Source organism: Euprymna scolopes, chromosome 12 (genome assembly GCF_053919585.1).
Source record: "Euprymna scolopes isolate OS-2025 chromosome 12, ASM5391958v1, whole genome shotgun sequence".
Classification (NCBI taxonomy): domain Eukaryota; kingdom Metazoa; phylum Mollusca; class Cephalopoda; order Sepiida; family Sepiolidae; genus Euprymna; species Euprymna scolopes.
Genome location: NC_136493.1, coordinates 8,336,051 through 8,408,139, shown reverse-complemented (window position 1 = coordinate 8,408,139; position 72,089 = coordinate 8,336,051). Strand labels below are relative to the sequence as shown.

Genomic DNA, 72,089 nt, shown 5'->3' with positions numbered 1-72,089 from the left:
TCAAGTGATGTCGCTTTGTCACTTCCTCATTCGAAGCAATAACTGCCTCCTATACATCATTTTCTGCTTGCATATAAATGAACCATCGCAACAATAACTACGTTTATTGATCACACAATCATTTTACAGACGTGACGAATAAAAAAACAAAAAAAAAAAAACTTGTTAACAAAACTGTGGTTCAAGTATGCTTTTTAGGTGACATTTCATTCATTTTTTTTCCTGTCATATTGTTTTTGTTGGAAGCAGGTATTTTCTGATTGTTATTAACTGTATTTTATTTTATTGAAGATAATACGATTAACAAAGTTTAAGTTTTAAGTTATTTATTTGTATACATTATTACCGATTAGTGTGTATAAGCTGACATAATTGACGTAGCATTGCTTTGATAAATGACAATATATTGTTCGTAATGATCTTGAATGTTTATTTTCACGTCTCGGTTGATCTAACCTACGATCTTCCTCGGGTATGATTTCAAACATAGGAATCTGCATCGAATTTATTTAATCCAACAGGGTAGCATGCTTTTGTTTCATCAGCCATGATTGAGGAGAAATCTGAAGTAATTCGCAGTTGCATTATTTTGAGTGTTGTCTACAGTGAATATTGAGCCGTCAACTCCCAGAAGAGTGCATCTCATAACGGAATTTTACCAAGTAGTTTATTCACTACGCCACGGTACCTTGCAAGTTCAACAAGATACACCTGAAGGTCGGCAGCCAAATTGGCCGGAATGTTGTGAAAATAACACTTAAGATGAGAACAGAAACCTAAAGAATGTAAATAGTATGAATAGTCAACCCTCATTTCAAAAGTTTGAAAACTGCCAGTTTGTGTGTGTAAGCCGACATAATGGACATCGCATTGCTTTGACAAATCGTAATTAATGTGTTCAAACATCCAAGACGTTTCGCAAGAATTATACTGTTTTGTCAGTTTGTGTTTAATGGAGTGCAGAAGCAATATGACATCGTTTCCTAGGAAGCCAGAGGTTCCGACAGTAATGGTTAAAAAAAAATTCTATTGATCCATTAGTTGGCAGTTTTTTTTTGTTTGCTATTTTCTTGAGGCTACCTGTCTAACAAAACAAAATAAAAAAACATAATCACCGACAAGATGGCAATTTTTCTAATTTTAAACAAAATTTGAATGAACGATAAACTATAAGTTTGCTGGTTAATTGAGCTACCAAAATAATTTTTGCTATCATAGTTTATCTTTTGCAAAGATATGTCAGCCCTTGATTGAGATTGTCGGACTGACTTCCTCATTTTGGTTGTTATTGTCACAACGTTTCGGCCGTTTTGCCCTCCGGCCTTCGTCAAAGTTTACAGTTACCCAAAGGTGCTGAGTTCAATCCTGAACGAAGGCAGTGAAAAAGTAACATTGAAAAACAGAGAATCAGCAACTATGTCCCAAAGCCTAGCTGGAGTCCGAACACGGTACCCCCGTAATAATAATAAAGGGTTGGGTTCGAGACTCCTAACAAACCGTTCACCTGACGAAGGCCGGAGGGCAAAACGGCCGAAACGTTGTGACAATAACAACCAAGATGAGGAAGTCAGTCCGACAATCTCAATCAAGGAAAACAACTCATCTCAAAAATACAGACAATTACTATATGTCAGCCCGTTTTTCATTTTTTATTTTATTATATATATATATATATATAATATATATATAATATATATATATAAATAAATTAGTATGGTTTGATATTACTTTAAAGCTTAGTTATGTTATAAAAATGAAATAGATTCTTAAAGTTTTGTAATTTTAAGTGTTGTAGCCAGTAATGATCAAAACAAGCAGAATATTATGGTTAACAAAAAATTGTTTTAATAGAAGTATATTAAAGAAGTACATGTCATGATTCTGGGGCCATAACTGCCACGGATCAGTCATTTACTTCTAATTACAGGAAAATGTGACACAAGATCGGAAGGTGAGAAGAATCAAGACAGCACCCCTAAAAAAAAAGAGGTCTTTTAAAAGTTGTCCGGGCAGCCATACCAGCATTCATACAATAAGTAATAAACTGACACTCCATTCCAAAAAAGAGGGGTGCAAGGCCCGAGAAAGTACACCTAGGACTACCTAGAACAAATGCCTAAACCTGACAGATAAAATGCTACTGAAATGACCCAATTTCTGCCGGACTGATTGTTGATATCGGATCTCGACTGGCATGTGTCATCTGAATGAGTGGCCAAATGAAATGAATGATGCAAATCGTTATCCTATAACGTCTTAGATATAACTATAGCTATAGTCTCTGGGCAAGTCCATCAGTCCCAAAACAGGTATACCAGCTTATCCCATAACAGTAAGATCCTCTAGTGAAAGTTGGGAGTAATTCCATGTAATTACATCCTGCCTATAATTTGGCTGCATAAGCTCTTTTCACACAATTTCACCATAACACATTGATTGTATTGAAAGATTTGGGGGCTGACCTCTTGCCATTTTTAGCCGCTTGTAATGAGATTTAAACTATAAATAAACATAATGTATTGCAATATGGATATTGCATGTCGGATGTATTTAAAAACAGAAATTCTCGCATGAAGATTATAAAGTATTTGTTTTAAAGTAAGCATTTAATTACACATAAGTTAATGGAAAGAAATGTCAAAGATTTTCATGGAAATATCCACTGGTCAGCGGTGAAGTACGTATCTCACTGTTTCCGATGACATGCTCAGTGGAAGTCATAAATAAGAATTGGTGAAAATTTTTCTGACTTGAAAAAAAATAAAGTAGTGAGCAGAAATGTTTAAAGCAAAGAAATAAATTAAAAAAAAAAAAAGTGTTTCATATTATTTGGATTATTTGGACTTCTGTTCTCATTTTGAGTGTTTTTTTTTTTTTTTTTCATAACGTTTCGGCCGATGTAAGGGATAAAGTACTTTGGTAAAATTCAGTTTTGGCACTTTTCTGGAGGTTGAAGGTTCGATTCTCAGTGTGAGCAATACTCAGAATATAATTGCAAATTATTTAGAACTTCTACCCATTCATGGCTAACAGAACAAGAACATGATACCCATGTGGATTAAATAAAGGGTTGCATTCAAAATTCTATGCAGATTCCAGAGGTCGACAGAAAGATTTTGAGTTTGACAAAGATACATCTGGAGAAGGTTGGAAGTTACTTTCGTTGAAACATTTTGAAAAAAAACACTCAAAATGAGAACAGTAGTTCGAATGCAAATTATCAATCCTCATCTAAAAAAAATTCGGAAACAAATGTTTAAAGCACAAAAAAATGTTCAATCACAAACGAGATTTTTTGTAATTCCTGTCAAATAAATGTCAAAGAATTTGCATTTTTACTTTATATATAAGACCGTATTAAGTTTAAAAGTCTTAATAGTGTTCATTTTTTTTTTTTTTTTTTTTTTTTGTGTTCTTTCGTATTGCATTTGATTGTAGTTCAAATGTAACTGACAATTTTTACTCAGGATTTTCAACATTCAATGCAAGAATCGCGGAAAACAATAACTGACCTGTTCATCATTTCAGGCTTGTCTATCAACAATTTCTTGTTTCCAAAAATAGGCAATTCATTTCTGGTCCGTAACTCCCGTTCTCCTCCATCTTATCTCCTTGAATTTTTTTCCCTGCTTTTTTTTTTCTTATGATTGAGAAATGATTGAGAAGATTCTTGGCAGACTTACAAGATCTGCTTTGTTACACTTGAGCAATTTCAAGAAATGCATGGAATCTTCAAACCAAAAGACCTGACACTACCAAACTCTTGGTAATCACACTAAAAAGAGGAATACTTTTGAAAGGGAATCACGAGAACTGGATACAATTTTTTTTATGTTCAAATTCCCTAAACTTATGAGGAGAACATAAATCACTAGTGATATTGCATACCTCTGACAATGTAAGGATGGGCCAAATTCTTATGTGGTTCTGACTTCTCTGTAATCTATGAAGTATTCCACAAGTTATGGCATGAAAACGTTGACAACTTAAAAAGAAAAAGAAAAGAAAAAAAGACTAAAATGTTGCATGGTGGGTACTGTTATTAAAAAGAATCAAATCCGTACATCAAATTTGTAAAAAATCAGATGTTGAAATTCTGTTAAGTTTGACCTAGACCTAACCTTTCAAGGTCAAATAAGATGCAGGCTTTCATTGGTTGTAATATGGGCCAAGTAGTGAATCTCTGATGAACAGAGCCCAAGTTATTACCAAAAGTGTAACTTTAACATTTTCTGTTACTTGGATTTAGGTATCTTCGAATTAAAGCAGTTTTAAGTTTGGCTGTAGATATTTCGACCAAATTTGATTATAATTGGTTAACGGATGTAAACACAAACAAACAAGCAAACATTACCTCATTGAGAGGTAATTGGTGGAATTTTTCACTTGCCATTCATTTTACTCACAAATCTTGCTACATGACCTTTATTGTAACCAGTAAAATCTTACACTTTAGAAGATCGTGACAAGTTTGGTGAGTATTTGACGTTCAAGTGGAGATATACAGTCTCATGACTGACTTTTGTTAATATTATTTATTTATTTTTATTTTATTTAATTTTTTTTTTTTTAAAAGTTTCTGAAATAGTTATTTGTAAGCTTATATTTTATTGATATTGAAAAAGATTGCTTTGTTGATTGTAACACTCTCCCATAAAGCTGGCATTTCTCTCTCTCCTCTTCTCTTTCTCTCTGCTGTGGAGTTTTCTGTTTTGAAGCCGCCTTTCCTTCTTTTTCTTTTTTCATTAACCATGATCAAGTAGCAATCTTAAAATGTAACCTGATAAATTGATTTTCAACCGATGTTTTCACGTTTGCACTGAGAAAACAGTAAAGTGTTTTCATTTTGTGTACAGGAGTTCAATGCGAAACTCTGATATTATTTTAAATCTGTCTTGTCAAAAGTATTGATACTTCGATATTCAATACATCTTTTAAAATATGATATGCATCATTTATAAGCTTGAAAGCATATGCAATTATGATGCTATAAATAAAAAAAATGATATTGATTTTGTAGAGCTTTCATATTTTACAAATCATTTTTTCTTTTGTGTTTTATACTTGTTTCTTATCTACTTGAGTTGCTGACCTTCCCTTCCGCTTCTCCTGATCGGATGTTTAACTTAGCTGTGTTGATTTTATTATAGACTCGCCTGGGTGCCCGGCGTTGCCCAGGTGTTTGGAGGTGTGTGTTTAGAAAAAAAAAGTGATAGTAGACAGGCAGGCTTGAACCCGTACCGCAAAGGAGGAAAAAAACATAAAAAAAAATATGTCTTTGCCGTTGTGTCCATCGCCAAACCGGAAGTGGCGGAGGTTTAAATTAAGGCTAGTCAATCAAAAAGAGTGGATGACTTTCAAAAATATCGGCGAAAAAAGCGACCCCCCCCTCCTTGTAGAAAAGTACCCAGTTGAGGGTGAAGGAATTAATGTTTTTAGCGAAAAACACCTGTCAATAATTTTCCCCACTCTTTATCTGTGCCTAAATCAAAACGTAGATTCAATGAACAAAACTTCTTAGAACTGCAGACCTGTGGAACTCTCTGCCGCTTGCCTGTTTCCCTCCTGACTTCAACTTGGATATCTTCAAGTCCAACATAAACAAACCACCTCCTTAAGTAATGACACTTTATCAAATCTCCAATATTTACAAATAATACAACACTACCCCATTGATTACTGTACACACACAATAACCCTCATCCCCGAGTGGCTTCTGGGCCTTGATAAGTGGTGACCTCCATGTAAAAAAAAAAAAAGAAAAAAAAAAGCCAATTATTTGATATTTGTCGTCTAAAGTGTCAAGCTTCAAAACAATACCGATCTTGTGAAAATCCGTCGCCTCTGTTTAAAGTTTTAGGCAGACATACAAAGAAACACAGGTGAGATTTATATAATAGACTAGCGGGGGGGGGGGGTACACGGCGTTGCCCGGGTGTTTGGAGGTGTGTGTGTTGGGCGGGGGGCGTAGATCAAAACAACCCTGTTAAAAAAAAAAATGTTGGCCGGGTGTTTGGAGGTGTGTGTGTTGGGGGGGGGCGTAGATCAAAACAACCCTGTTAAAAAAAAAAATGTTGGCCGGGTGTTTGGAGGTGTGTGTGTTGGTAGGGGCGTAGATCAAAACAACCCTGTTAAAAAAAAAATGTTGGCCGGGTGTTTGGAGGTGTGTGTGTGTTGGGGGGGGCGTAGATCAAAACAACCCTGTTAAAAAAAAAAATGTTGGCCGGGTGTTTGGAGGTGTGTGTGTTGGGGGGGGGCGTAGATCAAAACAACCCTGTTAAAAAAAAAAATGTTGGCCGGGTGTTTGGAGGTGTGTGTGTTGGGGGGGGGTAGATCAAAACAACCCTGTTAAAAAAAAAAAATGTTGGCCGGGTGTTTGGAGGTGTGTGTGTTGGTAGGGGCGTAGATCAAAACAACCCTGTTAAAAAAAAATGTTGGCCGGGTGTTTGGAGGTGTGTGTGTTGGGGGGGGGGCGTAGATCAAAACAACCCTGTTAAAAAAAAAAATGTTGGCCGGGTGTTTGGAGGTGTGTGTGTTGGTAGGGGCGTAGATCAAAACAACCCTGTTAAAAAAAAAATGTTGGCCGGGTGTTTGGAGGTGTGTGTGTGTTGGGGGGGGGCGTAGATCAAAACAACCCTGTTAAAAAAAAAATGTTGGCCGGGTGTTTGGAGGTGTGTGTGTTGGGGGGGGGGGGCGTAGATCAAAACAACCCTGTTAAAAAAAAAAATGTTGGCCGGGTGTTTGGAGGTGTGTGTGTTGGGGGGGGGCGTAGATCAAAACAACCCTGTTAAAAAAAAAAAATGTTGGCCGGGTGTTTGGAGGTGTGTGTGTTGGTAGGGGCGTAGATCAAAACAACCCTGTTAAAAAAAAAATGTTGGCCGGGTGTTTGGAGGTGTGTGTGTTGGGGGGGGGGCGTAGATCAAAACAACCCTGTTAAAAAAAAAAATGTTGGCCGGGTGTTTGGAGGTGTGTGTGTTGGGGGGGGCGTAGATCAAAACAACCCTGTTAAAAAAAAAATGTTGGCCGGGTGTTTGGAGGTGTGTGTGTTGGTAGGGGCGTAGATCAAAACAACCCTGTTAAAAAAAAAAAATGTTGGCCGGGTGTTTGGAGGTGTGTGTGTTGGGGGGGGGGCGTAGATCAAAACAACCCTGTTAAAAAAAAAAATGTTGGCCGGGTGTTTGGAGGTGTGTGTGTTGGGGGGGGGGCGTAGATCAAAACAACCCTGTTAAAAAAAAATGTTGGCCGGATGTTTGGAGGTGTGTGTGTTGGGGGGGCGTAGATCAAAACAACCCTGTTAAAAAAAAAAATGTTGGCCGGATGTTTGGAGGTGTGTGTATTGGGGGGGGGGGCGTAGATCAAAACAACCCTGTTAAAAAAAAATGTTGGCCGGGTGTTTGGAGGTGTGTGTGTTGGGGGGGGGGCGTAGATCAAAACAACCCTGTTAAAAAAAATGTTGGCCGGGTGTTTGGAGGTGTGTGTGTTGGTGGGGGCGTAGATCAAAACAACCCTGTTAAAAAAAAATGTTGGCCGGGTGTTTGGAGGTGTGTGTGTTGGTGGGGGCGTAGATCAAAACAACCCTGTTAAAAAAAAAAAAAAATGTTGGCCGGGTGTTTGGAGGTGTAAGAAAACATTTTTAGTAGGAAGGTAGGCTTGAACCCCGAAACCTTGATGCGAAGGTGGAAACGAAAGGGAAAAAAATCCTGACACCTAACCATCTCGGCCATGAGGGGAGAGGAAGTGATAAGTGTCTTAAGTTAACGTTTATAAAGTGAAATTGACAGGTGCGAGAAAGTTAAGTCGCGTGATGCTTGACCTAGAAACATGACGCGGCTGCAAGCCAGTTTTCGCTTTTTTATACTGAAAAACATAACAAAACCGCAGCGATTGAAAAAATCTCGAAAATAGCGTGCAAAAGTCGGGCAAATTAAAAATAAACACGAACCCCAGTCATAGCTCATAGATATTATGATTTAGACCGTATATAAAAAGTTTTAAGGAGTGAGCTAACTGAGAAGCCCGTCGAAAAAAGCCTTTGGCAGACATGCACAAAAATGCACACACACACATTTTCGCTTTTATATATATAGATTATCGCTCCCATCTTTTTGGCTCTCTTGTTTTTCCATCTCTAACCTTTTTTTTTTTCTTTGATTTAAAACTCTATTACAGTAGAATCCCGGGATACGGTGGCCCTAGGATAAGGGTTTTCTTGTTACTATGTGGAATACAATGTGTTTCCAGCCACTGGTTAAGGTATTTGCCCCACTTCACGGTGTTATTTATGTTATTTGACTATATACATGTGTATTATATACTGTACTGTATTTTGTTACTAATTTTTAGTGCCATATCCCGGGGTTCTACTGTACTTGTCTTTCTAAATTTTTTAGAAGGTTGATTGTCAAACTCGAATTCGTGAAGCTACACAGAATGTCAAACGAAAATCCACTATGCCATGAGTCCTCGTAGATGAAACATTCAGGTCATAAATGCATCAGTTCAGTTATCATAACAATGCAATTTGCAATCTCTTCTAATCCATTTTGGGCAGAATAAACAAAAAATAGGAGGAACGACCCTGCTATATACAACACTCACTTTCCACCCCACCTCCATTTATACAAGCTGTCAAGTTATAAAATGAACAAAAAAAAAAAAAAATCAGGAGACACACCCTTGGAAATGTGATAGTCTTAGGTCAGTTTAACCTAAAATGTTTTGTTCTCTTCTGCAGAGTTTCGTGAATATGTTTATATCTTGAATGTTGAAAATGAAAGAGTTAAGAGATGAAAATGAAGACTCAAAAAAAAAAAAAAAAAAAAAATGTCCGAAGGAGTTTCTTGTAGAATCATTTTATGTTACAGATTTTATAAGTGCAAAATCTGGTAATTTCTACACGTTCATGCAGATGCACATAAAATTGGCCAGCTTTTGTGCACATGCAAATATGTAAATGCATTTTTGTTTTCAATTGCTCTGTTTAAAATCATAAAAATAAACAGGTTTGTTTTAATTCTCTTTCGCTATATCTCATTGTTTACTAACATCTGATATCAAGATGTCTTCCCAACATCACATCAGAAGAGATTGGCTTCTAAACACTTGTAAAAGGACATTTGTTATGCATTTCCTTTGGATTAGCTAAAAAAAAAAAAAAAAAATCTGTGTGTGTGAATAAAAAAATCAATACGGAAAATATATAAATGTTTATATCTTTTCTGCATTTATTTCCTATGTGTTGACATGTAGGAATACAAAAAGTCTTTTGAAAAAAAAAAAACAAGAATGTTTGCTTCAAAAGCACATAATTTTCGACCGATCCTTCAGTCTTCCTCAGTGTGAATGATGGAAACATGAGTGTAGGACGGGCAGGGTTAGCAGCAGGAGGGGCACGGGTATAGCCAATAAGGGTAAGATCTATTTGAATATGACCCTTCCAACATTTTTGACTTGGAATGGTCAGCAACTTGTGTGGCCTCTATTCAAAACCAAGTCTTTCATAAAACTTTGAATTGGCCACCCACGAACACACTCGCATATGTGAACATACATGCATATACACCTGCACACTACCACATATGCTTCTTCACGTACCCATACATACACAGGATACGCACACACACGTTTATAGACGTACATACATATACACCTAGAGATTGATAAGCAGATGTAGGTGATAGGCTAAGTGGAATCTTCTCACCAAAAGTTTGGACTTATAGATTTATTATGGTTCAAGGTGCGAGATGGGGGTCAAAGGACACGCTCTCTCTCTCTCTCTCTCTATATATATATATATATATATATATATATATATATATAATCTCATAAGCATAAACAAAGATTGTAAACCGGAGATTTACATGCAAAAATTTATTTTTCAACAGAATATCTTTAATAAAGAAGGGTGGTGAAATATCCTTATTCTGCAGAGTTTCAAAGAATGTAAGGTTCTTTTCATCAGAGGAAAGAAACTATTTAGCAAATCATAAAGATAGTGAAGCTAAAGATTTGCTGATTTTAGCATTTCATGAAACGTCACTCCATGATGTTGTTGGTCATAGTGTAAAATACAGTTTGTGTAGAGTAATGTTTGTAAATGTTTGCATAAGGTTTGTCGAAAGGGATAAAAAGAGATGGGGGAAAAAAGAAGAGATCAAACCGCATTGCGTAAGTCAAGACTGATGTAATCCTTCTGTCTTGAAGCGAAAGAGGAATGCAGGAGTTCTCGGAGTTTTAAATCCAGTTTCGAAGGATGATATGAAACTAAATCCTGTGTAGTTGCGGTGAATATATAAAAATATTGTTCCGAAATGATCAAAATCCATCAGTCAAAGAAATTCAAATACACGAAAGGGTCTCGGTGCATAAACTTTAAATTATAAATAAAGGTGTTTGCCTCTCAATTTTCATCAAGTTACTTTCTATCACATGGTCTCTGAAAGAAATAAACATAATAGCAGTTGTGATAGGAGCAACTGGCTTAATAAAAAAATCTTCAAAAATACTTGGCAGCCATAAAGAGAACGGTGTCTATTCTTAAAAGAACCCTCGGATATAAATTTAAATCATAACGGAATCAAGTGTTAGATCCAGGAGGGATTAACCCCTTGATCTCTTAAAACTTATTGAAACCGCTATCTTCAGACAATGCTCATCTGGAACCGTAGAGATTCAACATGGCACAGTTGATAGAGACGTTGAATCTCTACGGTTCCAGATGAGCATTGTCTGAAGATAGCGGTTTCAATCCTACCCAAAGCCAGCCAGAGGCTTACTTGGCCAAAACGTGGTGAGACAATAAACAACTACGGATGGCAGGTATTGCTGAGAATGCAGTTAGGAGATTCAAAGTTTCTATCCGTCGCAGTTACCACCTGACGAAGGACAGAGGAATAGTTGGCTGAAACGTCGTGAAACAACAATTAATAAAGATGAGAATAATAGTCTGCAATAAATAAAATAATATAAATAATACTCATCTCAATAATGAATTCCAATTAAAATAATATAAAAAGATACCATTAAACTTTAATTTAAAACACCGCATTTGTTATTGTATAAATTAATGGATATACAAAAGTAATTATGTACTGGTCTGTAAATTAATCGAAGCCCCCCCCCCCACTTCCTACAAAAAAAAAAAACAAAAAAAACTTTCGCTAGTTATGTAAAGAAGTTACCGTGTATGACTAAAAACCTTTTGAAACCCATTCGTAACATACCTAGTGTAGGGTGTTCTGTAATTATTCTGTACTTTCACTTAACAATCTAACAAACCAAAGATACCATAAAACTTGAATGTAAAGCACAGTAGTTATTGTTTTATTTCTTAAAGTAATTATTGAAAAATACAATGTACATAGTGAAACAATAAAATTGTCGCCCTAGAAAAGACATGATTCCATTTTCGTTTGATGAAAACTGTTTTTTTTTTTTTCTTTATTGCAAACCATCTACTAGTTGGCCAGTTGTGTACAAATCCTAGGAGCGATAGGAGACTTATATCCTATCTGAAAGTGACACAACGAGCGAGATCGGAGATGAACTGCCGTACAACCTCATGCTCTCTACTGATCCAAGTTATGACAACAGGACCATTGCCAACATCCTCAAAATGTAAACCTGGACGATTCAACGTTTGAGGGCACAGTTTAACGAGGATTCCTGCTACGGTTATGGTCTTTGAGTTGGTTTCAAATGAAGATCACATCATGCCACCTTATACCTTTTAAGTCGGCTTGGAAGTCAAGACCAAAGTGGATGTGCTGAAGAGTGTGGTGATCTTCTGGTGCAGTCAGGTGGCTGCTGGCAAGTCCACAGAGACGCGGTCTTGGCTTCAAAAGAAGCGTAATAATTTTATACTCTTCTCTAACTGGCCCTCCTCCTCCTCCCCCGACTTGAACTCGCTGAACTATTTCGTTTTGTCATATGTCGAGAACATCAACAACATGACCTCCCACAACACCAAAGCTAGTTTGATCGCCGCCATCTGCTGAGTATTTGCAGAGTTCCCACCGGCGCTAGTGTAGAGTGTTTTGCAACTATTCTGTATTTTCACCTAACCATCTAATAAACCGAAGATACCGTTAAACTTGAATTGAAAGCACAGCACTTGTTATTTTTTTATTTGTTTTTATTCATTTTTTTTTTTAATGTATATAATAAAGTATATAATAACAAATCTTAATGAGTTGGATAAGTTAATCGAGCCTCCTTTAAAAAAAAATAACATAAATGATAACAGATTCAAATAACGTCATTTGTTTATTGTCTTTGAGTTAATGTAACAGCGCATGACCCAAAAAGTATTGTCTGTGTTCAGTACGTTTTTGTTTGACAGAGAAAAAAGCACAATGATTAAAAAAATTTTCAAAGAGAATATGTGAACGTGAACTTGCGAATGGATTTTGTTTTCTGTACAACTGAAAAATGTGTAATGTTTGTTGCAACAGATTAATTTTTTATGTGATTCAGTATGTGAGCACGCAATTCTAATTAAGTGTTCGAAATTCTGGTCAGCGTATGCGGACAGTCAATCAAATTGCCTGGAACTTTTCGAGGGGATAGTCATTATTTACATACGAAATGTGTATAAGTTTACTATAAGTAAAGTGAGACGGTAAAATGAAATAATAACGGGCACAGGTAATAATTGAACGCTGTAAATGGGTGTAGGAGGAGGACAGAACAATTAGGGAGGAAGTACTGTGCTATTACTTGTAAATTTTACGTATTTGGGAGAGTGAATCTTGCCAGAACAAAAGGAGGAAGATAAGATATTGAATGAATGTGAATAATATATGCAAAACGTAAAGCAAGTATTATCTAGTCAGTTCTACATTCCGAGTGAAACAGTTGCATTTGCGAGTGATTTTTCAACTAGAAATAATGAAACGCTTATCTTTTGGCGATTGTATTTCTTTGACAATCTTCCAAAACTCACTACTGAGTGAAAATTATCTTTTCAGCTTTTTTTTTTTTTTAATATAAAATGAACAAAGTTAAATTTAAACAATAAAAGCTTAATAGAATAATATACTCTTTTTTAAACATAGGCTGTTTAAAAAAATATCTGAAGAAATTAGAATGTTTATACCTTTAAGTATCGACATAAAATTTGTTGTATATTTAGAATTAAACTTGTTTAAAAACAAATCATTATGATGTACATATTCATCACAGAATGAAGATGTCATATTCTAAAAATCATGTGAGTTTGACTAGTAACTTTTCTATTTGGCTAGTAAACAAAAATATTTAGTTGTCAAAGGTCAACTAAAGATAAATTTGTCCATAGAGCCCTGATAGTAGTCTGACCATATTGAATTTGTTACATTTGCCAAGCTATAAGGGTTTTTTTCTGAAGGGAATAATCGTTTCTATTTTATATGTGGAGATAACTATAGATTGAAACATTGTCATGTCAGTGTAACAATGCCTATGCATGTCTGTATAAACAAATATTATATATATATTTTAAAATGTTAACAATTATTTTTATACCTTTCGGTATAGTGTAGGAAATAACAATTACTGCCAATCGGAAGATTTGAACCCAGTCATAAAGTCACCTTTGACTTCGTAGCCTAGTATTCTACCTCCAGCATATCAGAAATTACCACAAAAATAAGGGATATTAAGTATCTATGAATACCAATTCAGCAGGCATAAACTGTAAACAGTTAGAGAGTATTCAATAACAGGAAGTTGGAATGTTACATTTTGCACTTAGATTGAAAGTTTTTTTGTTTTTTTTTAAATTCTCCAACTGGGGCTACACTTTATTTTTATAACAATAATATTTTAAAAATATAAATAATTATTTTTATTCCTATGCTTACTTAAGGAGCTGCTAAGAGTATCGCTTTGCTGTGTTGGCAGGCTGAAAAATTGGTATCTAGATCTTTTTTTCTCCATACTACTTTTCTTACAGAAGACAGAAGAAATATTGCAAATTTTTCTTTGTTTTATCGTTATTTTCATGGTAGGTGCTTGAGAATCCACCTGCTGCAACTATTTCCCTTACTCTCTATCTGTGCTTAAAACTAAACAAAAATTCCATGAACAAAGTTTCTTTCTTAGAACTGTTCATCTGTAAAAACCAATATTGTGGGGCTGCTTTCTAGCTGACTATAATATATTCGTTTTCAAGTCAAATGTAAACAAGTTCTTGTTGACCTGTCCTCTTAAAAAATCAAATTCTACCCAATTTTTATCACTACCAATCATTGCAATTTTGTCTCACACACCAACTGACACTCATTGACCATTATTCTTGAGTGGCCTTTGGGCCTTGATAAGTGATGCCTCCCCAGTATTTAATCCCATCTACTTATTCATTTCATTTCTATCTCACCTCCCATATTCTCTCACAATATAACACCGACATGCTTTCTGTATGTTTAAAAAACATAGTGTTTTTATTCAGTCAATGCTTAGCTTTTCGTTTTAAACTTTGCTTTGATGGAATTGTTTCTTTTGATAGAATTTGTTACACATGATAAAGCAATAGCAATGATGCCTTGAGCAAATCGAAGATATTTATCTGTGGATCGTACATGCTTTCAATGTTTAAACAGCACAGACAGATAACGAAAAACTCATTTGGTTTACTATCTGAAGGATTTGTACAATTTATCAAATAAAATATTTTGGTTTTTGTTTTTTCACATTCTTTATGATCTCTTCAGATATGGAGATCATAGGTTTTACCAATTCTAGAACCGTATACTTGGTACTTGACTGAAATTTACGTATTCTTCTCACTAGATTAGATAAACTAATCCTGCCTTTTTAGGTTGAATTGTAAAATCAGTCAAAATTGATCAAGGTTTTTTTTTTTTTCTTCCCCTCCTTTTGTGTGGATTCCATATGTTTTTTTGGTTCCTCTGTGATTTCCTGATATTTACTTTCTTTCAAAAGTTTCCATGAAACAAACAAAACTGCAACCCATGTTACAGCTTGTTCGGCAACCCGACTGATTCTTTATGCATGCTTTTGCTTTCATTTTTATTTCTCTTCGATTGTTATGAGCGAAGTGTCGAATTGTACTTCCGGTATAATCTGTTCTTTCAGTTCACTGATGATATTTTTTAAATGCGTTTTTATTTATTTTATTTCGCTGCTGCTGATTGTTGTGGTTGGCATCATTTATTTCAGATGAATCTGATGATTGCTGTTGGCATTCGTTTCCTCTATCTTTCTAGTTTAGAAATCTTTTTTAGAAAGACATCAGATACTTACAGAAAGGATCATGTGAAGGTTGCCAACATCATATGTTTCTATCGAGCAAACTGGATTCAAACCTGGCACACTCAGGTTGTCATTTTTGTATGGTTAATGACTTAACAACCGTCATTTTACATAAAAGAGGCTTCATTTATTTCGATATCCATTCTAGTCACAATTCTTTCTAGAAAGAAATTTGGTAAACACAGGAAAGATTGCAATGTACTAAGTAACTACTAAGTAACATTCGCTTGTAACTGATGAAATTGAGGATTCAATCTTTAATCTTGAGATGTCTACTTGGTCATCGCTAACAGAACGTGCGCATGCCACCACCATGAATTAAGAGAATTTAATTCGGAATTCCGTGCAGATTCCGGAATTCGACAGAAAAATTCCAAATTCAAGCATCATTCATGATTTGTTGGCATTTGTTTCCTGAATATCTTTCTATTTTGAATTCTTTTTAGAAAAACATCAGATACTTACAGAAGGGACCATGTGAAGGTTGCCAACATCCCTGAGTGAAAGTGTTTCTATGAAACGAATTGGATTCTAAATTGTCACACCCAAATTGTTCGTGTCATTAAACACGTGGCTACTGTCACCTGCCCGCTACTGATTTCTTGCAGTCTTTGATTGAGATTTTTTTCTTTTTGTACATTTATTTTAATCAATAAATCTCATTTCGACTTTGAAATCTAAGAATTTTCATTACAGCATTTCAAGAATTATACAAAAATTAAAAAATGTGCGAGACCCTTTTAGATCTGCAGAACCACACAGAATAAAGAAATAGGAGGTACACCGTATATGATGGATGAAACTAATAGCATCACTGGGACAACAATGTATGAGAGATGCCAACAAAATCATTTATGCTAAAAACACTTGTTGACAACGAAATGTTGCACTTTGGATTATGTTCATAATATCAGTGATTGTTTAGTGAAGTAGCTCGTTCGTATAGTTATCAATCTGATGCAACTGATTACTTGACTGTTTACATTGAAGCTTTCCGATGACTTGATTCACACTGGAAAAGCCATCCTCCATCCATCACCGCGGAGCAACGTAGGATAATAACGTTTCACTTAATGACGCATTAAGCAATTTTTTTTTTTAATTTTTTTTTTATTTATTTTTTTTTTTTTTAATGAAAATCGTCCTAGACAATCCGTGAAACCATTTCATGTATTAAGTTAACAAGAATGAAAAATGATTATTGAAAAGACATAAGATCTCTATTGACCTTTAGTCTTGAAAAGATGAAGGTAGTGTTATATAGTTATTATTATTATTATTAGACGATACCACTTGTGCGCGTATGTTACGTGAGTTCTTATTAGTAATGATATGAGTCTTAGTGAGAGTTCTTGTCTTATTACATATGATGTTGTATCTTAGAGAGATGTTGTTGTAATGACATTTTATAACACAGACATATAATAACAATACAATTTACCTTTTTGTAGAAATCACAAACACAAAGATGAGCTTTATCACAAACACATGATGAATTTATTCCCTTACGACCGGTCGTGACTTCCTCATTAAGAACTCAAAGTTTCACATTTTAGTTTCTGAAATGACGTCTCGCTTCAGACGTCCGCCTGTCTCTGAGTTTTTTCACTGACCGTCTCCCCTGACTGTCTCTCCTGACTGTCCCTCTGACTGTCTTTGACTCTCTCTACGACCAACTAACTCCCACCTCCTATATTGAGAAATCCATGCATCCCGGCCACGTGAGCAAAATTCACGTGTTTCAACATGCGCGACTTTGCACGTTTCCGACATTGATTTCCCAATAACCTATTTTTCTTGTGTTGTTTCCACAAAGGAATTTAACCTACATATCTAATTTATTTAACCATATTTTATTATCCACATTCTTTTAACAATTGAATAGTTTATTTATTATTTATTTCATCCGAATTAACAATTTACTGGACATTCCATTTAAACCTATTGTTCTTTAAAACTTATGTCCAGGGTTCGATTTCTGCTTTCTCTTATTTTCATTTTAACTAATCTCTCTATTTTTATACTTACATGAACAGGGGACAGCCCTTATCATGTAACATCAGGAGGAAAATTGTCAGCAGGAAGAGTGTTTGAGTTTCTCGGAAAGAAAATTCTGGAATAGGAAGCTGCATTGTAACAATTTATCAAAACTACAAATTAATGGAGACATCTTGACCAACGAGTCTCATGAGCTGGAACAAAATAAGCAGAAACTAGGTCATATAATTCTGAAGAATGCATGCCATAATAGTATTTATAGAAAAGACTGAGACTCGCAACATCATGTGATATTCTTTAATTTTGCCTGATACTTTCATTACAAACTTATATATACACACAGTTGTGTTGATTCGCCATTGATACTGGCAGTTTCTGAGGAAGTCGGCTTTTTGATAGTTTCTTTTTATTAGTAGGAATGGACTAACCTTAGTAATCAGCACATATTTCTTTTTAATGATATACAGTTTTTATTAATGCAAGAGATCACTGCTATTATTTCTTAATGCATTTTATAAATTATAATATGCACAGACTCATACACCTACCAAGTCATATAATCTCGCTTAAATATTTCATTTAAATGGCAAAGACATCTGATAGATGTGTTTGCAATTTAAATTTTTTACCATTATTTCCGGATTCTTCATTGGTGCTATGTTTAATTTGCTTACATAAGTTCTTAAAATGTATTAATTCATTAGAAAAAAATTCAGTTTGAAAGATTTATTTAAAAAAAATTTTTTTATCGTCAATAAACTTCCAGTAAAATATTTTATATTTAGAAATCTCGTTTTTTAGAGATGAGGAAGTTTTTGTTGCATAATTACTAGTGATGGGACGATTTTTCTGATTCTGATTCCTATTCTTTATAAATCTCTAAATATTCAATTATAGATTTGTTATTTTTTTTCCAGTGCCTGTAAAAACACATGTTAAATGTGTAGATATTTTCTTAAGCGTAAAAATACACTTGTGAGGAATGTTCTTGATTTTCGTTTTACTGGTAGTTTAAAATCAACAAACATTTACGTTATTAACAGCAATTGAAGATTTTGTTTTAAACAAAGTCAAATAAAAAAGACAAAAGAATCGTTTTGGCATCGGAAAATAGACATCAATTTTTTCGAGACCGATTCCGATACTCTCAAATGTTCTGATTTTCTCGATTCCGATTAATCGTCCCAACACTAATTACTAGTGATGGGATGATTCTTTTAAAATCCCTAAATATTCATCTAGAGTTGATTTTTGTCTAATTACTGCAAGAACAAAAAAAAAAAAAAGAACAAAAACATGTATAACATTTGAGATGAGGATTGGTTAGTTGTATTATTATTCATCGGACTACTGTTCTCATCTTGAGTGTGATTTTCACAATGTTTCGGTCAATATAACTTCCAACCTTTTTCAGGTGTATCTTGTCGAACTCGAGAATGTTTTTGTTGAACTCGGGAATTTGGATGGAATTTCGAGCGGAACCCTTTATTTACTTCACGGGTGTAGCGTGCTCTTGACTGGTTCAGTTGCCCACACTGAAGATTGAACCTTCAACCTTCAGGAAAATATCACTTTTACAAATCGATTTTTTTCCAGTATTCTAACCACTGTGCCACGGGTCCTTGCGGACAATTCTAGTATGAATTTTAGGAGCCTTAAACCTATTTTTATTTCTAGTTGTAAATATCACTATTTATTACTATATACTAATGAACACATAACTAAAGAAATGGCAAAAACATGAGAGGATGACCTCCAATCTGTAGTGGAATGGGGACATAAATGGATGGTCACATTCAATGCTGCCAAGACTAAACTGGTTTCCTTCAATAATTACAAGAAACCTTCTCTGCCACCAATAGCAATGGCCAGTGACTCCCTGTCTGAGAGTACATCTTTCAAACTGCTTGGCCTAACGTTCACAGGAAACATGTGTTGGAACAATTTTATTGAAAACATTGCCAGGGCCGCTGCGAAAAAGGTAGGCTCTCTCTACCGTGCTAGAAAACTACTGACACCTGAAAGTATCCTGTACCTTTATAAGGCCACCATTCGCCCGTGTATGGAGTATTGTTGTCACATTTGGGCTGGTGCATCTGCTGCTAGTCTCTCGCTCCTAGACAAGGTTCAAAAGAGAGTCGCCAATCTGATAGGCCCTGAACTGGCATCTAAGCTTCAGCCTCTGTCCCATCGACGAAATATTGCATCCCTCTGCCTGTTCTACAAGTATTTTAATGGTGAATGCTCTAACGAACTGCAGACACTTGTGCCCCCACAACGTAGACACCCTCGACAAACCCGACAGGCAGCTAAATCCCACCCCCACACAGTAGAGATCCCTAGATGTAAAAGATCTTTCTACTCCAGTAGTTTCTTCCCCAGAACCGCTAGACTCTGGAATTCATTTCAGGTTCCTGCTTCCCTAACTGTACTGACATGCAGAAGTTCAAGTGTAAAGTGAACCGACATCTTGCTGCCCAAATCCCAACATAGTGCCCCAGGAGTTGCTGCCCCTGATAGTAGCCCCCAAGACCAAAGTGGCAATGTGCCTTGTTTGGGGTGAAAATGTAATTTAAAAAAAAAAAAAAAAAAAATAGTAATATTTATTAATGGCTGACGGAACAAAAACACGCTACCCCATGAAGTAAATAAAGGGTTCCACTTGAAATTCGGTCCAAATTCCTGAGTTCGACAAAAACATTCTCGAGTTTGACAAGATACACCTGAAAAAGGTCGGAGGTTATATCGACCGAAATGTTGTGAAAATCACACTCAAGATGAGAACAGTAGTTTGATGAATAATAAAACAAAAAACATTTAGTGTGATTATATTTTCATGAACGTAAAAATACACTTTAATACTGATTTAAGTTTAAATCTTAATCAATAAATGCAATAAATAATCATTTTATCATTAGTACCATCAATGAAAAGTTTTAAACAAAAGAATCACTTTTGGCATCAGAAAATATACGTTGATTTTTCTAATATCAATTCCTATACATCAAAAAGTTCTGCTCTTTGTAATTCCAATTAATTGTCTCAACAGTAATGGCTTCTATTTTGAATGTTTCCTGGGTAAATTGTTAAAGAATTTCTCTTTGATTGCATCATTGGAATTCTTATTGCGTTTTTTGCTTTTAATTTTTCTCAAAATGTATTGAACACAAATGTTTGCAGAAACTCGTTTCTGATTTCCGAAAGTTAGCGGACACATTGGAGCATTTATAGCTAGAAAGAGTTCTTCATCTCAGGACATGTCTAACTTTTTATACAGATAAAAGATTGTATAAGTAGTCGGTACTTTCTGGAGCCGTGGAATGATCCAACAATTTTTTTAGTAGCCGTAGCAACAGATTTTATGCAAATCTTCTATTTGAAGTCTGGAATGAAAGGCAGTGCTACTAGTTTATTCAATCAGTAACTGTGTTTCTCAACCGTAGTTGTTAATTTCTCTGAGCAACCCAATCCTGTGCAATGATTATAAATCACTTCCATCGACTCGATCATCATCACTATTCTCTTCAAGTTGGAAGGCCTTCTTGTCTCTGATGCCTCCGTTCAGTCTCGAAAAACAAAGGATACTTCCTGTAATTATGTAACAAGGGTTGCACAATCTCCAACCACACTTCTCCTGAATCGGCACTGCTTGAGTCCAGTGGCAAGGAGAAGTGCAGGACAACTGGAAACAATGCCGAGATAAGCGGAGAGCACATACAGTACCTGGAAGTCCCAAATGGTTACCCATCTGATACTGGCAAGGCTCATCGTTGCTTAACTTTGGTGATCTGATGGGAACCAGTGTGTCAAACGTGATTATGTGGTATGCTTCATCTCCAATGTATTACCATTAATTTAAAGTTGAAATGGAACATCTGCTCCTTTTTTTCCTTTATCCTCTGAGAATTAATAACTTGACTATAGTTGGGAGAGTTTTCCAAGTCTTGCATTAGATGTCTTTTTCAGCTTTAACAAAAAATAATTTTATTCTTAATTAATGTTGATTCTTTTTCATCCAAAGATAGAGGAAATAAATGCAGTGTTTTGGAAGCGAAAACCTGGAATTAAGTGTCTGCCAAATATGAGGAGGCGGCTGCAATTCTTCCAATTAATTTCACACTTTGTCATTGTTGTAATAGCATTTCTGGATTGAAAAGAATTTCATGACGGATGTGCGTACTTAAGTGTTGCGCGTTTTGTGGTTCCAGTTTCTTATTTTCCGAGACTTTCTTTTATTCATGCAATTGCACGCCACTCCAAGAAACAAAAATATCTGCGCTTTTTATTATTTTAAGATGTTCCAGACATCTGTGTAGGTTGAGTAATCAAGTTTACCAAAATTTGTTCATTAAACAAACTTTTTTTATACTATAGTCACTGCTTATCAAGACTTGGAGGCCACTCAAGGATAAGAGTAATGGGGGTCAGATGAGACAACATTGTGATGATCGGTTATGGTGGAAATTTGCTAAAAATTATTTAAAAAGACAGCTCAACTAGAACTTGTTTACATTAGACTTGAAAACGACCATGTTATAATCAGTTGAAAAGCATGTCCGTGGTATAGTATTTCACAGATGAGCAGTTCTAGGAAAGAAAACTTTGTTCATAGAATTTGCGTTTAGTTTTAGGCATATATAGTGAGTAAGAGAAATTGCTGACAGTGGTTGTAGCTAGGCAAGTGTTTGCTGTGAATATTTTATGAGATCATAGATTGAAGCTCAGTCGACCACCTGCCATAAAAATAATGATAAAGCAAAGACAGACTCCCAACGTCTCTTCTGTAAGAAAAGGGGTAGCAGGAAAGGGCCTTGTCCACTAGATTTCAAAGCCTGTTTTGTGCCCATGTCTGGGCATGAAAGGGTGCTTTGAACAGCTCCTCCTCAGATGTGGCAACAGTACTTCATCTTAGAATGTATTTTGGCTCTTATATAGGTAGAGGATTACATCAGAAGTGCCATACCTTTTGGAATGGTAGAATGATCCAACCATTTTTCCAGTGACCTTTGCAATGAATTTGATCTATCTTCCATTTTAGATCAGGAGTGAATCTTATCAAAGCAAGGTGCTTCTTTAAGGGAGAACCATTCATTTCAATTTTCCAAGTAATTGAAAGTGATAAGATGTAGAGTTTGTATTTGCAAATCTGAAATATTTGAATTTTCAAATGGCGGTTGTGCCTTTATTACAACTCCTAAAATACTACAACAAAACTGAAGTTTGGGGAATGTTTATTACCCAATAGATATTGTTAAAAAATCTTGTAAACTTGGAGGTATCTGAATTTTTACAAAGCACCTCCCCCTCCGTCCTCATATTCCATTCACATGAAATTAAACTAAATATTTTATGCATTCTTATACCTAGCAACTGTTCCAAAATTTTTAATGATTTGTTAATTAGTTTAGGAGTGAATCGTATACATATGTACACACCTAACTTTATATAAATTGATAAATGATCTTCGTATTGACTTTTATCATACTAGCGTAATTTCTGGCATCATGATGAAAATGAAGAGCTGTTCTAATAAATATTTTTTTTTATGTTAAAATAAAGCTATTTATATTCTATTAAGACAATAAAAACCTTCAGGATTACATTTTATTTTATTTCAATGCAAAAATTTGTCCAGCGTTTAAAATTTTTCTAGAGGTATTCCTTGAAGATTCGGTTCCACCTCAATAAACACTCGACATGCACAAATACACACTCCCTTACATTTACATGTACACACGTACACATACACACCCTAACATTTACATGCACTTACACACACACCATAATGTATGCATTCCTGAACACTTACGTTTAATGTCTTTTGTACAATGATTTTTCCATGATATTAAAGTTTTTTTTTGTTTTTTTTCTATTTTCAGGTTTTAATTTTTTTTTAATTCACTCTCAAATACTTGGATATACACTAAAACTCAGGTAAGTCAATATCTATTACTTAAGTTGATGATAAGCAGTTAAATATTTTTTCCAATGTCGACATGTTCTTCTGCTGATACATGCACACAGTTTCAAGAACAATAACTCTGGACATAAAGCTTTTTGATCAAGTACGTCATAAAGGTCTACTTCACAACATTGCCAGCTACGGGATAACTGGAAATGTCCACTCAGTTATTAAATCCTTTCTCTCTGACAGGCTTAAAAGAGTAGTCATCCATGGGCAGAAATCAGAATCTCATAGTATTAACGCTGGCATCCAACTCTCTTCCTGATCTTCATCAATGATCTCCCAAATCACATTTTAAGATAATTCGTAGACATTTATGCAGACGACAGCACAATCTATGGCAAAGCTTCAAATGCCAGCAATGATCAAGATCGTTCTGATTCTCTCTCTTCTGATCTTGAGAATGTGGTGCAATGGAGAAAAGGGTGGCTGGTTAATTTTAATGCAATTAAAACTAAGCTTTTCTTTTTTCATCATACTCACATCAGACCCAGTTGAAATGAATAGCATTCATTTTGGGAAAACACCATGTCTTGATAAGCTTATGAGACTGACCTTCACTCCTGATCTGAAATGGAACACATACGTCAAATCTGTTGCCAAGATTGCTGGAAAATGGTTGGATCACTCTACCACTCCAGTAGGTATCTCACTGCCAATGCAATCCTCTATCCGTATAAGAGCCAACTATGTTCTAAAATGAAATCCTGTTGCCACATCCGAGTAGGAGCTGCTCGGTGCGCTCTATCCTACCTTGATAGAGTTCAAAACCAACTTCGAAACCTAGCAGGTTTTTCTTCCCTGCAATCTCTTTCCCACAGAAGAGACGTTGGAAAACTGTCTCTGCCTTATCGTTATTTTCATGGCAAGTACTCGACTAAGCTCTAATCTATAGTTCCCCATTGTCGGACTTTCACAATAAAACATTTGACTAGCTACAACCATTATCAACAGTTTTCTCCACTCTCTATCTATGCCTAAATCTAAATGCAGATTCCATAAACAAAGCTTCTTTCCTTCTTTCCCAGAACTCCTCGCCTGTGGAACACTGTTCTGCTGGCCTGCTTCCCAGCCGACTACAATATTGTAGCCTTTAAATCCAAGGTAAACAAGTTCTTGAACCATCCCCTTAAATAATCAAATTCTATCCAACTTACACTATTAACAATTACTACACTGCCATCTTACATTCATTAAACTTTGTCCTTTGTGGTCTTCGGACCTTGATAAGGTGTGACTCCCTTGTATGTATATATATATTGGGACAATTAATTAGAATTAGAAAATTTGGAACTTTTTAGGACATCAGAACCGAAAAAAATCATGCCTATTTTCCTCTGCCAAAAACCTCATTTAAAATTCCATTAATTGTCTTTATTTTGTTTTTGATTAAAACTAATGACAAAATGAAAAATATTTATTGATTTTAACCTAGCAGTACAACTAAAATGTATAAATCGTCCCTTAAGTGTATTTTTACGTTTGCAAAAATCTATGCATATATTACACAATTTTTTATGTTTGCAAAAATCTATGCATATATTACACAATTTTTTACGTTTGCAAAAATCTATGCATATATTACACAATTTTTTACGTTTGCAAAAATCTATGCATATATTACACAATTTTTTACGTTTTCAAAAATCTATGCATATATTACACAATTTTTTACGTTTTCAAAAATCTATGCATATATTACACAATTTTTTACGTTTGCAAAAATCTATGCATATATTACACAATTTTTTACGTTTGCAAAAATCTATGCATATATTACACAATTTTTTACGTTTGCAAAAATCTATGCATATATTACACACATTTTAACAAAACGAAAAGAAAACAACTCTATAGCTAAATATTTAGAGATTTCATCAGAATCAGGAATTTAGAAAGATCGGTAATTGTATCAGAATCGGGGAAATATTGGAATCACCCCATCTCTTTTTGTATGTCTGTACAAAATAAGAAATTGATATCTGTTGTTACAGTATTTCGTGCTTGCTTAGCTATCAGACCAGAAGCATTGATTTACAAAAATAGACTAACTTGACACTTTTGTAAGAAATCAAGAGTGAAAATGATTAATCCAGTTTCCCCCGGATAAGCAGAAGCGACTTTGAATCTGAAGACTAAATGTAGTGATGCCAAAAACACACTTTCGTTGGACTTTATTTGAATCAAACCATTAATTTGGATTGGTTCGGCAAATTGGTCTGACATTCCTCTTTTTATATATAAATTCCTATCCACATGTGTATGCAAACAAAGAATCAAAATGGATGAATGTCGAACATCAATCAGATCTCAACTTGACTTGGGTATTTTTGACACACACACACACACACACACACACACACACACACATATATATTTCCCTCAAACCTCTCACTTTTGAGGGGAGATTAAAATTTGCTGCTATGGTTTCAAATGATTTAAAATAACAGCAAAAGGAGACTTGATTCCAAATATATCTCATATGTAAGACTATGACAAGAGAATATTCTTTTCATTATTTTGACTCTCGAGTATATATCAGTTAATATCTTATATGTTTTTAGATATGGTGATAGGGTTCTCGATTGATTAACTGTGTCAGATATATACTCGAGTCAAAACAATAAGAGTATTCTCTTGTCACAGCCCTACTCATGTTATGTCTCCCCTCTTTAGGAAATAGGGTATGATTAAAAATATCTCCAGTATCAAATAATCCTTATACACTGAAATTTACTTTATGTATGAAAATTAAACATGAGAAACGTTTGGAATCAAGTCTCCCCTTGCTCTTATTTCAGATTATTTGAAGCCATTGCAGCAAGTTTTTGTTTCTCCTTCATCAAGGCCAAAGTGTTTGGGGAAATTTTAAATATTTTGTCAAATTTTATGACAATTGGTATCAAAGAACCAATAAAATATGGCCAAATTTGTCCATATTTGTATAATGTCCTGCAGGCCAGCTTCAGTTTTGCTACTTTGGTTGTCTCCTCCTGTGGCCTTGCCAGGCCACTAATACACACACATGCGCACACACTTTATTATTTTTGTTTTTTGTAATAGTTGCATTTCAAAATTTTAAAAAATTTCTTACCGGCCATAAGAGATGTTTTAAAGAAACTTTTCTAATATACTCAAAGACTATAATAAAAGATAAATTCTCTTAATTTAAATATAAATTTTTGTAAAGCATAAAACAAAAGACCCTTATACCCCCCCCTCAATGAATGTGTTGATAATTAATGAAAGACAATAAAATATTTGTCGATTTGATAAGTAACAGACAACAGATTGAAATATTCTAATAAAAGTATTAGAAACACCCCTCCAATTTTCATGCTTTCATGCTTTATATATATATACTAGCATAGGTGCTCAGAGGTATATGCTGAGCAAAAAAAAAAAAAAGTCAATTTTTTTAACTTTGCCCCCTATTATGACCACTTAACATTCATTTTTTTGGGCTCAAATTAAGTTATTAAGTTAGATCCATGTCCAAGGAACCTATATCTAATATTTCAAATGTTTAGACCCCAAATTGTTGGAGTTTGGTAGAGTTCTCAAAGGTCAAATCGTTTAACTTTGACCCCTTAGCAGCCATATTTCTGGCCGAAAACCGATCACATAGATTTTCCCAAATCTCAGTACCCTGTATATCAAATTTCGAGTCTGTAGACTAAAAATTGACAGAGTTATTGCATAGGGAAATGTACACAGAACGACACACACACATTCATATATATATATATATATAAAATTTCTTTATGCATTTGGCTCCCCCACCCCCTTCTGACAAGAAGGAAAGTATTTCTTTGAGACTCCAGGATTAAAGACTTTCACCTTTATTTGTGTTTTCTTTCAGAATAATAAAATGTTTTTAACTCTTCCTAAAGTTTCTCAACATATTTTATTAAACCTATGTACTTATATATACTAGCAGGCTGCCCGGTATTGCCCGGTCATAAAATATGCTTAAATATGATATTTTGATAAACGCAGATTTCGTATTTATTATATTATATTGGATTCAATATACTCAAAAGAATCTGACGGATTTCAAATTTGATTAACTTCCTCAATATTTAAGTTATGCTTACCAATTTTCATATGTAGTTAGATGAGCCTCTCCATGATTTTCTGAGATATAGTATGATATCATAGTCTACTTATTCTAATTTTATTTACACAACTTAATCGAGGGTATGTTTTTCACAAGGTCTAATTTTAGTTATGAAAATGATGTTACTCAAATGTCCACCATTTTCATTTTTACACTCTTGTGCTCTCTGCGGGGCATTGTCCAGCACATCACTTAATGTTTCAGGGCTTATGGCCCTAATTTCCTCCTCTATATTGTTTTTAAGGGCATTTATTGTTGCTGGCTTTATTGCATTGTAAGTAGGGGAATTTTTTGTGTTGAAATTTTGTTGAGTTTCTGATGTTGACTCATTCAACCGAAAATACATCTCTATGATAAATATCCGCTCCCTGGAAGGGTTACTTTAGATGCTCTGAAAAAATAAAAGAAAAATATTAAAAATTAAGAAAGTTATTAATTTTTTTTTAACCAACGTCTTTTGGGACACCCACTAATAATGTTTTAAAGTTAAAAAAAAATGACTTGTGTACCATGACTGAGAATTGAAACTAAAGCGTTTAGCTTACGATTTACTTTTTCCTTTGACATTAATGCCTGAGTTATTAAGACATGTTCGCTGCAAGGCTAAAAATTAAAACATAAACCCATAGCTATTACGTTATGCATGCATATTCGTAATGGCGTCGTTCGACCTTCACCAGGCAAATTCCACTTGTTTTATTTTCAGACTTTTACACCGATTTTCCCTCAGCTAAAACTCAAATATAATGTTTTGCATGGGTACGAATACCCTGTATATTAAGTTTCATATCTGTATACCAAAAACTGACAGGAATTTGGTAGGCAAAATTTTTTAAACAAATATATATACACATACATAAATATATATAAAAAGAGGTTTGTGTTTACAATAACCTTTTTATGCAAATATTACGCAAGTATAAATCATGTAGAATATCTGCATGAATATAATTACGCATAATAGTAACTATAGATGATCATCCCATAAGAAAACCGGAAAAACTAATATGGAATTAATTAAAATTAATGTTTAAAAGAATATGAAAATTAGCTATATCTTTTGCAGATGAATACAATTCCACGACCCATACATAAGTCATATTTTCTTTTTAAATAAAAGGAAAAAAGTGTTTTTAATATGAGTATCACCCCCCCCCCAAAAAAAAAAAAAAAAAAAAAAAAAAATTTAGAAAGAAATTTAGAAATTGAAAAAGATAATTAAAGTAATCGTTTTTGGCATCAGAAAATAGACACAATTTTTTCTGATACTGATTCTCCAAAAAGTTCTAATTTTTCCCAACATTATATATATATATATATATATATATATAATTAAAAAAAAAAAATTTTTTTTAGAGCTGGCAAACTTTAAATTCATAACTATCTTTAATTGCAGATTTGGCAACTATTGGTTATTTTGAGTTCAGCTTGATTTGGCAATTCATGACGAGACTGACACCCGAGCAAAGTTTACAAATTGTAAATGACACAGCCAATTTACTGAAACATTTAATAAATTAAAATTATTTAATTTCACAAAATGGACGATTTAACTCTATTAGATTACTAGCAGTTCAGCCCGGCTTTTCCCAGGCGCTATGTGCTATTCATAACTTTATGTGCATATATATATATATATATATATATATTAAAAAGTTTGACTCGTATTCAGGTAACCTATATCTAAAATTTCAAGTGTTTACACCCAAAATTGGCGGAGGAATCTGGTAGTCTGCAAAGGTCAACTCTTTCAACTTTGACCTCTTGGCAGCCAAATTTTCACCCCAAAACTGATTACAAAGCTTGTTGCATGTCTAAATACCCTTTATGTAAAATTTCAAATGTTTAGACCCAAAATTGACTGAATAGTTTGCTAGAGACCACAAAGGTCAAATCTTTTGAACTTTGACCCCTTGGCAGCCAATTTTTCAGTCAAAGACCGATTAAAAAGCTTATCCTATGTCTGAATACACTTTATGTAAAATTTTAAATGTTTAGACTAAAAATTGGCTGAGTAATTTAATAGAGACCGCAGAGGTCAGTTTTTTAATACTTTGACCCCAATTTTGATCCCTTAACATTTATTGTTTTGGGTTCAAATCAAATTAAAATGTTTGATCCATGCCCAAGTAACCTACATCTAAAATTTCAAGTGTTTACACCCGAAATTGGCAGAGGAGTTTGATAGAGCTTTCAAAGGTCAAATCGTTGAACTTTGACCCCTTGACAGCCGAATTTCTGGCTGAAAACTGATTAAAAAGATTTTCCCAAATCTCAATACCCTTATGTCAAATCTCGAGTTTGTAGACTGAAAATTGACAGTAATTTGGTAGGGAAATGTACAAACACACACACAGACAGACAATTTCACTTTTATAGATTTTTATATAAATTTTCTTTGGAAATATGTAAAGCCCCATATTAACACAGATAAACCAGACACAATAGACCAATCGAAATACAACAATTGACACATTATTTCTGAAATAGATCTTAATTTAATGCATAAAGTTTTTGAAAATTGGACCTCTACATTAAGCTGTATATACGTAATCCACGGTGGTCATATGTTTGAAATTGTATTTAAACTATAAATGCCAAAAATTAATCTTTCGAATAGACGACATATTTGTATAATAAAAATGTTTTTCTGTGATTTATTTTAACATTCGCTACCTTTAAAAGAACACCCTTTATATATATATATATATGGTGGTTGTTCATCGGATCCGATGATGACGTTTGTGTTCTGCATCTCATCTGTGCCCACAGAGGTGGCTCTGCAGCCCCAGTCTAGAGACACACAGTCTAGAACATTGGGGTTACTGGAAGTCAGTTGTGGTGATCACCGCTGAAATTGCTGTGGTGTCTCTCTCTGGCAGCAGTGAGTTTCTGGCTACGAGCCTCTTCAAAGTTGGCAGCTGCCTTGTGAGTTGGGCCTCGCCATTTTGGTCTGTCCATAGCATGCCCCTCTAGGTCTCTCGGTTTGATACGACACCATTGCAGATTGGCTTTAACAGTGTCTTTATACCACAGTTTTGGTCGACCATGGTTTCTTTTGCCGGCCTGGAGCTCTCCGTACATCAGGCATTTAGGCATCCAACATGCGTCCATTCGATTCAAATGTCTAACCCAACGAAATTGGGTCTTGATGATGGTGGCCTCTATACTGGTGTACTTAGCTTTGTCAAGGAGCTTCAGGTTGCTGATGCGATCCTGCCATTTGATTCCAAGGATATAGCGGAGAGCTCGCATGTGGAAGACCTCCAGTTTCTTTATATGACTGCGGTACAGTTTTAATGTCTCACAACCATAGAGCAGGGAGGGAAAGACCACAGCATTGTAGACCTTCAGCGTCATAGATAGGCGGATGTTGTGTTCATTGAGCACTCGATTGCGAAGTCTTCCCAGTACCTGACTTGCCTTGCTGATTCTGGTGTCAATCTCTCTGTCCAAGGAGCCATCATAAGATATGGTGTTTCCCAGATATTTGAAGTGATTAACGTTGGCAAGTGGTCTGTCGGCAATGGTGATGGTGGGAGGATGAGGGTTGGAGTATGGTGCAGGTTAGTGGAGCACCTCCATCTTTCCAAGACTGATTGTCAAGCCGAAGAACTTGGATGCCCCAGAGAAGCGATCCAGCAACTGTTGCAAGTCTTGTTCTGTATGGGCCACTAGTGCACAGTCATCGGCAAAGAGAACCTCTTGGATGAGAGTTTTCAAGCTTTTTGTCTTTGCTGTGAGTCTCCGTAAGTCGAAGAGGGGGCCATCCAAGCGGTAACGAATGTAGACACCCCTCTGCAAGTCTTGGACAGCATGGGACAGCATACAGGTGAAAAAGATGTTGAAAAGGATAGGGGCTAATACGCAACCCTGCTTCATACCGTTGCTGATAATAAAAGTGTCTGTGATATTACTATTTGAAAGGCCATGACCAGTCATGCCATCGTGGAAGAGCCTGATCATTGACACAAACCTTGGAGGACATCTAATCAGCTCAAGGATTGTCCAAAGTGCCTCTTTGTTGACGGTGTCAAAAGCTTTAGGTCGATGAATACAGAGTAGAGAGTTTTTTTTTCTGTTCAATGCACTTCTCTTGAAGCTGTCTTAAGGCAAAGATCATGTCCACAGTACTCCTGCCAGGCCTGAAACCGCACTGTGCCTCTGGGAGTGTCTGTTCAGAAACTGTAATGAGTCTGTTAAGAATGACCCGTGCAAAGATCTTTCCAGCAATTGAGAGGAGGGAGATGCCTCTGTAGTTTCCGCATTCCGACTTACTTCCTTTGTTCTTATAGAGGGAGATGATTAGGGCGTCGTGAAAATCCTCTGGCATTATCTCCTCCTCCCAGACAGCTAGAAGGATGTCACAGAAGGCCTCAAGAGCATTGGGGCCCACCGCCTTGTAGATCTCAGCAGGGATGCCATCCCTTCCCGATGCTCTGCCAGAGGTTGTCTGGTGGATCGCTTTCTTGATCTCCTCGATGGTAGGGGGGTTTGCAAGCGAATCCTGTATGTGTTGTTGGGGGATCTGATTCCAGGCCTCTGAATCAACTGATGAGGGCCTGTTCAGCAAAGTGCTGAAATGTTCCTGCCAGCGTCTGCTGAGACCCTCCTGGTCCTTAACGAGCATCTTCCCATCTGACAACAACAGTGGAGCACTGCCGGGTGCAGAGGAGCCGAAAACAGATTTCAATGAGCTGAAAATTTTTTTGATGTTATTAGTATCAGCATAGTGCTGGACTTCAGCTGTTTTGTTCTGCTACCACTGATCCTGCATTGCTCGGAGATCGGTCTGAACTTTGGCCTGGAGGGCCTTGAACTTCTCATGCTTGGAGATGGATGACGGGTCATTTAACCATTCTATGTGAGCCTTGTTCTTGGTATGTATAGCTTCTCTGATCACTTTGTCGTTCTTATCGAACCAGTCTTCATGGGTTCTGGTCTTTGCTCCAAGGACTTCCTTTGCAGTCTCATTTACTGCTTTTTTGAAAGAGGCCCATTTCTCTGTGCTGCCTTCAGTGGTCACACGATCTTGGAGTTTCTCATCTAGCACTTGCTGGAATCGTGCCTGATAGGATGGGTCATTAAGCCTGGCAACATTGTAGGAGGGCCTAACAGTTTTGGGTCGGTTTCCGTGGAGTGGCGCAATATGTAGTGTCAGTACAGCCCTGACCAGTCTGTGGTCAGTCCAGCACTCAGCGCCTCTCATAGCATGGGTCACACGGATGTCCTTGATGTCTTGTTGGCGGTCGATGATGAAGTCAATCATGTGCCAGTGTCTTGACCTTGGGTGCGTCCAGGTGGCCTTATACTTGTCTGCTATTCTGAACAAGGTGTTGGTGATGCAAAGACTGTACTCTGCACACTTGCTGAGAAGGAGCAGACCATTGTCATTGATCTTGCCTACTCCGTGTCTGCCCAGAATGCCTTCCCAGCTACTGTAGTCTCTCCCCACCCTGGCATTAAAGTCTCCAAGGGTGACTAGTTTGTCGCTTGGTGGGGTTGACCTGATAACTTGGTCAAACTGTTCATAAAACTTTTCCTTGGCATCATCTGGGCTTGTGAGTGTAGGGGCGTAAGCGCTGATGATTGTGAGATATTTGATCCTGCTGAGAGGGATGCGCAGTTTCATGAGGCACTCATTGATTCCAACTGGTAGCGCAGTCATGCTCTTCAACAAAGCTGTCCTGATGGCAAACCTGACACCATGAATCCGTTCTTCTGTTTGCGGCTTTCCTTTCCAGAAGGTGTATCCACCTCCCTCTTCTCTTAGAGATCCCTCGTCAGCAATTCGGGTCTCACTAAGTGCGGCTATATCTATATGGTAATGCTGGAGTTCCTTTGCGATGAACGCTGTTCTTCTTCCAGGTCTTGAGGAAGTAGCTCTATCCAACAAAGTTCGAACATTCCATGTCCCGATGATAATTTTTTTATCTGTGTTTTTGTTGTTCGACTGCTATGTGGATGAGTCCTTCAACCGCGGTAAGCTGACCAGACACTAGAAGGGCAAGCATTTGTTTGGGGTACCTTTTCTAACCTCATGTGAGGGTGGGAAGTGCTATCCTAAAGAGGCTGTTCTGTCACCCACAGGTGCTGCCGAACTCTCCTGTTGCCTTTCAGGGAAAAGAGCGATCACTTGCCCATGGACAGCCTATGTGTAGCTTTGTGACTACAACTGCCAGTGTTCACCTACACCTGTTGCTTTCGCCACATGCCCATCGCTGCAAGACTTGAAGAATATGCCTTAGACAGATCGGTAATCGGTGATGAGTGGCAAAACAGACCTGTGCGTGAAGGTTTTATAGTGAGAAGGCCGGTGCATAGGGGCAATACCACTCTCTCGTCCTGGGAAGTCTTGATCCAGTGGCACAGAGAACCGTTACGGCAGGAGACTGCCAGACTGCAGTAGATAACCAGTATGACTTTAGGTGTCACATCCTGCTCTAGGTGCTCCAGCGACACTTGCTGCCACCGCCTTCACAACCGTTGGTTCTTCATATGAACTCTTCCGCTTGTTCCGCTGGGAGTCAAGCTTTGCATGCAGTAGGGGTGACACAGCCTGATCCTAGTTCACTGAGGATTTGTGACCTGTCAGCTACTCTCACCTGGTTTAGCAAGCTCGCCAAAGCCAGTGTCCAGGGTGTGGCCGCTGTTGCATGCATCAGCTACGGAGAGCCACAGGTGAGAGCTGAGTGCCAGGTGAGGTCCAGTGGCAGATGGGCTGTCCTACGAAGAGAACATGGCGAGCCCCCTATTAAAGGTGCTAACCACTCCCTTAACACCCCATACACCATATATATATATCATAAATGATTAATATTTATGGGCACAAAATTCATTGTAATTACTATATTTGATTTCCTTTTGCTTTCTCAATATCTGATTGAATATAATTTTATAATTTGAATTCAAAGTAGTTTTTAATTGTTTAAAAGTGAGTTTTATACTTCGTTTTTGAAGAGTACCTTTTACATTGTTTAGAATAATCTAGTTGCCATAAATTTTTCTGCTTACATTCAACAAACCCCCAAAATGTATTTGGTTGCTGCAGCTGCAAGAACTGCTGGAAATCAATTTTAAACATGAATTGCTGTGCGATTTCCCTCTAGATTTTCTACCTACGTTTATTTCCATTTTTTTTTTTTTTTTTTTTTCACGTTTGGGTATGGCCGCTAGGTAGTAGAGGTTAATTCAAGCATTCCTTTTTTTAGAAGGTAGATGTAAGGAGTCATCACATCTCGAGTATTAGGGTGAGAGAGTAAGAGAAAGAGAAACAATGGTCAACTGGAGTGGTTATTTATTTATTCAGAGAAAACTGAGGTCGACTTTTTAATGTTGTCTTCTAGAACTTTTAATATGTTGACAATGATGAGAGATAATGGCAGATGATGAGAGATGACAGATGATGTCAAATTCTACCTTTCACATCATATTGATTTTACATCACTACAATCTGTATTAAGAGATCCAACAGTGAGCAATTGACTAAAAAAAAAATGTAGGTCAGAATTAGGTTTTTTAAAAAAATAGTCTCTGAGGAAGTATTATTAGCAGTGGAAACTGAAATTAGTGAAACATATTCAAATCCAGTTTAGCTTTGTCACATTTTTTTTTCATAGATACAGTTATCATATCTTGTGTATGAGTTCGTTCCCTATAAACTTATAAAATCATAAGACATTTCAGGTGTACGAGGTATGGCCAGTCGATTGGAAACTTTCCCAGATTCATAAACTTCAATCGATTTCTTTACAGCATGCTTATTTTTCAATAGCATTTTAGTTTGCGTTATCAATATGATCTGAATAATGATGATTATAATAATAAACGATTTTTATTTATTACTTTATCGTTATTTTCATGGCAAGTGCTCGTTTGAGCTCCAATCTATGGTCCCACCTTGTCAAACTTTCACGAGAAACACTCATCTAGCTGAAAACACTATCAATAATTTCCCCCACTCTTTATCTGTGCCTGAACCTAAATGTAGACTCCATGAACAAAGTTTCTTTATTAGAACTGCACGTCTGTAGAACTGTCTTCCGTTTGCCTGCTTTCCAGCTGACTACAATATGGTTGTCTTCAAGTCTAATGTAAACAAGTTCTTGGTGAGCAGTTCCACTTGTTAACAAATTTACTAAATTTCCATTACTAACGGTTACTATATTGTCCAATTGACTACTGCATACTTTTTAACCCTTATCTTCGAGTGGCCTCCGGGCCTTGTTAAGTGGGGATGCTTATGTAAAAAAAGAAAAAAGAAAACTCCACAACGGCTGGTCTGATGCTTATGTAATTTTACAAATGTACTTTATGTATCTAGCAGTGTTTTTAGATGGGTTTTGTATCGGTATGTCTTCAATAGGTATTGATAATCGAAAAAAAAAAAATCTGATGAAAGACAGCATCTCCTGTATTTGTGGAAATCATCTTTTGTTCTTTGTTAACTCCTTACATCAAGTGGCTTAATGTCTTATCTAGAGCGATTTCCATTAAAGAAAATCAGTGTGGACAATTTTCCAAATAAATTTTTATTTAAACCAGAAAAAAATGACTTTAAAAGTAGGAGGATAAACATTTTAAGAGTAATTTATTACTTGAAAAATTGTTTTGATCAAATTATAAAATTGGGATGAGTGAGGGTAGGGTGGGGGGTCTGTTTTTTTTTTTTGTCTGTGAAATGAACATTTCTAAATATGGAAATTCTATATTTTTCTCTCTTGATTCTATCACGTAATTCACTGATGTGAACTTCTTTTTATTTTGTGAACATCTTGAACTACTTTGAATGTTGCACAAAATTTTGGTCATCAGAAGTTATTTAATCTTTAAGATGTAAAAATCAATTTCGAATTCGTTTCGGTTATCATTATTAGTTTACTTTTTTTCTAACCTTTTTTCCCCCTTCTGAAACGTACCTCTTCCCCTTCCTCTGTTCGCCTCCTCTGTCTTCATTCTTGTTTATTTCTCCTTTCCTACTCTTTTCTTCCTCTCTCTTTTCTATTATTTTACAGCAATTAAAGGCGGACACTGACAAATTTTTAGACTTTATATACACTTTGAATTTTCATGTCGATATCTTGTTAGTTATATGAGGCATGTGTTTTTTGTTTCTTCCTAAGTGTAAATTGCAGAACAAATATGCAAAACATTGTCACCTTTTTAGCTCCATGTAACGTGAATGTGCATTAGTTTTAACTAATTATCTCATAACTTTAGTTTTCTTTGTGTCCTTCAGTCTTCACATTCCATGAGCAATCTGACAAAGACGAGGGGGGGGGGAGAATTGTTGTTTTCTGGTTTGGGATATATCTAACACTTATCATTGGTGAAATTTTGATCTTAAAGTATTTTATTTATTTTTTTTTTTTTTCAAATCTTACATCAAGTGGCTTCATGTGGGGCGACAATCATGAAGGAAAACTTTGTTGAGATCCCAGTTCTACAAATGTTCAGTTCTCGATGATGGACTTGCAAGTCATAACATATCTCTTGTAACTTTGCTCAGGACTGTCGAGCATAGATTACCATGGTTACCATGAATTTGAACAAGGCACACCCAGGTTGTCGTCAGTATGTTTTGTTAAGCACTTAGCCACCATCACCTTCCTAACACTGATGATGAGGCAGAGGTTGGAACTTGGTTGATAGTGTTGGGACCTATTAGATTTGAGACTTTTTTTTTTTTTTTTGACTATGCCTAAGAGGGAGAAAAACTAGTGATAGATGCACCAGCCCAGATACACATGAATACGCGCCATGCTATTTTCTATGAATCTAAATAGACCAATTCAGTGAATTTGAATAGAAAACATACCCAATACACAAGTACTCCTCACAAAAATGCTTATCACCTTGGATGCTAACAGTCGTTTGAAAACTATAAATGCAAAAATAAATAACCTTAGTTGTTATTTTTAAAATGTTTTTTTTTTTTTTTTTGTTTCCTTTGAGCGAAGGAATTCCAGTCAGCATTTGGTGGATCTAAGAACTTTGAATATGGAATGTGAAGTGATCCGTTGCGTTTCTTTAGTCATGTTTTTTTTTCCAAAACAGTTGTGAAATGTTTGTCACTTCACTGTTCTCTGACTTTTTGAGGTTCATCCTTTCTTCAGATCTGTCTGGAGATTCTTTGATTTGATTGCTTGCTTGACTGACACTTATGAATCTTAGTAACTTTTTCTCACCCGCTCTTGTTATGTAGAACTTTAAAACTTAATCCCGTCTGATATGCATTGGATATCAATTTATTTCTAAGTAATCAGACATTTCAGGTGTACGAGGTATGGCCAGTCGATTGGAAACTTTCCCAGATTCATAAACTTCAATCGATTTCTTTACAGCATGTTTATTTTTCGAGTGCATCTTAGTTTGCGTTATCAATATGATCTGAATAATGATGGTTATAATAATAAACGATTTTTATTTATTACTTTATCGTTATTTTCATGGCAAGTGCTCGTTTGAGCTCCAATCTATGGTCCCACCTTATCAAACTTTCACAAGAAACACTCGTCTAGCTGAAAACACTATCAATAATTTCCCCCACTCTTTATCTGTGCCTGAACCTAAATGTAGACTCCATGAACAAAGTTTCTTTATTAGAACTGCACGTCTGTAGAACTGTCTTCCGTTTGCCTGCTTTCCAGCTGACTACAATATGGTTGTCTTCAAGTCTAATGTAAACAAGTTCTTGGTGAGCAGTTCCACTTGTTAACAAATTTACTAAATTTCCATTACTAACGATTACTATATTGTCCAATTGACTACTGCATACTTTTTAACCCTTATCCTCGAGTGGCCTCTGTTGTTGTTGATCTGAATAATGATGGTTATAATAATAATAATAAACAATTTTTAGTTGGTTGCCAATCACCTATAAATAACTTCCGTTTCAAACTGACATCAATTGAAAGATGGAATAACTGGTGCATCCACTAAAAGGAAATGTAATTCGTACTTTTGATTCTTTTCTAAAACTTTTTTTCTAGATTTTTTTATCACAAATGTGCAACTTTTATTTTAATAAATGTTGTCTTCTTGGTCATCCTGTAAAATATGATAGGTTACCCAACTAAATAACTGAAACAAAAAAACAGAATGCTTAATCTGCAGTAATAAATAATAAGTAACTTATTATTTATTACTACAGATTATAATATATATAAAATTTTAGTCATTCAATAAATTTAAAAATTATTGATGTGAAATGGTTAAATTTCAAATCAAAAGATTTTTTATTATTCTATGTAAAGCAAAGAATACATTTGAAATATAACTCTTTATCCTATAGGATTTCGATGTCTACCATCTCTTCAGAGGAGAAAATATTAACAAATACTTATAATGGTATTTGCTAAAGTCAGTGAGACATGTAAAATCACAATTAAAAGTTGATTAAGTATTTAAATGTCATAGAGTAAGGAAAGTTAATGAAAATGATATAAAAATTCACATCACATGTTTCCATACCAGTTGATTGTTAGATAATTTTATTCTGGAGTAATATATATATATATATATATATATATATATATATATATATATATATATATTTTATAGAAGGAATTAGACCTGTAGTCTAAAGAGCAGTTTATTTTAATGTATTAATAAATGTATCAATACTTTTAAAAGAACAGTGCCGATAGTACTGTACATATATAGTAAGCTCAATAGGTATATGTATCCTAGGGCTGTATTAATATTGAGTAAAAATAAAATGGAACTCAATAAGGAATATCCGCCTTACTTACTACAGAAATGCTGATTTTATTTTAGTGTCTTAACCCCCCCCCCCCCTCATTTTTTGCTGATGAGATTATATTCAAAGACAAAACTTTTCTCAATAATTGTCAATTTTAATAAAATGAATATTGTGTCCGAAACGATCCTACACTCAAGTTGATTTTGTTTGTCTTCCTTTTTGAAACTGATTCATAATTTACAATTATTCATCTTTTTACTTATATATAAGCGTTCTGTTTTTCAGTTATTATTTAGTTGGGTGATGACCACGAAGACAATATTTATTAAAATAAAAGTTGCAATTTTAAAACCGATTTTGATTTTTAGAAGTACAACCTCCAAAAATTCAAACTATAATTGTCCGTGGCATAGCAAATAAAGTACTTTGTAAAATTAAGTTGTAAGTTATATTCTTTTGAAGGATTCAATCCTCAGTATGGCCGACACTAAAAACAGAATTGCAAATTACTTAGGCTGACAGAACAAGAGCATGCTACCCCCCCCCTGGATTAAATAAAGGGTTGTGTTAGAAATTCTGTGTATTTTGTCAAACTCTGGAATCTGCGCAGAATTTCAAACAGAACCATTTATTCAATCCTTGTGGATAGTATGCTCTTGTCCCAGATTATGCCGAGCATCGCTGACGAGCAAACCTTACTGACAGTATGAAACAGAAAATATCAAAATTCATCGGACGTGAACTACAAAATGAATAATAAATGGAAATGTAGTGGGGGGAAAAAAAAAAAAAAAAAAAAAAAAAAAAAAAAAAAAACGACCTACCGTAATCTTGTTATATTTGTATTTTTTTTTTTTTTTTTTTTTTTTTTTTTTTGCAAGAAAAACTTTCAAACAATTTTCTTTTTTATGCAGCAGAGGTGGGGTTTAATATAATCATTATTTTCTTTTTTGACATTTTTTTTTAAAGAAAATTGTAAAACATTTTTTTTCAAAGAAAATTGTAAAAGGAAACAAAAATTGTCAAACAAGTTTTAAGAATATAGTTTTTTTTTTTTTTTAAATATAGCAGAATTCTTTTTTTTTAAAGAAAATTGTAACAATTTTTTTTTTTTTTTTTGTGATTTTCAATCGCATTTGTTAAAAAAGTCTTGGTTTGTAACTATTTCCATTTTCAGCACTGAGTTTGTGCACCTCCAGCCGGAACTATTGTCTATGGAGCCGCTCTTTCCAATTGTGCATTTTACGCCATATGCAATTCATTTCGTATGCAATTAACTTCTTTCTTTGACAATATTCCAATACTTGTTCTGGCGTCTGAAGAAGTTTGTCCAACATTGCTAAATTGGTTGTACTGTTATGTTCCATGATTTACATGTAACAACCATTTTTTTTTTCTCTTCTAATATTTATTTATCCGAAAGTCACCTGCTCGTTGCTGCGTTCTGATTGGCTGAACAGCGTTTTATGTTAGGTTACAGGCAAACCTGAGCGATTCACGACAGGTTTTGGGGAAACCCGTGCGAATGCTTAGATACGTTCGGTTCACAGGATGCACTAGTACCAAAGTGTATATTGACTGAACTCCAATCTATGCCCCCCCCCCTGACAAACTTTCACGAAACCACTCGACTAGCTACAACCACTATATACGATTTCCTCCACTCTCTAACTGTAAATGCAGATTCCACAAACAAAGCTTCTTTCTTAGAACTGCCCGCCTGTGGAACACTATTCTGCTGGCCTGCTTCCCAGTTGAATACAGCATAGTAGCCTTTAAATCCAATGTAAACAAGTCCCCATAAACAATCAAATTCTTCCCACTCTACACCATTAACGATTGCTACACTATCACCTTACATTCATTAACCTTTATCCTCAAGTGGCCTTCAGGTCTTGATAAGTGGTGACTCCCAAGTAAAAAAAAAAAAGTCCTAAGTAATTTGTAGTTGTATTTTTGATACCGGCTACACTTAGGATTGAGCCTTCAACCTCCAAGAACCTGTGCAGATAACCCTAACCTGAAAGTCATAGGTTAGTCAAGATAAGAACAGAAATCTGAATAATCGAAATCATCTTCTTGTAGAATTCCCAAACAGAACGCTTTGTTTACATTTTTAATCTTTCTACAAATCACTGTCTGCCTCGATTTTGCGATCTGCAGACGATCGGAAAGTTAATCTCATAAAAGCATTTCTGAAAGTTAATCGCATTGTTTTAATTCATTCAAGACATATTTGAACTGCTTAACTTTTGCAAAAGATGTTATGTAAAAATTCGTTTGTAACTAATGATCAGATGTAAGGAGCTCGACTGAGTTTCAATCTCTGGTTTCTCCTAAGAACTCATCTTATGGCCACGATTGAAAAGAAACTTTTGTGTGCTTTACGTCTGTTGGAATTTTCATGAGCAGCGTTTCCAAAAACTTTCAGTGAAAGCACATTACCATGTGACTGCTTTCCTGCAGGTTATAACAGGGTTCTCTTCAATAAGTTATAAAGTATTTTTCTAATTAATGAAGCTTTGTTCATTTTATTTTCAATCCTCTCATAATATTCTTTACCATTTAGCTAACAATGTATCCATTTTATTAACTTATCCCCAAGTAGCTTTTGCCCTTGATATGTGATGACTCATTAGAAGAAAACTGTATAAGTTATTTATGAAATTTGTTTTGGTTAGTAAAAAAAAAAAAAAAAAAAAAAAAAAAAAATCTTATTACATTTATGGCTGAGGTAATAAGGTTTTATTATGGGACAGAATTCTTTTGCTCACCTGTGAAAGATGCGTAATTGTTGTATAATGGTTGGACTATGTTAATTTTATTTCCATTTAGCGTATGAACGATACTTTGAATCTCTCACTGTATTGAATAAAGGCGGTAAATGTTTACAGCCACAGGGCAAAGGATGAGCCGAGAATAAAAGGCGGCCACCTCGAATCCTAAGGGTACACCGTTCGCATTCTATTTTCCAAACCTTGTCGCATTGTTTCAGTTTAATCATCTTGTTGCCTTTGTTTGGGATTCCTGAATTTCAAAACGACCTGCATACTTTAACCGATATTTTACCGTCATGTGTGAGTAGGACAATAAAGTTAAAAATTCTATTCTTGTTCATTTCTGATTGTGACATGACACTCCTTAAGAAGAAAGGAGTACAAAACTATTGAAATGTGATGACAAGATGAAAAAGTAATCCGTTTGAACAACTGCAAAAATAATTTCAAGAGCAATTTGTGTTCTTCAATTCGTATTATTTACATTCTTCAGACTGCTGTTCTCATCTTGAGTTTTATTTTCACAACATTTCGGTCGATGTAACCTCTTACCTTCTTCAGTGTCAAACTTGGGAATCTTTCTGATGAAATTGAAAATCTGCACAGAATTTCAAACAGAATGTTTTATTTAATTCACGGAAGTAGCATGCTCTTGTTGTATCAGCCATAATTAGGTAGAAGTCCTAAGTAACTTGCAGTTGTGTTTTGAGTGTTGCCCGTACTGAAGAATTTTAATAAGTACTTTATCCACTACGCCATGGGTCCAAAATACAGTTGCAAATTCGTTGTGACTTCTACCCAGTCATGGCTGATGGAACGAGAGCATGCTACCTTCGTGGATTAAATAAAAGGATTCTGTTCGAAATTCCGTGCAGATTGCTGAGTTCAACAAGGTACACCTAAAGAAGGTCAGAGGTTTCATCGATTGAAACATTGTGAAAATAACACTCGAGATGAGAACAATAGTCTGAAGAATCCAAATATTCAATCCTCATCTCAAAAATTCAGAAATGTTTTTCGATGTTAACGTTTTTAAAATATCTGACTTTTGTTGAATAATCCACATGAACCTTACTTTGATTTGATGTATATTCAGTCTGTTGCTAGTCTCTTTCTACTCTTATTTCCATCAAAGATACTTCACTCTTTAGTTCATCTTTGTGAAACATTCACAGCAAGAATTCGTTTAGCTATCACTATGGAAAAAGACTTTGCTTTCTTCCTTCATGTGCCTAGCGTCAGACTGAATTTCCATGGAGTGATCTCCTTTGCAAGGGTTTCTTGTTTGTGCAACACATTGCCATGGGATTGCTTCTCTACAGACTACAACACGGTTGTCATCTTTAAATTCAGTGTCAACAAATGTCATAAATCACTTTATACTCAGTTCATACTTTTGATTTTTCCTCATCTTTCGGTTGACAATTATTCCTGTCTCATTAACCCTCATCCCTGAGTTGCTCTTGGCTTTAACAAATGGTGACCCAATAATAAAAATATTTAAAAACAAAAAAAAATGGAACTATTTTATGTCATCAAGCTTGTATGGGTTATTTAATGCTGAAACTTAAATTTTAAGAAAGTACAAAGCTGACCTTGGCTTTACTTTCGGCTTGTAACTCTTGCTTCCCTTACTTTATCCTTTAGTTCTCATATTCCATTAGTGATGTTTCTGACAAAGGGGAAAGAATTATTCTTTTCAGGGTCGGAATCTATTCATCTAACAATTATCATTGATTATTTTTTGACCGTGAAGTAGTATTTTTTAAAAGATCCTTACATCAAGTAATGTTATGTCTTGTCTGGAACGATTTTCATAAAAATATATAAAGTTTTAGATATTACTAGAAGGAAAGTGTTGTTGCAATCCTCCTTTCTCAGCATCCTTTCACTGCCAGCTCTGTTATCTTTTTGGGTAAACCAATTATTTATTTCAAGTGTAGCCTGTGAAAATTACACACTTTTTTTTTCTTTATAGAAACTGCTTTTTTTTTATTTTTTTTTTTAAAAAGATCCAAATTCTATGAAATGTTCGATTTTTAGATGATTATTGCATTTTCAAGTACAGATAAAATGTTTTATTTTTATTTTGCATATATTTATTTCTAAGCATATTTTACATTAAAAATAACACGTGATAAAAACAAAATTTGTTGAATTTGTAGAGATGTGTTCAATTGTAACCCGATGATCACTTTTGTGGTTGCGTTAAGATAAAACAATACAAGACTAGTTCTTGATTTAACTCGGTTAAACTTGGTGTGTCATATCGTTACATAGCATGGAAAAAGGAACCCCTAATGTTATTTGTAGTGAGTTGGCTGGTCGCGTCGGTCCCCAGGGTTTTTTCTTTTTTGGCCGATCTATCGCCTGACTTTTTTCAATCTCTTAGATCTCTCTTTTGGGGGCAAACCACTGTCTTAAACTGGCACAAAATTCACTGATATTTCTAAACAATCTCTAAATATATTGATTTCTATGTCCAATCTTTTGTCCCAGTCATCGTCACACCATGATTAACCATTCTATTTCAAATGGTCTTTGTGTTCCGTGGTGAGCTTTTCTTGCTTTCGTTGTCTTTCTACTAATCTTACTTTCTATAACTTTATTCTGCTGATCAACACATTTCCTCTTTTTTTTTTTTTTTTTAAATAGTTTTTCCTCTTTTTTGTTTTTTTACCCTAACATTGAAGATTATCACACAATTATTGTTTACATTTTTTGTTTATATTTTTTGTTTACATCTTTGTTTACATTTTTTGTTTACAAATTTTCTTAGCTAAAGTTAAATTCACTTGTTAAAATCAGTTTTCGTTTGGTTCTTTAATTATACAAAGAAATCTGTATTAACACTGCTACAATATTTATTTTGGATGACTTGTATCCCTTTAATTTATTTAATACGTTATGTTAACGAAGCAAAGGAACAAGCACAATTCGTATAAATACTAGCATGCTGCCCAGCATGGCCCGGTCATGAAATACGCTTAAATATGATACTTTGATTAATGCAGATTTTGTATTGGACCCAATATATAATAATGATTTAAAAAGTTTTAAAACAAAAATGACTTGTGCGCCACAACAATGACTCGTGTGAATCGAAACCAAAGCGTTTAGCTTACGATTTATTTATGCCTCTGCCGTTAATGACTGAGTTATGAAGATATGTTTGCTGCAAGGATAGAAATTAAAACAGGAACCAATAGCTACTACGTTATGCATGCATATTTGTAATCCCCGGCGTTCGATCTTCACCTGGCAAATTTCATTATTTCTAATTTTCACACTTTAGTACTGATTTTCTCCAGCTAAACCCAAATATAAAGTTTTGCAAGGGTTCGAATACCCTATATATTAAGTTTCATACCTGTAGACCAAAAACTCTAGGAGGAGTTTTGTAGGCAAAATGTTTTGAAACAAAAAATATATACATATACGTATACATAAATATATATGGAAAGAGTTTCGTGTTTACTATAAACTTTTTACGCAAATATTACACAAGTATAAATCATGTAGAATATCTACATGAATAGAATTACAAGTAATAATTAACTATAGATGATCATTCCATAAGAAAACCGAAAAAAAAACAACAAATAGGGCGTTTAATAAAATGAATGTTTAAAAGAATATGCAAATTAACTAGATCTTTTGCTAGTAAACGCAATTCCATGACCAATGTATAACAAAGTTGTATTTTCCTTTTAAATAAATAGAAAACTGTTTTTAATATGAATATCAATGCACAAAACTCCCCAAATTTCTAGGAGTATGGATTGGTAGCAAAGAAATATTTTTCAACAATATTTTGAAGCTTTGCTTTCACTTGAATTCTTTATTAGTATTATTAATATTATGATTATTAATTTGAATTTTTCTTTTACCCCAAGCTATGTCTTGGTAGTTAGTAGAATTCATATTTTCTAAATGGCTTAACACAACAGAAGGAATTGGTCCATAGAATTTGCAATAGTTGTGCTTGAATTGTTTTAATTCAGATACAAAATGTCTGACATTCTTTTTCTTCTCCCAAATGAAAGAAACTATGAATCCATTGGGTGGATATAGACTCCAATAACAATTTCAAAATGACATATTTACACTTTCATATCGAAATCGATAAAATTACTTTTGCATGGAACAGTTTGGATATCAGTTTATAATAATCAATAATAATAGAGTGAATCTATTAATTTTCCATTTCTCGACCCACACAAGATTATTAGATGTTAAGCTATTCTCATCCTAATCTCCATCGGGCATAAAACTTACTCAAAGTTCTTTTCTGTAAATATGAACAGACATATTAAATGGAAAGTGAGATGCTTATTGGAATTACCATTCTTGTTGTTGGCAAGAACTTATTGAATAAGAAGAAATGCTTGATGGCGTTTTGAAGAGAATTGGCAAAGAGAAAGGGGAAGGGTTGCAGAATTGTTTTTGTTCTCATCCATCAGAATACGATCCTGAAATTCATGAATAATTCTAATTAAAAAAATTTAAAAGATTCACATTTCAGACGTTAGATTGAATATTACTTTACTTTATTGGAAGGGCGATTCTTGGTCAGAATCGCCCCCCCCTCTTCCCCATATTAAAAAACAAATGTAAAGAAAAATCTGGATGTATGTACCTGAGACGAAAAAAAATATATTCCAAAAATCACAAATTGATCAAATAGTTTTATTTTTATAAAGAAAATCATTTTAAAGCGATTAATAGAAATTTGTATGCATTGCAGTATAGATCACAAGTTTTGAATTATTGCTGAATTATTATTTTTTTTTTTCAAAATGGCAGATGAGACAAGTCACTCCTTCGATACTTGTAAAATTTGATTTTCTTATTTAGAAATAAAACTACTATTCTGAATAAGAACCAGAAGGGAACAGAGAGTACTGGAATTCTGAGAAGGCTTATTGTCACTCAAAATCCAAAAGAAGCCATTGTCTCTTATCAGTGCGAATTGAATGGTAAACAGTTTGTACAAGGATGTAATTTGCAATGGTGACAGAAACAGAGAGTATTGGAAATTTGGGAAAATTTTTATCACTCAGGTTTCATGGAACACCTAATTTTGCCAAGAGTGGTCACTACTAATAGCTTGGTTGAGTTGAATCGGCTTTTTCCTTAGCCTGCACCATGGTTCAAGCCATGGCGAACCATGCACGGTCATCTTCAGCATGGTTGTAAGAGATCCTTAACCGAGCTTGATTTCACCATAGAAAACCGGCCATTTACTGATGTGGAAACTCCCAGTGAATACGCAATAATCTAGACTAACTTGTGGTTGGTTTTATTTCCGATTTCCTTAAACTGAGACTGTTTTCTAGATAGCTAAATATCCTTTCATTTAGTAATAAATGTCCAACTCTGGCAAATGGAAAGACAAAGCTTTTTGGAAATCACAAAATCACATCTTAATTGCTTGGACAAACATTTTGAAATACACTCTGAAGTCAACCCCAGCGTCACGATTGGGAATCTTTCCAAGATGTTAAAATTCCTCAAGAGTACATGAACTCTTTAATGAAATTGTGATTCGAATACGTTTTATTTTTGTAAAGTGCTCGAATGGCTGTAAGCAACTGAGCAAGACCTTTTATTAGCCTTGGTAATATTTCGGCTATTTTTAAAAAATTTTATTTTTATGGAAATCACTCCAGACAAGGAATGAAGCCACTTGATGTAAAGAGCTTTTCTTTTCTTTTTTTTTTTACACAGTGGTCACCAGCTTAAAAATATTACTTCAAAGTCAAAAACTTCCTCCTTTGTCAGAAACATTGCTCATGAAAGGTGAGGACTAAAGGATAAAATAAGGAAAGCAAAAGTTATGAAACTGTCCAAAGTTATCCAAAATCGACTTTCTACTCTCATTATATTATACACATCTTTAGGAGTGTTGGTCATGTCAGTCTTGAGACTTGAGTTTATATAAACATAACACCACATTAAATTGTACTTGAAATCTATGCTGATGACACGACCATCTACGGCAACACATCAAAGGCTGTAAATGACAAAGTTCTCTCTGATTCTCTCTCCTCTGATCTTGAGCGCGTGGTTCAGTGGGGGAAGACGTGGCTGGTTACCTTTAATGTATCTAAAACCAAACTCCTATCCTTACATCATCAACGCTCTGATCCCCATCTGGCATCAATTGTGATGAATGGCTCTCGTCTGGGAGAGGCCCTGTGTTTTGACAAGCTTCTGAGTTTGACCTTTACTCCTAATCTGAAATGGAACACGTACATCAAGTCTGTTGCCAAGGTCGCTGGAAAGATGGTGAGATCCTTCTACCGCTCCAGAAGATATCTCACTACTGATGCAATTCTCTATCTATATAAAAGCCAAGTACGTCCAAGGATGGAATACTGCTGCCATATCTGGGCAGGAGCTGTTAAAAACAGCCTATCCTGCCTTGACAGAGTACAAAATCCACTTCGTGGCTTAGTAGGAGATGCCCTTTTCTTTACTCTGCAACCTCTCTCCCACAGAAGAGACGTTGCGAGCCTATCCTTGTTTTATCGTTATTTCCATGGCAAGTGCTCGTCTGAACTCCAATCTCTGGTCCCCCCTCGCCAATCTTTCACGAAAAACACCCGTCTAGCTGAATCCACTGTGAAAAATTTCCCCCACTCTTTATCTGTGCCTAAATCAAAACGTGGATTCCATGAACAAAGCTCTTTCTTAGAACTGCACGCCTGTGGAACTCTGTTCTGTCTGCCTACTTCCCACCTGACTACAACTTGGATGTGTTCAAGTCCAACGTTAACAAATTCCTAATGAACCACCCCCTTTAGTAAACACTTTCAAATCTCCACACTGACGTACTGTACTTACAATAACCCTTATCCCTGAGTGGCTTCCGGGCCTTGATAAGTGGTGACCACCGTGTAAAAAAAAAAAAAAAAAAAATTATTTGCATGTGTGCAATGCCCTGCGTTTACGGAGACCCTCTACCCACATGCATAACAAGACTGCCTAATCTACTCTATCATTTCCATTTTCTCGAAAAAACTCAAAACTATATAGACGACCAAATACAATTTGCCATAATTTGATCTGATAAAATCTGTACAAATTATTAACTTTATCATCAAAATTGCAGCTAACATATAATAGTAAAGCATATAAGTGGATAGTTGCATAGGTATATAGATATTAGGCTTGTTTGTTTGTTTGTATGTTTGTGTGGTTGTATGTTTGTTTGTTTGGTTGTACGTTTGTTTGTATGTTTGTTTGTTTATTTGTATGTTTGTTTGTTTATTTGTATGTATGTTTATTTGTATGTATGTTTGGTTGTATGTTTGGTTGTATGTTTGGTTGTATGTTTGGTTGTATGTTTGGTTGTATGTTTGGTTGTATGTTTGTTTGGTTGTATGTTTGTTTGGATGTTTGTTTGTTTGGATGTTTGTTTGGTTGTATGTTTGTTTGGTTGTATGTTTGTTTGTTTGCTTGTATGTATGTATGTTTGCTTGTTTGTTTGCTTGTTTGTTTGTTTGCTTGTATGTTTGTTTGCTTGTATGTTTGTTTGTATATTTGTTTGCTTGTATGTGTGTTTGTTTGTTTGGTTGTATGTTTGTTTGGTTGTTTGGTTGTATGTATGTTTGGTTGTTTGTTTGCATGTTTGTTTGTTTGTTTGTTTGCATGTTTGTTTGTATATTTGTTTGCTTGTATGTTTGTTTTTGTTTGGTTGTATGTTTGTTTGTTTGTTTGGTTGTATGTTTGTTTGTTTGTTTGGTTGTATGTTTGTTTGTTTGTTTGGTTGTATGTTTGTTTGTTTGTTTGGTTGTATGTTTGTTTGTTTGGTTGTATGTTTGTTTGTTTGGTTGTATGTTTGTTTGTTTGGTTGTATGTTTGTTTGTATGTTTGTTTGGTTGTATGTTTGTTTGTTTGGTTGTATGTTTGTATGTTTGGTTGTATGTATGTATGTTTGGTTGTATGTATGTATGTTTGGTTGTATGTATGTATGTTTGGTTGTATGTATGTATGTTTGGTTGTATGTATGCTTGTTTGGTTGTATGTATGCTTGTTTGGTTGTATGTATGCTTGTTTGGTTGTATGTATGCTTGTTTGTATGTTTGTATGCTTGTTTGTATGTTTGTTTGTATGTTTGTATGTTTGTTTGTATGTTTGTGTATGTATGTTTGTTTGGTTGTTTATATGTTTGCATGTATGTTTGTTTGCATGTATGTTTGTATAGGCAGCATTCTTTAACTCTTTCAGTTATAGCTTAAATGTATGGTTACTTTAATTGAAAATTGTATTCATCATCTTCAAGCTCATCTGTCAATCAACAGTGTTGTAATGTGTTTGAAATGTGTCCAATAAACAGGATGGTGGGATCGCCATGCATGTATTGCATCAAATTTACGATTTACAATCATTTTAAAAAAATAATCTAATACATTTGACCACGGGAATGAAAAGGGTTAAACATTGGTAAACACAACACAATTTCTCTGCTTGATTTTGTTCATTGTTTTTTTGTCACATGAAGATGATTCAACGAAGAATCGAAAATTCTTGTGATACATATGCAACATGTACTAATCTTTTCGATTTCGAAACTAAAAAAACTAGGAAAATCGGAAAAAATGTATATTTAACAGAAGATTTAGGTTGTGTTTAACAATGTGTGTGTGTGTGTGTGTACTAAATATATCCGTGACCTATTGCGTGAGTATCACTATTTATTTAGAAATTTTTCTTGCATAACTAAAGATAAGTAAATCGATCTATTATTTTGCTATTATGTTTTGAGTTTTGAAATAAGGATTGATAATTTCTATTGGTCATCTTGGATATTATTCACACATTTCAGTTGATGTAACCTCCGACCTTCAGGTGTATCTTATTGAATTTGAGGGGAATGTTTCTGTCAAGCTCAGGGAACATGCACAGAATTTCAAACAGAACTCTTTATTTAATCTACGAGGGTAGCATGATCTTGTTCCGTCAGCCATGATTGGGTAAAAGTCTTAAGAAATTTGCGAGGACCCATGGTGTAATGGATGAACTATTTGATAAAATTAAGTTATAAGGTACACTCTTCTGGAGGTTGATGGCTTGTTCCTGATTGTGGGCAACATTAAGAATACAATTGCGAATTACTTAGAACTTCTACCCAGTCATGATTAAAAGAACGAGAGCATGCTGCCTCCATGGATTAAATAAAAGGTTCTGACTGAAACGTTGATTAACGCTCATGATGAGAAAAGTAGTTTGAATGATCCTAATAATACGTATTATTTTGCTATCTAATGTATAGACGTGTTTATGGTGTGTACGAACACATTCTGTAAATTAGATGGAAAGTGCAAGACACGCTTTCTCTAAATGCTCACAGAAACATTAAAAAATATTAAAGTAGTTGAATAAACATAGTAAGAGAAACAGATGACGTGTTGAGTTAATTATAAATTATGATTAATTAGGACAATTAAATTGAATGTTTTCAAACAGAACTAAAGCACGCAACTAAGGTATATTTGTGTATATATTTTGTGGTATTAAAGTATGAGGATCATTCCAAAAGCCCCTCCCCCCCATTTTTAAAGTTGAAAAGCTACAAAGACAGGAGTGGTACCATTAAAACAAGCAATCTTTTGTGCTTCAAAACTTATTTTTCTACATAGTCAACATCATTCTCAATGAACTTTTGCCAGAAATTCAATGATGCGTTTCTACTTCTGACACACATCTATGACAGAGGTTGTTCTCATAGTTTCACACCGTCAATATTTGTAACAGAGAGATGAAACTTTCAGGTCATGAATGTATAAGTTCAGTCATCATAACAATGCAATTTGCAATCCCCTCTTTCTTTTGAAATGTCTGTTGTATAAGGAAAGATACCTTAGGAAAACGGACTTCAATATCTTTTCTATAATAAAGTCAGTTGGATGCTCAAATTTTGTCATAACTACAATGCTTCTTACAAAATCAATATTGCATTTTGAATAGACATTTTATTATGCTGAATGGTGATCCATGTTATTAAGAACAATAAAATGTAGTCTTGGTAATTCCTTCCAAAAATCAATTTATCCAGTCAGACCAACGCTATCCCTATAACAGACCAATAGATCTAACGTGTGGCGTATTTTACTGAAGGTAAGATTTCAGTCAGTAAAAATCTTAGTTGCTAACATTTCACTCTCAGATTTGAGAAAATTCTATTCTGAAGAAACGGAGATTAAGACTCATCAAATTTATTTCACCTGAAGTTTTCTATTATATCATGAATTACGTATGGATTATAAATTTTTAAGCATATTGTAATAAGTCAAAATTGAATTTTGCAAATTATTTTTTGTTTTTTTAACATTATTATTAAAAAAATAGAATAAAAACTTGGTTTTAGTGAATTTGCAAGTTGTTGGCCGGCTATCAAACTGCAACAAGAATGAACATTCCAGGACCGTTTGTTGTCATCTTTACTGACCAGACCGTTACCAACGATGATGAAAGATTAATTTCAGCTTTTAGGTTTTAGAATCATATAATCTAGAACATGAATTTAATAAGTAATAATAATAAAAATACAAAGGATTAAATCTTATTTAAGACAAGATCATCTGGCATTGTCCGGAGAAAAAGTGTAACATATTTTTATCACAACTTCTATCCCTTCAATACCTTTCTTCCTCCCTCCCTCTCCCTGCCCTTCTTTCTTCTCTGCTCAGCCCATTCCTCTCTTTGGGTATGCACACACACACATAGACAACTTGTTTTTATAGAATCATTGAATGAGTCTGCATAAAGAAATTAACTTTTTGATTAAAATAGTTACTTTCCTTTATGTAGTAAGAACCCCCCCCCCCCCAAAAAAAAAATCTGTTGTAGTTTATGATCAAAGAATGAATACTTTTTTCTAAATTTTATTCATCCAGGGCAATGCTGATCAACAAAATGCTTACTTTAGAGTATTTGTTTTGTTATTTTTTACTGTTAGCCGGACAAACAAACATGCACACTGACAACTACCCTTTATATTATATATATATATAGAAAATTTTATATTATATATATATATATATATATATATATAATATATAGAAAATTTTATATTATATATATAATATATAGAAAATTTTATATTATATATATAATATATAGAAAATTTTATATTATATATATAATATATAGAAAATTTTATATTATATATATAATATATAGAAAATTTTATATTATATATATAATATATAGAAAATTTTATATTATATATATAATATATAGAAAATTTTATATTATATATATAATATATAGAAAATTTTATATTATATATATAATATATAGAAAATTTTATATTATATATAATATATAGAAAATTTTATATTATATATATAATATATAGAAAATTTTATATTATATATATAATATATAGAAAATTTTATATTATATATATAATATATAGAAAATTTTATATTATATATATAATATATAGAAAATTTTATATTATATATATAATATATAGAAAATTTTATATTATATATATAATATATAGAAAATTTTATATTATATATATAATATATAGAAAATTTTATATTATATATATAATATATAGAAAATTTTATATTATATATATAATATATAGAAAATTTTATATTATATATATAATATATAGAAAATTTTATATTATATATATAATATATATAGAAAATTTTATATTATATATATAATATATATAGAAAATTTTATATTATATATATAATATATATAGAAAATTTTATATTATATATATATAATATATAGAAAATTTTATATTATATATATAATATATAGAAAATTTTATATTATATATATATAATATATAGAAAATTTTATATTATATATATATAATATATAGAAAATTTTATATTATATATATATATATATATATATATATATATATATATAGAAAATTTTATATATATATATATATATATATAGAAAATTTTATATATATATATATATATATATAGAAAATTTTATATATATATATATATATAGAAAATTTTATATTATATATATATATATATATATATATATAGAAAATTTTATATATATATATATATATATATATATATATATATAGAAAATGTCTTTGTCCAAAATTTGAATACTTTGTACATTAGTATTTGATACAAACCTGAACGAAATAATTGTAATAAGTTAGTATTTGATACAAACGTGAACGAAATAATCAATTGTAATAAGTTAGTATTTGATACAAACGTGAACGAAATAATCAATTGTAATAATTAGTATTTGATACAAACGTGAACGAAATAATTAATTGTAATAAGTTAGTATTTGATACAAACGTGAACGAACCTACAGCCTCTCTCCCACAGAAGAACCGTTGCAAGCCTGTCTTTGTTTTATCATTGTTTCCATGGCAAGTGCTCGTCTGAGCTCCAATATCTCGCCCTCCCCCCTCGCCACTCATTCATGAGAAACACCCATCTAGCTGAAACTACTGTCAATAATTTTCCCCACTCTTTATCTGTGCCTAAATCAAAACGTAGATTCCATGAACAAAGCTTCTTTCTCAGAAGTGCACGACTGTGGAACTCTCTTCCGTTTGCCTGTTTCCCACTTGACTACAACTTGGATGTCTTCAAGTCCAACATAAACAAATTCCTGACAAACCGCCCTCTTAAGTAAGACACTCTATCAAATCTCCAATACCAATGATTACTACAATACTATCTCATTGATTACTGTACATGCAATAACCCTTATCCCTGAGTGGCCTCCGGGCCTTGATAAGTAGTGACATTCATATAAAAAAAAAAAAAATAATCAATTGTAATGAGTTAGTATTTGATACAAACGTGAACGAAATAATCAATTGTAATAAGTATTTTATAATTGCGACTATAAGTTAGTCATTCCTATAACACTTGTTCCTTTGTGTTCTTTTCAAAATCTCTTTCTATGGATTACTTTTTTTTTTGCAATAGTGACAGTTTAATTGGCAGGGTTGTGTGTGGGGGAGGGTTGGGGGGGGGAGGATTAAACCTGTTTGAACAAGTAGTTTTAATTTTCTCACGGAGTTTCAATATTTGATTTTACTTCCAGCCAGAAAGTATTGAAATGCATGAACTAAATTTTGTGACCATTTCTTGTCTGTCTGTTTCTCACCTCTGTATACGAGGTACCTTCAGTAAGTTTCAAACTTTTTCAATGGGCACTTTTTGATAGTACACACATGAAACTGGTCCCCTTCAAAGTAATCTCCTCCAGCTGCCATGCACTTGTTGTACTGTTCCAACAACTTCTGGAAGAACCCATGGAAGTTCTCTTGTATGAGCATGTTAATGACCCTCGTCACAGCCTCTTTCATCTCAATTGTATCATAACGATGGCCTCTAATGTTTTCCTTGATCTTGGGGGAATAACCAAAAGTCAAAAGCAAAGTCTGGACAATAGGGAGAGTGCGGAACTGTCTTGATGCCCATCTTGGTTAAATAGTCTGTGACGAAGATGGAGTTGTGGACTGGTGCATTCATGCAAATCTTCCGTATCTTCAGTTCCTCATGAATAACTGTGTACAGTTCCCATACATGAAACTATGCATGTATTATCTCTATAGACAAACTGTGGTTCTTATCCATTAAATTCTTTATTTGGCCAATCAACTCTGGTGTTCTTCCTTACTCCTTTCACAACTCTCATTATCCTTCACATTCCCTGCCTTCTTTGAATTTCTTATGTCACTCAAAAACTGATGATGGACCAAAAGCAGTTTGAACCATTCCATACGTTTCTGTGGCATTTTTCCAAGTTTAAAAATTTTTTTTATTGCATATCCTTCTTCTAAAGTATTCTCACGTCCAGATTGCATTTTTCATATTCACTAACTGTAACAATCAGACCGTAGTAGGGTGTATTCCAATTCCTGATGTAGCTGTTCATTTGAACATGAAATCATAAAAATTGGTCAGTCATCTCATTAGATGTATACTGAATTTTCCAGAGTCTGTGACAATTTTAAATACCTGTAGAAAAAAAGTTTGGAAACTTATTGACGCACCTCGTAACCTACACATTGTTACTTTTATTTCAGATTAATCAATTTAAATAAAAACAAATTCAATAAAATCTTTAAGAATTTATTCAATCCCAAAAAACTGTTTCACTGGAAATATCACACGCATCTTGCATAAAGTTATTCCATGGAAATTTTATATTTTTTTAAGATCATACAAATATTTTTTAAAAAAATTTTCTTTTTAGAATAATTTTATTCAGAGGGAACAAGTCTCAGTTAATTAAATGTGTTCCATAAAAATATCTTATCGTGCGTGTCACGTGATTCATAATAAATTGAAATAAGCTTGGGGAAAAAAAAAGGTTCATAATTAATCTACAGTTAAAAAAAGTAACTTAACTGTTTATTTTGTTTATTACTCACATGCAAACATGAAAATTGTAGATTTATCTTCACTTGCAGCTTCCCACAAGAGGATGAGCATTAAAATAAACATTGACTAAATGGTTTAGATGGGAAGAAGTGAATGGCAAAACCCATTAAAAATGAAAAACTTACATCAGACCCGTTGCCAAAATCGCTGAAAAAATGGTTGAATCATTCTACCGTTCCAGAAAGTTTACACTCCCAATGCTCTACCTATACAAGAGCCAAATGCATCCTAAGATGGAGTACTGTTACAACGCTAACAACTAAGAGTACCATTTTCTGCCTCAATAAAGCATAAAACCATCTTCAAAATCTAGTGGGCAAGAACCTTTTCGCATTCCTACTTCCCTTTTCTCACAGAAGAAATATTGCAAGTCTATCTATGCTCTATCGTTATTTTCATAGCAGATGCTCGACTGAGCTTCAATCACTTGTCTTCCTGCAAAACATTCACAACAATTACTCGTCTAGTTACAACAAATGTCAACAATTTCCCTTACTCACTATCTGTGCCTAAAATAAACAAAAATTCCATGAGCAAAATTTCCTTCCTAGAACTGTCCGTCTGTAGAACACAATACTATGGGGCTGCTTCACAGCTGACTATAAAATGGTTGTTTTCAAGTCTATTGTAAATAAACTTTCATAAAAAACACCAGACTAGCTACAATCACTATCAAAAATTTTCCCCAAATCTAAATCTAAACGCATTGGCCTGCTTCCTGGTCGATTACAATATAGTAGCCTCCAAGTCCAATGTAAACAAGTTCTTGTTGAGCTGTCTCCTTAAGCAATCCAAATTTTATCCAATCTACACCATTAATGATTACTAAACTACCACTTTACATTCTTTAATCCTTATCCACGATTGGTCATCGGGCCTTGATAAGTGGTGACTCCTTTGTAAAAAAAAAATAAGTTCTTGGTGATTTGTCCTTTTAAGTAATTAAATCCTACTCAAGTTCCATTATCATTACCAATCATCACGGTGTTGTCTCACCATCTACGCGACACTTATTAACCCTTATACTCGAGTGGCCTCTGTGTCTTGATAAGCGGTGACCCCATTCTCACAAAAAAATCAGATAGTATTTGAGTTCTTTCAATACACAATAGATGTAAAATCCTCCAGTTTTGCTCAAACAAGCAGAAAGCTATGAAAAAGACAAAACAGGAGCTCAAGACTATAAGTTGACAGTAATAACCTTGTGTGTGTGAAACGGCACTAATCCTATTTAGGTATAATCGGCTTCCTACGAAAGAGGAAGTTCGATGGGAGTATAAAATTCACAAGTGATCCCCAGTCGCATCTATATCCCCATTGGGTGAGATGATGACATTAGGTTTTTACAACTCTTGAAGGGAAGTGTCTACGTCCTCTTACATAACAGCATCCGGAATTCCCAAATTGGTCATCCATTTTACTAATGACCAGGCTCATCATTGCTTAACTTTGGTGATCTGATGAGAACCGGTGTGTCAATGTGATTATTATATGCCTTATATTGAGATGAATGACTATTTACTTGCTTCCCATCGCAGGAAGATGTGACACAAGGTCAGAAAGGTGGGAAAAATGAAGCTAATGCCACTAAAAGAGAAGCACTCTGGTGATTCAAAAAATTGCCGGGGCAGTCCTGTTGGCATTCTCCAGTAAGATCGCCTCTGGTAGTAAGCAATACATTTACTCTCCCCCTGAAAGATGGACAACAGTAGCTGGAGAGAGTGGATCTTCTAGAACTACACAGAATGCAGTTCTAACTCCAGTCAACAGAGAAAAAGTCATTTAAAAATGGCCTATACTTTGTTGACTTTGGAGCTAAAGTCTGTGCATTGGTGTTAAGATTAGTCTGCTGATTTTAAGATTAAACTCGTGTCATTGTCAGTGATACAATAAGTCGATAGTTGTACGTTTCATTAACGTAATTTTTGGTGAAAAACCTACTGGTGTTACTCGTGTCAAAATATGGTCAGATAGTCGTGCAAGTCACTTTAAAAATCAGTATATAATAATTTAAATGAACATGTTATCCAGCAAACATAATGCTAATCTCATAAAGGAGGAGCACTTTGGCCATTAAAAAAATTGCCTGGGCAGTCCTGTTGGCATTCCCCGGTAATATCGCCTTGTGACAGATCCTCTCCCTCTCAGTACAGACCAATAAGTCTCCTATGCATCCTAAGTTGATAGAATCTCTTAAATAGAGAAGTAGCTAACCATCTCAGCAAAAATAACCTTCTCAGTGACATGCAATATGGTTTCCATTCTGCTAGATTTACAGCAGATGTGCTAATGATTTTATCTCATAAGATAAGCAAATCTCTTGACGGAGGGTTTCTTTCTACTACAATTGCTCGACATATCAAAGGCCTTTGATAGGGTATGCCATAAAGGTCTACACCACAAGATCTCCAGCTACAATATAGCTGGAAATGTCTTTTCAATTATTAAATCATTTCTCTCTGATAGGTTCATAAAGGTAGTGATTGATGGACAGAAATCAGAAGCTCACAGTATTAATGCTGGAGTCCCTCAAGGGTCTACCCTGGGCCCAACTCTCTTCTGATCTACATCAATGATCTCCTAAATCACATTTTAAGATCATTCATAGACATTTATGCTGACGACACTGCCATCTATGGCAACACATCAAAGGCTGTAAATGATTCTCTCTCTTCTGATCTTGAGCACATGGTGCAATGAGAAAAGAAGTGGCTGGTTAATTTTAATGCATCTAAAATCAAGCTTCTATCTTTACACTATCAATGCTCTGATCCCATCTGGCATCAATTGAAATGAACGGCTCTTGTCTTGAGGAGATTCCATCTTTTGACAAGCTTCTGGGTCTGACCTTTGCTCCGAATCTGAGATGGAACACGTACATCAAATCCGTTGCCAAGGTCACTGGAAAAATGGTGGGATCCTTCTACTGCTTCAGTAGATATCTCACTGCTGATGCAACACTATCTATATAAGAGCCATCCAAGGATGGAGTACTGTTGCCACATCTGGGTAGGAGCTGCTAGAAGCAGCTTATCCTGCCTTTACAGAGTTCAAAATAGACTTTGCAGCCTAGTGGGGGATGCCCTTTTCTCTTCCCTACAACTTCTTTCCCACAGAAGAGGCGTTACGAGCCTGTCTCTGTTTTATTATTTTCATGGCAAGTGCTCGTCTGAGCTCCAATCTATGGTCCCCTCTTGCCAAACTTTCATGAAAAACACTCTTCTATCTGAAACCACTATCAATAATTTCCCCCACTCTTTATCTGTGCTTAAACCAAACGTAGATTCCATGAACAAATCTTCTATCTTAGAACTGCACGCCTGACAAACTCTCTTCTGTTTGCCAGCTTTTCAGCTGACTACAATATGGTTGTTTTCAAGTCCAACGTAAACAAATTCTTGATGAGCCGTCTGTTTAAGTAATCAAATTTACGAAATGTCCACTAATGATTACTACAATATTGTCCCATTGACTACTGTATACTCATCAACCCTTATCCTTGAGTGGCCCCTAAACCTTGATAAGTGGTGACTACTAAGAAAAAAACACAATGTGTATATGCATACAAAAACATGCACATGTGTGTGTGTGAGTGCAGAGAAAATTAGAGTTTCCACTTAGCGTTAAAGCATTAGTCTTCCATAAAAAGAATTTTTGTTATCAGTTGTTTAAAGATAATAAATAAATAACCCATTTAAATACAATCTAACTCGATCAAATTTGATAGCTCACCTAAACGCTAACCATTGAGAGTGTGGGTTTTAAATCGACCTGCACCTATTAATAATATCTTCAATTTGTTTTAATTCTGTGAGTCACTGATGATTTAAATGGCATTTAATGGCCTTTTAAATGGTAAAAGATCAATCCATGTCAATAAAACCATGGTATGTCTCTAAAATATGTAATAGTTTTTACATAATTTGTTTTTGTGTGCGTGTCTATATATATATATATATATATATATATATATATATAGAGAGAGAGAGGGGGGGGATACAAATAACTTTTTAGCAAATAAAGTGAAAAGTGAAAATTTCAAGTTGAATAAAAAAAAACTTCAACACATCAGCTTCGAAATGCTAAAGAGGTTCTTCCTTTTCTTTCCATCTCCCTTATTGATCTGAGGAGTTAATAAAGTTCTTTATTATATTTCCAATTCACATCTCTCACTTATAGATATATACTAGACTACCCATTAGCCTGTTGGCTCTTGAAGGGTAAGAGAAAAAATGTTTGAAATAAAAAATGATTTTGAGATAATATTGCCTTGTATCGTCTTAAGACATTTTTTAAGTGATGAGTGAAAAAAATAAAACTCAGGAGATCTCCAGAGCAGTACTACAAGCACTAATTAAAATTCAGGCGGGCCCCTAAGAGTACTATTATAACAAAGTGTCTTACCCTCCCTAGAAATGAAAATACTTTTGAAGTGAGGACTAAAAAAAAGAAAATTAAAAGTAAAACAGGCTGCAGGAGCGCTACTAAATGCACTATAATTATTTACAAATATAGTTATAAATATGGTCATAGTTATATATTTGTTTTAACCTGTATTTTTAAATTCGATGGAATTTCTTGAGTTGGAAGCCATGTTTAGTTTCAGAACAGTTTCCGATGTTTAATTGTTCTATACAAGTCCTGGAGATGACCGATTCTCAGTAGACAGTTGTTTTCTACAGGTTCCTGACTTTATAATTTTGTAGCCAAAGAACAAAAGATTCTTTTCGTGTTGACACAAAGAAAACGTATGCAAGTTTGCTAAAAGAAAAAGGTTTAATTTTTATGGAGCGATTCTGGTCTGAAAGAAACTGAGGCATTCATGCAAGCATTATGTGTTTTCTAAAAAGTTCATTTCTTGTAAATAAAAAAATACTTGAGCTGAGATCCAAACCTAAAGACAGTGAGGTCCTGGATATGACCTAAAACTATATCTGATGGTGAGGCCCCAGTTTGCGGGCCTTGGGGAGTGTGGAGCCACCCTTTAATTGCCATTGCTCCCAGGTTCACTCTGACCAAAATCATTCCTCAAAACAACTAGATTCGGCATTAAATAACCTGAAAAAGGTTGACATGCCGTAAAACAAAAACAACCAACCAACTAAAGACAGTGAGTCAAGTACGATAATCATTAAACCAGCTTGACACGATCTTGCAAAAGTGTTTTCAAACCGCATGAAAGAGTTGACAAACAGATAAAAACCTGATGATCTCCAAGTAGTAATCTTTCAATTTTAACCTCTTAGTAGCCCTTTTTTCCAGATAAAAACTGATTAAAAAGTTTTCCACATGTCTGAATACCCTATATACCAAATTCCAAATATGTAGATCTAAAATTCGTTGAATATATAGGTTAAGAAGTGTCCTCACACACACACACACACACACACACATTATCACTTTTATAGATATACTTGCCAGCTGCCTGGCATTGCTCGTTTGTAAAATATGCATATTATATTTTTTAATTCATACAGAAATGTGCATGCGAGTATTATGTTTTTTTTTCTAAACCGTCCACTTCTTGTAAAAAAAAAAAAAAATACTCAAGCTGAGATCGAAACAAAAACCTAAAGACACTGAGTCAAGTATGATAACTATTCGGCCAGCATGACACGCTCTTTTAAAAAGTGTTTTCAAACTGACTCATACTTAACATAAGGAATGTGTAATGTGAACTATTCACGTATGCGCAATTGTGAAACAGTTCAAGAAAAATCCAACGACTCACATACCAATTTTTCAATTTTGATTCCTGGAGAACCTCTTTTTTCAAAATGAACACCTATTAAGTTTTCCATATGTCTGAATAACCATTATATCAAATTTCAAATCTGTAGATTAAAAATTTGTTGAATTTATAGGTTGAGAAGTGTCCTCTCACACACACTAACTTTTATATATATATTATATATATAAATTTAAATTGTAATTCAATGAATTTCAAAAAACTCTCATTGAAATGAAATGAAGTGGTTGAGTTTCATATCAAAGAATTTTTATTATTCTAAGCAAGACAAAGAATGAGAGTTTTTTGAAATTCATTGAATTACAATTTAATTTATTTGCTCTATCTTGCATATCGAGCAATTCTTGTTTAGATGGGATAACTTATAGAATATTACTGCCAGTAATATTTTGTAAACCTACAATCTCACGTTTCCATGACAACTGATTGTTAAATAAAAACTATTCTGAAGTATATATATATATATATATATATATATATATATGTTTAATGGTTTCCAATTAATGTAAAATAATAATCTATTATATAAAAGACAAAATATCTGTGTAAGTGTTTGTATGTCTGCCGAAAAATTTCGACAGACGTAACATGATGGATCCTGATGAAATCAGTATCATTTTAAAGCTCTGTCTTTCGGATGACAAATATAAAAAAATTGTCAAAAAAAAAAATTAATTAATTCCTTCCCCCTCAACTCAGCTGTTTTTTACAGGGTGGAGGTCACTTTTTTCGTCAACATTTTCACAAGTCATCGTCTCCTTTTGATTGACTACACTTAATTCCAACATTCGCAACTTCCGGTTTGTAATGGACGCATCAGCTAAGACATTAAGTTTTTTGTTTGTTTTTTTTTTTTTTCACCTTTGCATTATAGGTTAGAGCCTGCCTGCCTACTACCACTTTTTTTTTTTTTTTTTTAAACATCTCTCTCCACCCGGGCTTCCTATTGTTTTGACTCCTCCCACCTCTCCAAACCTGGGCACCCCCGCTACTACCACTTTTTTTTTTTGGGGGGGGGTACCTAGTGTTGTTTTGATTCCCCCTCTAAACCATCTCTCCACACAAAGACAACACTGGGTACCCCCGCTAGTATAAAAAGCAAAATTTGTGCGTGTGTGCGTGTGCGTGTGTGTGTGCGTGCGTGTGCGTGTGTGCGTGCGCACACGCGCGTTTATATGCCTGCCAAAACCTTTAACACATGTGACGAATCCTGACAAGATTGGTATTGTTCTGAAGCTCGACGTCTCAAACTACAAATATCGAAAAAAAATTGTCCAAAAACTTTAATTCCTTAACCTTCAAATGGGCAGTTTTCTACAAGGAGGGGTTGCTTTTTTCATCAACATTTTTGCAAGTCACTGTCTCCATTGGATTGACTAGCCTTAATTCCAAGGCTCGCAACTTCTGGTTTTGCTATGGACGCATCAGCTAAGATGTTACGTTTTTTTTTGTTTTTTTTACTTTCTTTTTCTCCTTCATGTTACAGGTTCAAGCCTGCCTGTTTACTATCACTTTTTTTTTTTAATACCACTCTCCACATGGGATGCCCATTGTTTTTTTTTATCCCCACCCCCCCGCTACTACCACTTTTTATTTTGAACACCTCCTGAAGTTCCTTACTACACCACCTCGACATACCGTTTTGACCCTTGTCATTGCCTGCCACCGTTAAAGATACTACGCTGTGATCACAGCCAAAAGGTCACAATGTTACAGTACTTGACTCACTGTGTTATAGTTTTGTTTTCAATCTTAGTTCGAGTTTTTTGGGGGTTTTTTTACTCACAAGAATGAACTGTTTAGAAAAACATAATACTCGCATGCCCATGTCTCAGTTTCTTTCCCGTTTTTTAACTAAATTTATTCCTTTTTTTTTTTTTTTTTTTTAAAGAATTTAACATTCTGTTTAATTTCGGGCAACGCCGGGTACATCTAGTGCGTGCGTGCGTGTGTGTGTGTGTGTGTGTGTAGATAAATAAAGAGGTGAGTGTTTAGTAACAAATTAATGTCAAAAAAGAACAGTTTGAAGTCTTAATTCTAATCAGAGGAAATTAGGGCAATTAAATACAATTATTGTATATTAAAACAATTCAACAAAGAATGAATGGCTTTAATCTATTAGTGAATTAATCAATATTTCCCTAAGGCTTTTGTTGTATTTTAATTGCCAAAAGAATAAAGTTTTCATGATAGTTAAGCAGATAATACAGACGAATGTAGATATCGTTGGAGAGAAGTGCATGCGACAATATTGTGCCATTGTTGAACAACTGAGTTTTCATCAGAACAAGAAAATCTAAAAGTTGCAGAAGCAGTGTCCGATCCAGTTACAAGAATTGAGAAATAAATGGTATGGGGAGCTGGGAGTAAGATAGCTGAGTCTGCAGGACTATCAGGTACTGTTGCAGAAATGTTGAAGATTGTGAACGAAACAGGAATTGAGATGATCACGGCTTGACAAAATCTGATTAGGGAAGAGTTTATCTCAGAAGATTGAGAACGTCATTCAGTTGTGTGAATTGTTACAATTGTTTCATGGCTAAACTGGCATTTGTAGAGGTTTAAAGTTGATGGATCAAGTTCTGAAAATGATGGAGAGAATAATTTGAACAACAAATAAGTCAAATAAGCATAAAATTTAGTTTGATATTATGTGTCGGCAAAAAATACCACTCGTACTTTGCTAAAAACCTGTATTTCACTTTTTGTGAACCTAGATGAAGCTTTTGACAGAGCATCAATAAATGTCAGGTAGGTTTTTTATAAACTGGGGTAAACGAGAGGTTGGTGAAGGTTGTTAAAGCAATCTATAATATAAATCTCACCTGTTTAAATGTATGTATGTTTGCATGCCTCACAAAAACTTTCGACAGAGGCAACTGATTTTCACAAGATCAGTATCATTTTGAAGCTCAACCCTTTGGAGGACAAATATCAAAAAATTGGCTAAAAACATTAATTTCTTCACCCTCAACTGGGCACTTTTCTACAGGGAGGGGTAGCAAAAACCATTCCTTTATGACAATTTAGCCATACATGCATACGCAAAAAACGTTCTTTCTTGAATTAGTTTAAATATAAAAAAAACCCACCTACTTTCGCTCACAGCCATAGCCCAGTCGGTATAGGAGCAGCATCATTATCTTAAGATTGCACTTCAAGCCGAGATGTCTTTTTTTTTTTTTTTTTAAAGTTTTAATATTGAAACAGGGTTATTTATGCCATGTTTTTGTTCGGGTTTTTTTCCATCACGTTCGCTGTTTTTTTTTTGGTTTTTTTCTGATTTTTTAAGTTTTAACATCGTTCGCTTATTCTTTATTTTGCATCACATTCATTTTTTGTCCCCCCCCCACTTATCATCACGTTCACTGTTTTGGGGGGGGGTTTGGGGGGGGGGGGGGGTCCGATTTTTTTAAGTTTTAAAACATCGTTCACTTATTCTCTATCTTGCATCACGTTCATTGTTTTTTTTTTTGTTTTTGTTTTTGAATATTTAAACGGGGTTATTACGTTCGCTTATTCTTTATTTTCTATTTTGTTTTGATTTACCCACCTCACCACACCCGGGAAACGCCGGGTACCCCCACTAGTATACAATAAGTTCAAAGTCGAGTTAAAGTTAATAGTATATTTTTATGTTGAAGAGAACATAAGGATGTTTATGCCTGGGGAGTTTTATACAGATTAGTTGGAAGAGATGCTTTTCACTGAGCATAATATCAGGAGACAAATGGAAACAAATGTTCTTTAGAAAAAGAACCGGTTTTTTGCTTTTGTGGATCTGGATGAAGCTTTTGACAAAAAATGTTGTTTGATAGGTTTTAGACGCAAACAAGTGATTGGTGAAGGTTGTTCAAGCAATATACAATAAATTCAAAGTCGTGTTCAAATAAATAGCACATTTTGTGACAGTTTGGATGTTAATCTAAGGGTATATCAGGGTTTTATACTTTTCAACTCAAATTTCTGTGATACTTGCAAATATTGGATGCACAAGAACTCGAGTCAAATTAGTGGTAAGTTGAGAAATGTGTTTGTGTGCAAGATGTGTTAAGACAAGAGATGAATAATAATTCAGATATGAAAAAAGTATATTTGAATGGAAAAACTTCTGAGGTCGTTCAGAAGTTTTGTTATTTTGGTGATATCATTGGAGCATAAGGTGGATCAGGTGCTAGTGTGATTGCAAGAATTAGGAGAATCACAAGTTCAGAGATTGAAGACATGCATTGCCTGGAGAGAAATGATATGAGAATTATATGATGGAGGTGAAATGTGAGTGTTAAAGACAGGTTTAGATCTGATTACCCCAAACAAAAAAAATCTGGATAGTACAGGTGGGTTTATGCAAAACAGGAAACGTTTATGGTATTGGCCATGTTGAAAGAATGGATGAGAGTTCTCGGGTAAGTAGATCCAGAATAATTGAGATTGGAGAGTCCGTTCGCAATAAAAAAAATAACATGGAAGTAAATAAGGGTGAATTAGAAAAAAAAAGACCAGACATCGGTTAGTTTTGAAAACGATTCCAGCAAACCATGCAGCATATAACACCATGTAAAACGAATGTTAAGCCGAATATGTTAACTAAAATGATAAAATATTCCCCAGTTTCAGGATTATGTTTGAAACAAAGAAGAAATGGCGAACTATCCTAATTAGCCTTAATTTACAATTAACTCACCAAGAGACTCCCCCTCTCTCTCTCTCTGTCTGTCTGTCTCTCTCTCTCTCTCTCTGATTATTAATCGTTGAAGCTACTAAAGAAAGAAAAAAAAAAGGATCGGAACAGTCCATTATATACAAAAGGAAATAACACCACATAAATAAGTCGAAAGCAAAGAGAGAGAAACAGAGAGGAGATATAGAGAGGAGATATAGCAAGTAGAAAGCAACTCATTCGAGATTTTTTTTTCTTTTAAATTGCCTTTACAAACTCAACGAGTGACACAACGGGTCACATGTTTATGGGTAATTTATCTTCAAGTAGATCAAACTAAAAACCCGTCGTCTCCAATATTTCAAATAACACTTTGCTGATAATTTCTGAAAGCAAAGTTTAATTTATTGAAATAAGCAGATGAACGATTTAATTAGGCATCATATGAGAAGGGAATAATGCCTATCAAGAGAATTCATTAATTATTCAAAAAAATTCTGCAGTTAAACAATTTGTAGAAAATTAAATGCCGGTAGTCGTTAAGAGATGTAAAATGTCAAAGTTGAAATTCCTGCTCATGAAAAATTCAACAAAGAAAACTGACATGAAGATCAAAGCATTCTTTTTTCTCTTAATAAACCAACTTAGGATTCATAACATCTCCAGTAATTCTTCAATACTGATAAATTTTGTTTTCTGAATGACAGTCCAGACGTGTGGAGTCGGATGCAAAAAAAAAAAAAAAAAGAAATAAAGAAAAAAAAAAAAAAAAAACTAGGAACAAATTTCTGGTAGGTTGAGAGACAAAGTGTAAAACAACAGGGATGAATACAAACTCCAATATGGAGAAAGTTATTGCGGTTGTCCATAAATTTTGTTGCATTTTTGATACCACTGGAGCACAATGTGGAGCAGGTGTTATTTTAAGAATTAGGAGTAAGTAGTACAAGTTTATGGAATTTTTGCCATCATTAACCATTAGAAAGATACCAGTGTCACGTGAGGGAAGAGTCTATCAGACATGTATGGATGTGAAACCTGATCAGTGAGGATTGAAGACGTATGTTGCATGGAGAGAAATGATATCAGAATGATACGATGGATGTGTAATGTGAATATTAAAGACAGATTTCGATCTGAAGACCTCAGAGGAAAATTATATCTGGACAATATATGAAGATGCGTGTAGAACAGAAACTTGGTTGGTGTGAATATGTTGAAAGAATGAGAGTTCTCGGATTAGTAAATCCAGAGTCAGTTCACAATGAAAGAAAAACATGGAACAAGGGTAAACTTGAGGCGTAAAAAAGACCTCGCCATATATAGTTCCGTTCAGGAATAGTTTGAACCCCAAAGATAAGAAGGGGGGGGGTATGATCTAGTGAGTGTGACACCTGATGAGATAATTTGATGAGACAATCACCAAAGTGGTTCACCATATCACTGAATGTGATAAAAGAATATTGGATATTCATGAAACTTATTTGTGACATTGTAGAAAGGATTGTGGATTTCATTAACGATTCCAGGGATGGCATTTGGGGGGGGGGTTCACCTGTGGTGATTGAATCAAGAACTGATTCCTACTAATACTAAAACGTAAATGGTGATTGCTTATGCTCTTTCCTTCCATATTTCCGTAGACTTCGTTTCCCTCCTCATTTCCAAAAGCTAACAACTTGTAACACGAAGGTGTTAATCAAATAATTTTAAACTAATGGAAATATTTCCAAACCCAAAATAAGCATAACACCTATTCACAAAAGTAATAAGCCACTGCTAAGTTGGAAACTCTTTTAAAATGAGGAAATAGCCAGCTAAAACTATTCAGACTTTATCATCTACACAGGAGAAAAGGAAACTCTAGAAACCATTCAGGAGGGGGATATGGAAGTTGAGAAACGAAAAGGACTTCATAGTCAAGCTTCATTTACACGCACACACTACAAGAATAAAAGGTATGCACACACATACACATGTTGCCAAATACACAAATAGCAACTATTCATTCAATGTAACTTCTATTCACTTAAGTTCTTTATCCAAACACATGTTGAACGTCTTAATTTTTTTTATTCCTTATATAAAATGCTTTTTTCTTATAATTTTAGTATTTCTCAGTTTTTCATACATAAAACTGTTGTTTTAGGTAGCAATTGTAACCTAGTTATCATTTCAACGTTTCGTTTTATTATGCATGCCTGTTTGTATACATGTATTTACCATTTATTTTATTCCTTTGTTAAAGAAGGACTTTTATCCAATTCATATTAAATATTGGTGTGGTTGTTGGTTATACAGGATAACACTATTGTCATCTAAATTGGCTTCTACCAAGGTCAGGGACCATGCCACACACCTTACATATTTCAAACTACAAGTAACCATTTTCTTCAGGCATCGGGTCTGTTATTGCAGACATCAATGATCATGGCTCTCCAGTTCGGTCTGCATTCAAGCTTTTTGAGGAGATCAATAGTCTTGTTTCAAGTGACCCTGTTGAGACTGTCAGTGAACTGTGTTGTCTTCTTCTGTTCTTTTTTCCAGTGATTTTTCCTAACATTAAGCTTTTTTCCAAACCGCCCACCTGCATTAAATGGCTAAAGAACTTTAACTGTCTGGCGTGGACAGTATTGAGTAGCGATCTGCTGTAATCTGCATAACTTTTTCGTTTGTCTTCTTTTGTGTCCATAAGATTTGTAGAATTCTCCTTAAAAACTATATCTTCGTTGCTTCCAAACGATTTTCAGCCACCTTCGCCACTGTCAAACATTCGCAACTGTAAAGAATTGACCATATGTACATCTTCAAAATGAACACAAAAATATCAGGACCTTGAAGACGTAACCACATAGAAAAGAATGTAATTAAGATTGTAGCAAAACCTCGTCCCCCCTCCCCATTTTCTCACCTGACTGAATATTAAAACAGCAAAAATTAGAATCTTCTGGCTTTGCCAATTCATTGGAAACAAGGTAACCATTTTTTTTTTTTTTTTTTAGATCTACCATTTACTGCTGTCTATCGTTTCGGAATTAGTTGTTCATTATGATAGGATTATAAGTGATGAGCTTAAAAGTCAGAAATGATTTCAAGTTAAATCCTTTGACAGGTGATGGAATTAAGTTGAGAAAAGATGTGAAGAGATTCTGCCAATAAAGTGTCACGCTTAATACACTTTGGGGGGAGGGGGTATCATTGATATTTTTTATCTTTTTTTGTTGTTAAAATTCGTAACATCTAAAAAGATTAAGGAAGTACAGAATACACTGTGCTTGTGTCATGGTTGCAAAATATAGTCATCGTTTGGTCTTTTTTTTTTTTTTAATGCTGCATTGTACTGGTTTTTTAAACTTACGAATTTCAATTGAAATTTAAACACGTTTAAATTTCAATTGAAATTTAAACACGTTTAAATCGAGGAGAAAAAAAAACTTCACTAATTGATTTTACTTTTATGTGAGCGCCATGCACTCCTCCCAATTTTGAACATTTATAAAACATCACCGTTAAAAATCATATGGACTTTACTTTTATAGTGACATCATGCCACAAGAAAAAACCACTAATTAATTCTATTCCTGATGATGCCATTAGGAGTTTGTTTTACAATCCAGAGATTCGAAAAAGTGTTAAATCAAATATATAATAAATAAATTTCACAAACAGAAGGAAAAATAGGCGCAATGCGATCATTTTTTCTTGAGCTTGTGTAACTGGTTGACATTACTTGTTTTTCGAGCTGAATAAACATTTTGTATTAAGTAAAAACACTAAAAACTTTTCCAGATAGCTAGAAGAGTAACTTATCTTGCCTTTGATAACATTTATTTGTTATATATTTGATTTTCTTCGAATCTCTGTAGACTATAAAACAACGCCAGCATTATATTGCCAAAACTTAGTTGATTTTGAGAAAACAAATGTAAAAAAAAAGATCTCAATTGTGCTGACTTTCTTAACTAAATATTATTTTTAACTATGTAAAGCGAATGTGTCAATGACTGACACTTGTTGGTACACGTATGATTAACATGCAAAATACTTTCTTTTTTTTACATAGGAATCCCCACTTATCAAGGCCCAGAGGCCACTAGAGGATAAGGGTTAATGGGTATTCATTAGTCAATGTGATTATAGCATAGTAAACATAGGTAGTGGAATTTTTGTAAGTTGGATTACATAGGGGGGGACAGTTCATCAAGAACTTGTTTACATTGGTCTTGAAGACAATCAGATTGTAGTCAGCTGGAAAGCAAGCCAACGGAAGAGAGTTCTACAGGCATGCAGTTTTAAGAAAGAAGCTCCGCTCATGGAATCTACATTTAGGTTTAGGCACAGATAAAGAGTGTGGAAAATTATTGGTAGTGGTTCTGGCTAGACGAGTGTTTTTCGTTGCAAAGGGAACTACTTCATTGTTCTACTCGACCTTCATATAACGTTTGAGACTTCCAACTGAAATACATTTGCAGCTTCTCTGGTAAATTCTAGGACCAGAGTTACTGCGACAAACTTTTCGATATTCGTTACAAATCAAATTAGTTTAAGAACAACTTGGATGCGATTTACATGACATTTGACGAAATTTTCACACAAAAATGCTAAATTATTATCGATTCAGAAAAAAAAAGGGAGATAATCTTATTCAACCTGGAAAGAATATCGTTTGGTGATGTATCAGTTCTGAGTAGATTGAAGTTGAGTTGCAGAAAATTGTTGCTAAATGTTCATTGGAATATTTTTGCAGTTCACTCCTATTCATTATTGTTACTCGTGCATCAGATGATGAGTACGAGTGAAAATGATGATTACGAGTGAACTGCATAGATATTCCACAGCAGAAATCATTGGAATTGTTAAAAACAGCCTTTTCATAACATACCTTTTCAATATAGACTCAACACTTAATCCTTTACCATGGCTGGTGGCACTTATTGCAGGGTGTTGGGAAGCAATTCTCCTTTAGCCGATGCTTTGTAAGTATGGGCGCTAGTTCTGGTTGAAGTCTTTTTCAACACTATAATTGGAATGCCAACAGTTCCTTTACTGGAATCAAGGTTTTTGATTAGCTTGGCAACATTATGCACACACATTTGTATGCTGCATAGCATGTTTTCAGATACAGGAAGAAATATGGGTGGTTGGTGGCCTTGGTCGCATAGGGTAGAATTAGCTGCAAAGTTCTTTGCAAAGAGTTAGGCTTTGTCTGATGCTGACGAGATTACCTCAGGTCCATTGATGATGGTTGGAATAGAGCACACGCTTCTGTTCAGGACCCTGTTTGCTATTTACCAAAACTGGTGGGAACCAAGCCACTACTCGACTACTTTGAACTTAACGGACTGAGCATGCATTCTTTATTACTCTTTTATAGTGATTGCTGGCAGTCCTGAAAGCAGCTTTAGTCTCGGTACATCTATTACATTGGAAGCAATGGAAAA

General features: G+C 34.5%; 4 protein-coding genes across 4 annotated transcripts; 1 reads left to right on the top strand and 3 right to left on the bottom strand.

The window, feature by feature from the left end:
* Positions 1-30,167: 30,167 nt before the first annotated feature.
* Positions 30,168-30,695, bottom strand: LOC145291597 (uncharacterized). The gene has a single exon (XM_080137675.1). It carries the CDS (start codon positions 30,693-30,695, stop codon positions 30,168-30,170), a length of 528 nt encoding a protein of 175 aa, XP_079993801.1.
* Positions 30,696-30,902: 207 nt separating this feature from the next.
* Positions 30,903-31,277, bottom strand: LOC145291596 (uncharacterized). The gene has a single exon (XM_080137674.1). It carries the CDS (start codon positions 31,275-31,277, stop codon positions 30,903-30,905), a length of 375 nt encoding a protein of 124 aa, XP_079993800.1.
* An 817-nt stretch (positions 31,278-32,094) lies between these two features.
* Positions 32,095-33,003, bottom strand: LOC145291595 (protein CFDP2-like). The gene has a single exon (XM_080137673.1). The coding sequence runs from the start codon at positions 33,001-33,003 to the stop codon at positions 32,095-32,097; it is 909 nt and encodes a 302-aa protein (XP_079993799.1).
* Positions 33,004-33,546: 543 nt separating this feature from the next.
* LOC145291578 (uncharacterized) lies at positions 33,547-52,657 on the top strand. Its single transcript, XM_080137653.1, has 3 exons — positions 33,547-33,591; positions 33,783-34,016; positions 48,984-52,657. Exons 1-3 carry the CDS (start codon positions 33,547-33,549, stop codon positions 50,040-50,042), a joined length of 1,338 nt encoding a protein of 445 aa, XP_079993779.1. The 3' UTR covers positions 50,043-52,657.
* Positions 52,658-72,089: the final 19,432 nt, after the last annotated feature.

Coding starts and splice junctions, on each gene's coding strand:
- LOC145291597 (XM_080137675.1), bottom strand. CDS start 30,695: ATGACGCTGAAGGTCTACAATGCTGTGGTCTTTCCCTCCCTGCTCTAT.
- LOC145291596 (XM_080137674.1), bottom strand. CDS start 31,277: ATGACTGGTCATGGCCTTTCAAATAGTAATATCACAGACACTTTTATT.
- LOC145291595 (XM_080137673.1), bottom strand. CDS start 33,003: ATGACTGCGCTACCAGTTGGAATCAATGAGTGCCTCATGAAACTGCGC.
- LOC145291578 (XM_080137653.1), top strand. CDS start 33,547: ATGCCCATCGCTGCAAGACTTGAAGAATATGCCTTAGACAGATCG. Junction 33,592..33,782: donor AATATGCCTTAGACAGATCG/GTAATCGGTGAT, acceptor ATCCTGCTCTAG/GTGCTCCAGCGACACTTGCT. Junction 34,017..48,983: donor TCAGCTACGGAGAGCCACAG/GTGAGAGCTGAG, acceptor ATAGGTATATAG/ATATTAGGCTTGTTTGTTTG.